At 38.0% G+C, this 72,089-nt stretch overlaps 2 pseudogenes; one reads left to right on the top strand and one right to left on the bottom strand.

The window, feature by feature from the left end:
* The first annotated feature begins 24,588 nt into the window (after positions 1 to 24,588).
* LOC125821766 (2-alkenal reductase (NADP(+)-dependent)-like) lies at positions 24,589 to 31,183 on the top strand (annotated as a pseudogene).
* A 654-nt stretch (positions 31,184 to 31,837) lies between these two features.
* LOC125821770 (trimethyltridecatetraene synthase-like) lies at positions 31,838 to 33,407 on the bottom strand (annotated as a pseudogene).
* Positions 33,408 to 72,089: the final 38,682 nt, after the last annotated feature.

Genomic DNA, 72,089 nt, shown 5'->3' with positions numbered 1-72,089 from the left:
ACTCATTAAATGAGTTTCTCTCAGCATCAATGCATTCATTGGGACAACTTCTACATATAACAATAAAGTGTTATCCACTCTATTTGCATAACTTTCTTTTTTGTCCACACTATACACATTATCTTCTATCGTAGCAAAGAAAAACTGCTTTTAAACCTTATAAAAGAAACATACTTGCCAAGAACTTCTTAAATAAAAAACTCAATGTAAGAATCTGCATAAATGCATCAGTCTACACGTGAAAAACATAAATCCATTCGGGCTCATTAGTTGAAACTTGAAAGACATATTGGCAGTGCAGTCCAAGTCCTATTAAACTTTTGTGAAATCCATTATCGTTCATAAATCATGTATGACACAAATCATGTATCATACAACTCAAATATACTTCTTAGTTAATGACGACATGCTAGGAGAAGTTATTTAATTTGCTGCTTGGCTGCTTCAGAATAATGTTCTCTACACCAATTTTAAATCTTAAATTCTTCATTACTGTTAGTAGACTATTTTTTTCTCAAGTATAATGTAACAAATTTTAGAAAAGATAAAAAGTACACAACTAAAAAACAGAATCAGTTGGGTTCAAAGTAATGCCCTCTGCATCAATTTGACAGTTTAATTCCTCATTACTGCGAGTATGCTATTTTTTCGTAATATAGTGCATGTAAAGAAACTAAATTGTAATGTCGTCCAACGTAAAATATAGGGAAAAAATAGACAATTGAATTGTATAATCAACCAAAAAAATGTCTTCTCTTACGCCAAAGATACCTTTTATGTTTGAGGAACACGCCATGTATGTGATATACAATGACAACACATTACAAGTGCTTGGGCCTTTGTGAAATCACTAATCGTTGCCTCGTTGGTAACCCATGTATCATATAGCTCGAATACATCTCTTAGCCAATGACGATATGATAGTAGAAGTTGCTTCACTGCTCTTGTGGTTCAACATAATGCTTCCTGCATGAATTTTAGCCCTTAAATTCTTCATTACTACATAGACAGAAAATGATAACTCTACGTTTAAACCACAATATCCTTAAGAGTAATTGAGGTTAACTTTTTTCTTATTCTTTATACCATAAAATATGGATTTGTCTTCTTTTTGTTAACCATAAAAATATGTGATAATGCAGATATAGGCAGAAAACAAATAGGAGAATATCTAAGTAAAGCTTTAAACTCAAATACATTTCAGACATTTTTCAGTTTATCAACAACTTTATTTGTCACTCTTAAGAAGTTGAGAATAAAATAAAAGTCTTTCATTATCTCTAGTCACATTTTAACAGTCTTTTAGTTAAGAACAAACTTATATCCCTTCCTTGGCATCAACTAATGCATTGGCAAAGCATTTACTTCAACAATATTTTGGGTAAGACATAATTGAACCAAGTAATAATTTAAATTATGTGATAAATGCTATCCTAACCCTTGACAATCTAAACAGAAGGAACCTTCAGCTAGCAAACAAATGTTTCATGTGCCTCAATAGACTTGATTTAGTGAATCATTTTTTCTGCACTGTCCAATGGTTGGAATATGTTCAGTTCGATTGCTGGCATCAAGTGGATTCCCCCCTACCCCCCCCCCCCCCCCCCGAGTGTCAAAGAAACAATGGGAAATTGGAGTCTTAGAGAAGTTGATAACCCCATAGCCCCATCAAGAAGACCTAACACATGATTCCATCATGTATCTTTTTGGTGTGTTTAGGAAGAAAGGAATTTCAGATGTTTTAATATTATCTGAACTCTTTAGCAGTCTGAAATCCTTTTGCCATCTTAACATCTTTCGTTGGGGAAATTATCCCCTATAAATGATATATTACCCCTCTTAGATTTCATTAGCTTGCTCACTATGGCTAAGAGACCATTATTTACCTGTGGCTAACTCCCTGATTAAATAAGATTTTCTGTTCTTGGGAGTTAACCATGTTTTTGAGTACGCTATTTGTATCTTCTTGATGACTTTAAAATACAATATCTTACTTCATCCCAAAAAAAGAAGAAAAAAACATGCAAATCGCCTTTGGACCCATCATATAGCAAGCTGCGAAACTCTGACACGGCTTTCTTTCAAAATTTCATAAAAAAAGACAACAGAGAATGGGAGGAATAGAAGTCATTACGATTATTCTTAGAACCTAAAAGAGGCTTCCTTTTCAGTAGCAAAAAAAATTCCAAACAAAAAACAGGATACTCCCTATAATTGGAAAACAGGAATTAGCAGGACAAAGAAGAAAATAAGAAATATATACATAAGTCGACAGTTGGAAAATTGTTATTCAAATCATCATATCTACTCAACGTTTAGATTAGAGAATCAAGCTAAACGACCGAGGAATCATCAATTAGTTTAACATAATTTCTCTTTCTAGTTAAGCTAAGCTCTCATGTTAAGTCGGTTTGTGTTATGTATTTTTGTCGCTATGACTACAAATAAGATGAACCTATTTATAAGAGAGATTGAGAAGCAGATGAAACATAACAGTTAAATCAGTAGTTGCCAGTGAAATGCTGAGCACTAAAATAGTGTTGAAGCTTTATTAAATCTTTATAACAAAAATGTTGTGGCAGTAAATGATATATGCAATTGATTTGGAAGCACCTTTTCATATTGTAGTTAACAAATGGAAACCTTATGGTTTTCTTTGTCTTCATAAGATGTAGTCTAATATATTAGAAGGTATAAGAATCGTGGTTTGTTTGTCACACTAAAATCACCGACTTTTGAAATTTCAAACTAATCCATCTTCAATTGAAAGACACATGAATATTACAGTATGCAAAAGACATTTTTATGTACACACTTCGTTGTTGGATTTCTCAGGACAATGCATCACATAGTTACTCTATATGTCACTTAATATAGAGCTTATTGTAAAACCGAAAAAAATTAAACCCAGCATTTTGTATTTCTCAGAATGACATAGATGAAAGAGAAAAAGAAAACACAATAATTTACATCATACCCAGTTGAATCTTGAGTTCTTTGCTCAGATGTGTGACAAAAAAAAAATCTGATTATACCCTTTTAGAATCGGACTAACCACTGAAAAATTCTGCACTCTTGTGCATAAAAGATGATGAAGAAGAGAGGATTCAACATAGAATTTTGTCCATGCAACATACCTACAACGACATACCAACAAAGTAGCAAAAATTGGAAGCAATATTATCAAAACAATTGAATATAAAATCAACAAAATAGGACCCAAAACTCAAACAAAAAAAAGAAGGAAAACTTACATTCATTAAGGAGAAGATGAAAAAGAAAGCTCATAAAAAGGAGAGTGATTGCAGAACTTTGAATAGACATCGTTTGCAGGGAAAGAGAAGCATAAACACGTGTTAAACAAATAGGCCCACAAAAGATAAAAGTAATCAATTGTCAGTGAAGTAAGTACACATATATATATAGTACCACTCAGATAACTTTGGGTACAACTTCTTATTGCAGCGTTCGTCCCAACCTTTGTTGGCTTATATAATAGACAAGCAGGACATTTAATGAACCTGTGGATTCTTATGATTCAAAGAAACAATATTGCACCTTTTGTTGTATTGAATATAAGGGGTGATTGAATTAGAAATTTTACGCCTAAGAATTAACTTTGTTTTGTCAAAAACAGATCCAATATTGAAAGAGTGAAGGAGAAAGATCCTTAACCAGCAGTAAAAAGAACGAACAAAAACAGCAGAGCAATTAAAACAAAAGACTTACAAACTTAGCAGAAGTAGATTTGAAGCAGTCAAAGAAACTAAGATGGGAAAGAGTTTGAAGTAGATTGGAAGTAAGAGCTGTGGTTGTTGTTATTGGACTTTTGAGCACAGGTGGACAGTCGGTAAAAACCACCATAGATGCACTCTGTACATCAAAGTTATATACCTTACGTTATAGTTACAAACTTGAAATTGTAGAAACAGAAAATATTTCTATGATGCAAGCTCATTTTTATCGTAATGGAGACCTCAGCGACCTGTGAGGTTTCAAAGTAGGCTTCAAACATCAAGTTAATAAGCACCTGTGAGGTTTCAAAGCAGGCTTCAAACATCAAGTTAATAAGCAGCACTTACGATGAGGAGAAAACCGTGTGACTTGCTGATTGAATCTGAATCTACTATATAGTTATCTAAGATATTTATTTTTCCTACTTCCCTATAGAGAAACAAACATCTGCTGACATATTCATTAAATATGAAAGTTAGCTTCACCCTTTTTTTCTTTTTAAGTAACTATGTTAGTTAGCATTGTTATGAAGCTAAGAACCGTTTGCAAATGGATGTTTCTCAAGTCAGACGAAACTATACTACACTATTCAAATGAAATTCGAAGGCTGAAGATGAATTTTAGTAATAGTAAAGATCTGCTTTAGAAAGGAAAGCTGTGTACTTTTGTACGAAAGGAAAAATCTTAAACCTTGATCATATATATTTAGCTGGTAACATTATATTTTGTTTCCCTAATTATAAATGAAAAAGAAAGTAAAATCTAGAAAATATGCATGGAAATAGACAACTAAGACTTTCCAAATCTAGAAAAGAAGAATAAAAATTTAATTTCTACCACAACTAAACTGTAGTAATCTGGAGTCGTGCACAAATAACACTAAAGTGACCAACACTGTAGAACTTACATGCATGTAATATTATCAGACTGACAATTGTACTATAGAACTTACCTTTAAATCTTATAGATATCTTCTTATTAAACAATTTCTCATAACCAACCTCTGTTTAAATCATCCTATGCTAAAATTCATGTGTTACATCTTCAGCTATTTGCATCAATATGCCTAGAATCCAAATTGTTTGTATTTTGGCCCAAAAATTCATGTCTAATACCACTTCAACTTCAGTCTTCTTAAGGGGCCTTGAAGTTTGTCTAATCCAAACAAATAATGTAGTTGAACATAAATTTAGGTCTTACTTTGTAAATACCCGAATATGACGGAATTCACGTAGAAAGTGAATGGGCATTGTTTTAGGTAAGTTGATAGAAATGTTCTAGAGGGTATATGTTTGCTAGAATATAGTGGCCCTTCCATCAATCAATCGATCCTGAAACAGCTCACCAACAGTTTGTAAAAGCGGTTCAAATACAATGCCCTCATGTGGATCAAGTTAAACCTTGTTACAAGTTTAACTTGCAACTTGACGATGATAATAACACTGAAATTAGTAAATCGCTACTCCTTTAGCGTTTCCAATTAACAAAAGAATTATCAATTGGCACAAAATGAGAGTGCACCTCATCTCACTGAAATTCAAACTCTAACACACAAACTGTACTACCCAGTGTAAATCTTAAGAAACTAAATAAAAAGATACTTGTAATGACATTTTCATGTAGTGTATATGCGAAGTTGTATTCCTTTCTTATCGTGCTTAAAGTGATTTGATTACAAGCAAATTTTGAATGACACAACAACAAAGAGAAAGATCTTGGAATTTTACAAATATCTTCCAATAAGAATATCTATAAAATGTATGCAGTGTTCTGCAAATTCATTTAATAAAAGTTCGTAAGAATTATAAACAATCCCATAGCTCAAGGCCACAAATCAAGCATGAAATATATCTAAAACACGGGATAGAAACCTTTCCATTAATTCTTAGCTTCTCATTATGGAGTGAAGCTTCACAAAGTGAAATAAATACTTAGTTGGTGTCTTGTAACTTTAGAAGACAAAGCATAGAGGAAACAATGTATAGTCTCAGTGTCATTTTTATAATTGTTATCTGTGAGCAATCATCCCAAGTATTACATCATGTGGAGAAAGGCATACCTCATTTGAAAAGTGAATTTCTTTGCATAATCAGTTAAACCATTATGCTTTCTACCAAACTCCAAATTACATCCAAATTCTCAATTATAAAATTCTTCAATCAGCCAACTCATATAGAAAAAATGATCACAAAAAAGAATATTTTCTAATTTTCTTTTTTCTTACACAAATTAGCCAAAACATACTGCCTCAGTGCAAGAGAGGAAGAGAACTGAATTGATTAACCGCAATTCTTTATATAATTTTTTCAACAAGTAAAATTTCAGTCCTTACCTCTCAATATGAGCTATGCTAGATCAGTATAGCAGTTTCTTTACTGTCCTTTCCCTTCTCTTCCACTTGGAACTCCAAATAACCTTATATAGAAACCAATCAATGTGGAGTATATGAGTACAGCTTGAAATAATTCTTAGCTTATCATTATCTTCAAAATGATTGAAACAAAAAGGACATTCACATGAAGTTGTGGGTTTTTATGATTCAAACAAACAGGACACTTCATGAACCTGTGGAATCTTATGATTCAAACAAACAATATTACACCTTTTCTTGTATTGAATATAAGGGGTGATTGAATTAGAAATTTTACGCCTAGGAATTTAACTTTGTTTTGTCAAAAAGAGATTCGATATTGAAAGAGTGAAGGAGAAAGATCCTTAAGCAACAGTAAAAACGGAACAAAAACAGCAGAGCAATAAAAACAAAAGACCTGGAAACTTAGCAGAAGCAGATTTGAAGCAGTCAAAGAAAATAAGATGGGAAAGAGTTCAAAGTAGATTCAAAGTGAGAGTTGTGGTTGCTGTTATTGGACTTTTGAGCAGAGGTGGACAGTCGGTAAAAACGACCATAGATGCACTTTGTACATCAAAGTTATATACATATTTATTTACATTTTCAAACATGCATATAGGAAAATAACATACAGTTTATGATACTCAACCTAAGAATTCACAAAAAACCTAAGAATTGAAAAAATAATAGAAATAACTACCAATATAGGTTATGATCCTCTCCTTGGTACTTCACCTAGTGGCTAATCTCAAGTCTCTTCTCTCGCTCAGCTTTGGGAACAGGAAGGAACTGAGCGCCCCGGCGAATAAAGAAACCTTAGAACAAAAATGGAAGCCTAAGCCTTCACGAATCCGATTTATTTGGATCAATAGGGAGAGTAGATTATGATGGTTTTTTACGACGTTATCATTAAATAAAATTACAACACTATTATGAAAACAATAATGCATTTTTTTAGTGCGGTCAAAAGAACACAAAAATTCTCTTGGCAAGGCGAATGGGCGTTTTAGGGTAGGGCGGGATCTAAAAGCTCTCCAACGTGTTGCGGAGCCTTCGGCCGTGAGAGGGTGGATGTAATTCAGCTCGAACGAAGTGAGACAGGCCCTAGCCCGAAATTCTTACTTCATTCATCACAGTTCCAGGCCTGTAGGAATGGCTTTCTCCTTCTCCAATTGTCGGGAGAGGTTTTCCGCTCCGGTCGTCTGAAATTTTTTTTCGTAAAAAAGAAAGTAAAAAAGTCAAGTACGCAAGAAGAGTTTATAGGCGAAGACACTGGGGGGGTTCGATACAATACAAAACACCCATGTTATTTGCTGTAGGGTTCATCTTTTTATTCACCATAAGCCATCAATCACTATGATCTCTTTCTTAGAAAAGAAATTGCGTAGCAGCGCTTATTCCAACAACACCAGCAAGAGCGGATACTCACCTAAGAGCAGATATGCCGACATCTTTCCACGTTCAAGCAGCTAATCATTAAACGACTTCTCCACATTCAAATATCCCTGTCGATGTTGTGACCAAAGATGCGGGCAATACTGAGGGTGACCCCACTGTTGCTGTAGTGGAATCTGGGAAATCGGACCCACCCGCTTAAGCTTGTTGATGGTTCGTTGGCGCTATGCGCCACATGTTTGCTTCACCCAAATCCATTACTTTTTACTGCATTTTGTGTGCATTGGGGACAATTGCACTTATTTTTTTGTTGGGGGTGGGTAAATGGATTGTGAGTGATAGGGTGAAGTCTGAGTAACCCAACTCATAATCCTCTCTTGGAGTTTTCTTGCCTGTGTTCTTTTCCCCCAAGAGACTTCTGAATTTCTGTTGAACCGGCATGTGTTAGGATTGTATGTGTAGAAGCATGAGAACAAATGAAGCATGATGGCAAAAGCTTATTGAAAAAAATGATACCCGTCCAAAAAAAATAAAATAAAATTGTGATATGTGCTAAAATCTATAGGCTAGAATGAGTTGAATGTGTTGGCTCTGAGTATGACATGATAATGAATCAACTTGATGGAATGACTTAAGCTAAAACTTGAACTGGGTAATTTGATAATGAAACTATGTGCCAAGAGTGTGTGAGAATAGTTGATTATTCAAACAGTTTTTGTGCCAATCTGGAACTTGCCCGGCTAGTCCTGCTAAGACAATCTACTGTAGAGGCTAGAAAGTGATCATAGGCCCTTGTTCTGATAAGTCCATAAATTGCCTAAAAAAGGAATCCAACCAAATGAAATAAATGCTCCCTTTGATCCAAATGCTTTGAGCCTAAATTAGACCATTTCTTTCTAAACCCCTAACTCACCTTCCCATAATCTACTATGTTGGCCCCGGTCCCTCCTTGGACAAGTGCACCTCGACTTAGGCCAAAAACCTAAGTTGAGGGTGGCCAATGTAGAAAGTAACCTCAATCTTGGCCCTAATTCGACAATGGGTATTGTGCAGCTCAACCAATGGAAAATCCATAAGTTGAGGGTGGCTATGAAAGATGAAACCGAAAGAAAAATGTGTATGAAAAGAGTTTGATGTTGAAAAAGAGAAAAAGAAAAGAGAGGAAAGGATGTGACTTGTTGAAAGCTAAAGAAAAGAATAAAACGCAAGGAAACGATGAAAGTGAAAAATAAAGAGCTACAAAGTCTAAAGTCACATCCATGGTTGAAGAGAATCAAGGGAAAGAAGGTAAAATGGTAGGGTGTCAAAAATAGGGCAAAAAGAGGTAGAAAGCCTAATGTAATGTCAAGGAGGGCAGAAAGTCACTAAGAAGTACCCAAATGTACCACATCTGACCCTGAGCTTACGTTACAAGCCAAGAAAGTTCTATAGTGATCTTGGAACCTAGTTTGGAGAGTCTAAGCAGTGAAAATAAGGGCAAACCTATGGTATTGAGCACTAACTGTACTTGAAGTTACTTCTGAGTGTTGAATGAATCCTTGTACTCAAAATCAAATTCATTGTGTGAAAAAGAGATTTCGTTTGAAGTAAGGGCACTAGTTACATTGTTGGAAAGTTGGTACCTTGGTGATAGTAAAACAGTGTATGTTGTGTGTTGGTTGGTCGGTCTTTCTCATGTTTGGATCCGCACAAGTTTGCTTGTTGAGTCTGAGAGAAAAGATTTGTACTCGAGAAGAGAGTCGGGGTAGAGAGACATGATATTGGTTGTGCTTGAAATGCTTGCTTATATACAAGTGTTTTTTAGAGTCTTAGTGCGTCACTTGAGGACAAACAACGAATTTAAGTTGAAGGTGTTGATATACCGTGAGTTTACGGTATTTTTAATACATTTCACTTAAGAGTTGTCTGTGTCTAGGGCCTTTTTGTATTGGTTTTATGTGTTTTGATCATGTTTTGCAGGAAAGATATTTGGGCGCGGAAGTAAAGAGACAGCTGAAAGAAATGCAGAAAAGGGCATCTACAAAGGTGATCTACGGACCGTAGGTCCATTGACGCTCTGTCGATGGTGATCGTAGATCAGCAGGGCAAGGCATGGAAGGAGAATCAGGGAATTTGACCAAGTGTGGAACCACGGTGACCATTGACGGTCCGTAGATTGATCTACGGACCGTCCTGCTGAACCGTATAATGTGACTGCGAGGGTTCCAATACCTAATTTTTGGAGAATTCTAAGTATGGAGCTACGAAGAAGGATCGACGGACCGTAGATCGATTACGGTCTGTATTGGAGTTTCGTCGTTTGCTTTAGAGAAGCTGATTTTTGGAAGCTGAAATATTTTCTAAGTCCTGGCTGACGGAAGGGACTCACGAACCGTAGATCCATTGACGGTTCGTAAGTCAGTCTTGTGGAATGAAGACGCGTGCCTGAACAAACTTTCCTTATTTTGTTTCCCTTTTAATTTAGGACTTGTTTTCTATAAATAGGGTATGTAAACCTTGTTTTTGGGGTTAGACTTCATTACTTTTATTCTAGTTATTGGCTTTGGAGATTAACTTGCAATTTTAGCAATTCTTAATTTCCTAAGCACGTTTTGGTGATTTTTACTTTGAAATTCAAGTTGAAATTCTAGGATTATTCTACTCTACTACGTACGTTCATGATTTATTCAGCAAATATTATGAATTGTTTTCTTCCTAATATGGGTAACTAAATCCACAACTAGGGTTGTGGGAACTATGAGCGATTAACGAAGTATGAATAGTAACTAAGTAATTCCTGAATAGTGTTTTGCATGCATTGATAATTCTTTCGTCTAGAAGTCTTTTTAACGCTGTGCAACGTTAGAACTCGCCTTGTTGCTAATTGACGGACCAAGGAGGTATACATAGATTTAGTGTGATACTATCTAATAGAATTAATGTCGATTGGTGCGAGGGTGAAAACTAAGCCATACATCTATGTGACATCTAATATGAGGTAATGGTAAGGCTTAGTAAATTATACACACGTAACCGGATCAAGGTGCGGGGTGAAATTCTCTAGATGCCGGACCAAGAATTTAGAGATACATAACTTATCGCTTTGCATGTAATACATTAGGAAGAGATTGTTATTACTAGGATTACGGAGTTATGAGCTTATGGGGAACACATACGCCCTAGTTTCTATCTCAATTTGATAACAAAAAAAGTTTAAATCTTGCTTACTAATTACTTTCATAATTTCCAAAATTTGTTACACAAATCCCCCCCCCCCCTCTTTTACTTATTTGTCTCGAAAATACATTGGCTAAACGAATATAATTGTTATTGAACATAAGTCTAAACCATATTCCTCGTGGGATCGACCCCAACCTACAAGTTGGGTTCTTTACATGATAACGATCAGTTATGCTTATGAAAAGAGGTGTAATTTGAGCGTATCAAGAGTTCCACAAAGCAATACCATATCGCCCAACGACTCAAAGCGTGAAGAGGTTGAAGGCTAAAGCAATAAGGCGATGAAATCGACTAAAAGGAGGATCGCCGAGTGTATCGGCGATCCCGACTAACTGCGCCGAGTGATCCGCTGCAGCACAAATTTTCAAACACTATAAATACTTGTTTAAATTTCTAGTTTAATATGATATCACTATTATTATTCAAACTTTTTACAATTTTTTGGAGAGTCTAAGTTTTAGAGGGTTTTGGAGACTTTGTTCTAAGACCTTGAAGATTCAAAGGGTTTCAACTCCAAGAAATTGGACTTGGGTCTTGAAGATTCTTCACTCTTGACATGTTTTAAGACTTAATTCTTCATACCCAGTTGATGAAAATTGATATTGGTATAAATTTTTATCTCTTTTACATTTCTAGCTAAAACCCCAATTCTTGGGGTGTGATTTTGTGAATATGAGTTAGATTATCTGTTGGGTCTTGCTTGTTGATGGATTATTTGTTGTTTCGATGTGATTTCGTTTAGTAGTTGTGTATGAAATTAATGGAATTGTAGTTGCAAATACGATTTCATCTTAGTGTTTTCGGCTTGCTCGAGAGAGAGGTCGTAAAACTAAGACTACTAAATTGATAGCCAGTGGTATTGGGTCGACATGGTTTCAGCTCGAGAGAGTGAATCCTAGTCCTTCTCCCACACATTCAGCTCGAGAGAGTGAATGGGCTAAGACGGAGGCTGTGCTTAATGCGGCAACTCGGTGTTCGATAGAAACCGAGTTGATTCGAGGTAAGTTACTCGAGAGAGAATTTACCCCCACTATAGTCTAGCCTAGTCACAAATACTCAATAATTAGTAAAAGCATGTACCCAATAATTTATTCTATCCTGTATTCCTATCACATCCCAAGAATCCCGTCTCCATATCTCATTTTCTTATATTTTTACTGTTTTTGTTATTAGCATAATACAAACCCCCATTGATAATTGCCGCTTGTGTCACCCCTTAGATTTAGTATGTTTATATCGATAATTTTTATAGCTATGACTAATTAGAAATAAATTTTTATTTTTCTATTAATTCTCAAAACCACTCCCCGTGGGAACGATCCCAACTCTTGGTTGGATTATATCACTACACGCGATCGTATGGTACTTGAACCGAACTAGTGTCAGTTGATTACATCCTTAAACATCAGGAATGGTGGGGGAAATCAACAGAGACTTTTCATTGTTGGCCAAGGTTTTATACCCCTGGTTATTAAAATACATGGCCTTTAATGGTCCAAATTTTTGAAGATTACATGCCATTGATTTCTTCCAAGGTAGTGAGATGGATATACCATGTAAAGGGCTTTAAATGTAATTCTGATGGAGGATTACATGTAATAACAAGCAAATTTTCTAGTGCTTTTTGTATTAGGGATGATGAAGGGAAGTTTGTGTATGCTGAGACAGGAAACTTTTGGAGGGAATCAGTTCTTGTTGCGGAAATGAAAGCCTTAAGATTTGGTCTAGAGTATTGTTGTACCATAATGTTGTACCTATAGTGTTGGAAACAGACTCTTTAGTTTGTAAAAGGATTTTAGATGGAGATTGGGAAACCACATGGGTTGTTTCAGTTGATAAAACATACATAAGAAGGATGTTGGTAGAAAATGGTATACAAGTCAAACACATATACAGAGAAGGCAATCAAGTCACATATTCTTTTGCTAACATAATTTTTAGTTTGGTAGGTACACATGTGAAATCTTTTAATTCATTCATAGATATACCAAATACTGGAAGGGCGATGCTATAACTATAACACCCCGACTTTTTTAAACGCCTAAATTAATTTGTACATTCGTGAAAAGATAAAGAGGGTGAGTAATAAATTAAGAATGATGTGGTATGTCATATTTTAAGTGTTCAAGGGTTGTATCTCAAGTTTTGAAGTAAGGTAAGTCACAAAATAAAAGTGGGCGAAAGTTATCGTAAGTTCCTTTTTAAAGATTTCTCTGAATTTGGGTAAAATGTTTTGGAAGTTTTCTCCCTATCTATAATGAGTTATGGGCTCCACGACCCATTAAATCGAAGGACTACGAGTTTAGTTTCCAACGAATCAAACGGTTAGTTCATACGACTTCAAAATAGAGAGATATTCACATTGTTGCGAGACTGCGCAAGAAGGCACATGAGGTGGGTCCCCTAAGTCGGTGGAAGCTTATAAGATAGCATCTTCTTCATTTTTCTTCATTCCAAATCGTGAGAAACCCACGAAAATCAGAGAAATACTCCTCAAATCATCCTTGTGTGTTCATGATCTCTTGTTGGCCTCTTATCGAAAATTGCCCTACGTCGCGAGCTTGTCGTTTTGGTATAATTTTCACAGTGAATTGAGCGGTGTAGCTCCGTGGAGGTTATGGCAGCAGGGTTTTTTTTTCTAGTGGAGTGATTGTATTCAAGTGTTCTGGTCATTTAATGAAAGGTAGGAATCACCTTTTATCAGTTTTCGGATACCTTAGGTCTTGGATTGTAGTTTACGATAAGGATTCGTATCGATTGTCGAATTGTGGTAGTAATTTTTATCCTTAATTACTGATTAATTTTAACTTTTTCTTTAGTGTTGTAGTGGTGTGGATAGAGCTATTTTCAACGTAAATTATAAAGGAAAAGGTATGTTAAGGCTATTCCCTTCGTTCGGCTTATTTCCTTAGAGATTGGGAGTGATATAGTAGGGTAGTTAATGTTGGTGATCTTATAGATGTAATTGTGAATGGTTGGCTGATTGAGTGATTATAAACCCTCATTATAGGGATTCATAATCTGTTAAGAACGACCCTGAGTTAGGAACGACTAGGAAACTATATATATATATATATATATATATATATTATATTGTTTATAGCTAAATTGCTCACCTTTAGCTTATTCAATAGTTTGTTGTCGCCCTTGGGGATATTGTGGTTAGTTGTTGAGCTATGAACAACCTATGTGGGCTAGATGTTGTCTAATAGGACTATGTTATTACCTAAGAGGGCTATGTGTTACCCATGGGGCTATATTGATGCTAAAGAGTGTTATGTGTTGCCTACGGGGCTATTTTGACGCAAAAGAGGGCTATGTGTTGCCTATAGAGCTATGTGATGCAAAAGAGGGCTACGTGCTGCCTGCAGAGTTATGATGTAGCCTAAGAGGGCAATGCGCTGCCTACAGGGCTATATCGTTGCCAAAAAGGGCTATGTGACTTCTTACAAAGACAAGGGGCTACCGATAGGGTTATGTAGATTGATTTGGCACCTTCTAGGCTTATGGGGGCCTAGGTAGGTGGTATATTGTTTGTACCTACCGACTTTATGGGGGCTTGGTTAGGTTGTTGTTTGATCATAATTGTATTTTTTTAGACTCAGTAGTGGATTAGCATGCTTATCTAAATTTGATTTCCTTACTTGATTGCTTTTGGTATATTATGATGCTTGCTCATTTAGTCTATAGCCTTTCATACTCTGTACATTATTTTATACGGACACCCCATTGCCTGGGGGCGTTGCATTCATGCATGCAGGACCCGACATACGACCTAGTAGACCTCATCAGCAGCATGATTGACTTCTATCTGGTTGGCTAGCCCCTTTCCTCTGGAGCTGCCAGAGTTGGGAGGTTTGTTAGCTTTTGTTGTATATATTTTTATGGGTAGGATGGGGTCCTGTCCCGCCAATCTTTACCACTCTTAGAGGCTTGCAAACTAGTGTGTGGGGTGTACAACTATGTTGTGGCCTTGCTGGCCTAGTTTGTTGGTTAGCTGATGCTTACTAGCTGTTTGATGTATTGTATTGATATATACCTGCTTTCAGTTTTGCTATAGAGATCATGGTGGCCTCGATGGCCCAATCAAGACTTTTGTGCTAGTTCGCTATTTCTTTATATGAACTCTTGGGAGTAGCTGTTTCTTTTATAGCTCTGTTAACAGGGGCCTTGCCGGCCAAGTGCTTAATTTTAAACCAAGATATACTTGTTTGGTTTCTTGATTGCGTGTGGTTGCCATGCGCTAGTAGCAAATGGTTCAGCAGGGTCGGCTCGGGCCCGAGTTATGGCATTAGGAGCCAGTTGCTCCCCTTGAGTTTGGGGCGTGAAAAACTTGGTATTAGAGCAACGTCGTATCCTAGGGAGTCTGCAAGCCGTGTCTAGTAGAGTCTTGTTTATAAATGTGTTGTGCACCACATTCGATAAGCAAGAAGCTACTGGGCATATTAGAATGACTATCCTTCGTTTGCTCACCTCGTGTTATAGAGTGGTGTCTTAAGGGTTGAGGTTTCTTACTTATAATTGATACTTGTATGCAGATAGAGATGGCTGACACTGGATAGACCACACCTAGCCAGGGGCTAGATACATCTACAACCGAGGGTACCGGCAAGGTACCACAAGTGGAGGTAGCCCATTGTGAGACCCATGTGGAGACATCTTCTCAGCCTCCTATAACTTCTCCATCGATTCAACAACCTCCGAGGGCTACAGGACTTCCGGCTCCACCAGCAGTACCACCTCTAGTTCCTCCTATTCCATTTGATCAAGATTTCAAGAGTGTAGTTTATATGTTAGCACAGTTAGTAGTTGCACAACGCCAACCAGTTGTGCCAGATGTTGTCGGACCTTCTGAAGAGCCCGAAAGTTTGAGAGTTCGTGAATTTCTTGCCTTGAATCCTGCACAGTTCACAGGGACAGATCGTAGAGAGGACCCTCAACACTTTGTTGATCAGCTTCATAGGATCTTCAGAGTCATGCATGCCTCAACGACTAATTCAGTTGAGTTAGCAGCATTTCGATTGCGTGATGTTGCAGTATTTTGGTACGAAAGTTGGGAGAGATCTAGGGGAAAAGATAAATCTCTACCCACTTGGGATAGCTTTACAGGAGCTTTCATAGTTCACTATTTGCCTTGAGAGATTAGGGATGGCCGGGTGGACCAGTTTCTGAACCTCCGACAGGGTAGCATGTGTGTCCGAGAGTATGGGCTGAGATTTGATTCATTGGCTAGATATGCACTAATATTTGTTGATACGATGCATGACAGGATGCGTAGATTTGTGGGAGGGCTTGACTCAGACTATATCGACGCTTGTTCTACCGCTGCACTAAATGATAATATGGATATCTCGCAAATTCAGGCCTTTGAACAAGCCATAGAGAATCGCCGCTATCTACGGTATATGAGTGAGAGGGTTGAGAGACAGACAGAAGAGGGCTAGGCCCGTTGGCTCACACGAAGATTCTCAGGGTGGTCCCAGACCCCGATATTCTATAAGGCCACCTAGACCTCCACCATAGCAGTTCCAGGATAGTAGATTTGATTATCAAGGACAATCAGACTAGGTGAGGGTTCACGAGCATCAGGCTCACCAATAGTAGAGGGGTTCAGACTAGGCTAGGACAGCCCCGCCGCGTTGCGCTACTTGCGGTAGGATGCATTTCGGGAGGTGCAGACAGAGTTCCACAGGTTGTTATTCTTGTGGACAGAAGGGACATAGGTGGAGAAACTGCCCTACCGTAGGTCAGGGTGGTATAGGTCAGTCGACCAGGTCAACAGTAGGTTTCTCCTTATCCGCACAGTCTACAGGGTGTGGACCCCAGACTTCAGCACGTAGAGGTAAAGACGGAGGCAGAGAGGGAGCATCTAGTTTGGTAGTGGATAGAAACATACATATTTATTAACAGGACGACAGGACTCAGAGTCATCACCAGATGTTGTGACAGGTACATTGAGTATTTTCTCCCATTGGTTTTATGCTTTGATAGATCCTGGATCTACTCTATCTTATGTTACCCAATTTATTGCGGGGATGTTATGTATAGTAACAGAGTCATTAGATCGACCCTTTACTGTGTCTACACTGGTTGGTGAGTCTATTATTGCTAGGAGAGTCTATCGAGGTTGCATGGTAAAATTTATCAACCGTCGACCTCTGTAGACCTGGTAGAGTTAGAGATGGTCGAGTTCGATGTCATTATGGGTATGGACTGGTTAGCGTCTTGTTATGCTAATGTTGAGTGTCAGACAAAGATTGTTAGATTCCACTTTCCATGAGAGGCAGTTCTGGAATGGAAAGACGATACAACAACACCGAAATGTAGGTTTATTTCCTATCTTAAGGCGAGAAGGATGATGACTAAGGGTTGTATTTATCATCTTGTTCGCGTTCATGATATAGATGCAGAACCACCGAATCTTCAGTCTATTCCGGTAGTTAATGAGTTTCTAGATGTATTTCTAGACGAGCTCCCTGGTGTCCCTCCAGAACGAGAAATTGATTTTGCTATCGATATGCTACTAGGTACACAACCCATATCTATCCCTTTTTATAGAATGGTTCCTGCTGAGCTAAAGGAGTTGAAGGATCAGCTGGAAGACTTGCTGGATAAAGGCTTTATCAGGACTAGTGCTTCACCATGGGGTGCGCCAGTGTTATTCGTGAGGAAGAAAGATGGCTCACTAAGAATGCGTATCAATTTTCGACAGCTGAATAAGGCGACTATAAAGAATAAGTATCCCCTTTCGAGGATCGATGACTTGTTTGATCAGTTACAACGTGCTGAGTGTTTTTCAAAGATTGATTTACAATCAGGGTACCACCAGATACGAGTTCGGGAGAAAGACGTTCTAAAGACAACTTTTAGAACTAGATATTGTCACTTTGAGTTCTTGGTAATGTCATTTGGATTAACTAATGCCCCAATAATGTTCATTGACTTCATGAATAGTATATTCAGGCCGTATCTAGACTTGTTTGTGATTGTATTTATTGATGATATTTTGGTGTATTCACGTTCAAAAGTTGAGCATGCAAATCATTTGCGAGCAGTCCTTCAGGTTCTTTGAGATCGAGAACTTTATGCAAAGTTTTCTAAGAGTGAGTTTTGGTTGAAATCTGTATCTTTCTTAGGCCATATTGTATCAAATGCAGGCATTGCAGTTGATACACAAAAGATTGAGGCCGTAAGAACTTGGCCCAGACCTATGACTCCGACTGAGGTTCTTAGTTTCTTAGGGTTAGCTGGGTAGAACAGAAGGTTTGTAGAGGATTTTTCTTCACTTTCAGCACCATTAACGAAGCTAACTCAAAAAGCAGCTAAGTTCTAGTGGGCTGAGGCTTGCGAGCATAGTTTCCAGGAGCTGAAGGACAGGTTAACATTAGCACCAGTTCTAGCATTGCCAAAGGGTTCAGAAGGCTATGCGGTGTACTGTGATGCTTCTGGTGTTGGGTTGGGATGTGTTCTAATGCAACATGGTAAGGTTATTGCATATGCTTCAAGGCAGTTGAGGAAGCATGAGAAGAACTATCCGACCCACGATTTAAAGTTGGCTGCAGTTGTGCATGCATTAAAGATCTGGAGACATTATCTGTATGGCGTTCATGTTGACATCTTCACAGATCATAAAAGCCTTTAATATATCTTTAGACAAAAGGAGGTAATTTGTGACAACGACGATGACTTGAGTTACTCAAAGACTACGACATGGATATTTTATATCACCCAGGAAAGGCGAATGTGGTAGCCGATGCCCTAAGTCAAATATCTATGGGCAGTTTATCCTATTTACGTGTTGAGAAGCGTGAGCTAGCACGAGAGCTTCATCAGTTAGCTAGCTTGGGAGTCATATTGTTAGAGGCAGACGATAGTTGGGTCACAATTCAGGAAACAACTATATCATCTCTAGTTGTGGAGGTAAAAACATGGCAACATGAGGATTCTAGCTTAGAGCAGCTCAGAGCCAAGGCTCAGGATCAACAGTCTGTAACATTTGATATAGCAGGAGATGGAGCCCTCAGATATAGTGGTCGATTGTGTGTTCTGGATGTTGCAGGACTTTGACATCAGATTATGGAAGAGGCACATCATTCCTGTTATTCTATTCACCCTGGTTCGACGAAGATGTACCATGATATTAAGGAAATCTTTTGGTGGCACGGGATGAAGAAGGACGTTGCTGAGTTTGTGGCACAGTGTCCTAACTGCCAACAAGTGAAGGTTGAGCAACAAAAGCCCGCTGGGCTAGTCCAGTAGATAGCCATTCCTTTGTGGAAGTGGGAAGCAATTAATATGGATTTTGTTATAGGGTTACCTCGATCGCGTCGTAAGTTTGACTCTATTTGGGTAATTGTTGACAGACTAACAAAATCAGCCTACTTCTTACCAGTCAAGACTACTTTTACGGCCAAAGACTATGCAGGGCTCTATATTAGAGAGATTGTTAGGCTACATGGTGTCCCAGTATCTATTATCTCTGATAGAGGAGTACAATTTACCACCAACTTCTGGAAGTCTTTCCAGAAAGCACTGGTGACACATGTTAATCTTAGTACAACCTTTCACCCTTAGACAAATGGCCAGGCTGAGCGTACAATTTTGACACTCGAGGATATTTAACGGGTGTGCGCACTAGACTTCAAGGGAAGTTGGGATGACCACTTGCCTCTTATTGAGTTCGCATACAATAATAGTTTATCATTCCAGCATCGGGATGGCACCTTATGAGGCTTTGTATGGGCGGAAATGTAGGTCCCCCATTGGTTGGTTCGAGGTAGGTGAGTCAGGGTTGATTGGACCCGACTTAGTACAGCAGATAGTGGAGCAGGTTAAGCTCATTTGGGAGAGGTTGCTAACAGCTCAAAACTGACAGAAGTCATACTCAGATGTGCGATGAAGGGACTTAGAAATTTGTGTCGATGACTGGGTATTCTTAAAAGTCTCGCCTAAGAAGGGTGTTATGAGATTTGGCAAAAAATGCAAGATTAGTCCAAGATTCATTAGGCCATGTCGGATCCTCCGGAGGGTAGGACGAGTGGCTTATGAGTTAGAATTGCCTTCGGGGCTAGAATCTATTCATCCAGTTTTCCATGTATCGATGCTACGGAAGTGCTTAGGAGACCCTCAACGGGTTGTCCCAGTTAAGGATGTTCAGATCACAAAGGATTTGTCTTACGAGGAAACTCCAGTTGCCATATTAGATCAACAGGTTCGTAAATTGAGGACCAAAGAGGTGGCTTCAGTTAAAGTATTGTGAAGAAACAAGAATAGAGAAGAGGTGACCTGGGAAGATGAGGATGACATGAGGTCCAAATATCCTCACTTGTTTCATACCCCAGGGTGATGGCATATCAGTTTATATTGGTGCAGTGCGGTAAGATACCTATAAAAAATTTTATATTATTGCTTATTATTATGGTTGTCGTTGTTGTATTTTGGCTCACACTATTAATATAGAGCTATAGTGCTTAGCTATTTATGTCGTCCTGTGAGATGCCTAGGTTAAAAATTTATGAGTTTCAGGTTCTAGATAGTCACATTCACAAAGGATACTTTGTCTAAACTGTGGAAACTCCTAAGGACATAACCGTGTGACTCAAATTTTTCATTTGAGGACGAATGTTTCTAAGGGGGGAAAGATGTAACACCCCGACTTTTCTAAACGCCTAAATTAATTCGTACATTTGTGGAAAGACAAAGAGGGTGAGTAATAAATTAAGAATGATGTGGTATGTCATATTTTAAGTGTTCATGGGTTGTATCTCAAGTTTTGAAGTAAGGTAAGTCGCAAAATAAAAGTGGGCGAAAGTTATCGTAAGTTCCTTTATAAAGATTTCTCTGAAATTTGGGTCAAATGTTTCGGAAGTTTTCTCCAAATATATAACGAGTTATGGGACCCACAACCCATTAAATCGAAGGTCTACGAGCTTAGTTTCCAATGCATCAAACGGTTTGTTCATACGACTTTAGAATAGAGAGATATTCACATTTTTGCGAGACTGCGCAAGCAGGCACGTGAGGTGGGTCCCCTAAGTCGGTGGAAGCTTATAAGATAGCATCTTCTTCATTTTTCTTCATTCCAAATCATGAGAAACCCACGAAAATTAGAAAAAATACTCCTCAAATCATCCTTGTGAGTTCATGATCTCTTATTGGCCTCTTATTGAAAATTGCCCTACATTGCGAGCTCGTCGTTTTGGTATAATTTTCATGGTGTAGCTCCATGGAGGTTGTGGCAGCATGATTTTTTTTCAGTGGAGTGATTGTATTCAAGTGTTCTGGTCATTTAAAAAAAGGTAGGAATCGCCTTTTATCAGTTTACGGATACCTTAGGTCTTGGATTGTAGTTTACGATAGGAATCCGTATCGATTGTCGAATTGTCGTAGTAATTTTTATCCTTAATTACTGATTGATTTTACCTTTTTCTTTATTGTTGTAGTGATGTGGACAGAGGTATTTTCAGTATAAATTATAAAGGAAAAGGTATATTAAGGCTATTTCCCTTCGTTAAACATATTTCCTTAGAGCTTGGGAGTGATATAGTAGGGTAGTTAATGTTGGTGATCTTGTAGATGTAATTGTGAATGGTTGACTGATTGAGTGGTTATAAACCCTCATTATAGGGACTCATAATCTGTTAAGTACGACCCTGAGTTAGGAACGACTTGGAAACTATATATATATATATATATATATATATTGTTTATAGCTAAATTTCTCACCTTTAGCTTATTCATTAGTTTGTTGTTGCCCTTGGGGATATTGTGGTTAGTTGTTGAGGTATGGACATCCTATGGGGGCTATGATGTTGTCTAATAGGACTATGTTATTGCCTAAGAAGGCTATCTGTTACCCACGAGTCTATATTGATGCTAAAGAGTGTTATGTGTTACCTACGGGGCTATTTTGACGCCAAAGAGGGCTATGTGTTGCCTACAGAGCTATGTGATGCAAAAGAGGGCTACGTGCAGCCCACAAAGTTATGATGTTGCCTAAGAGGGCTATGCGCTGCCTACGGGGCTAGATCGTTGCCTAAAAGGGCTATCTGACTTCTTACAAAGACAATGGGCTACCGATAGGGTTATGTAAATTGATTTGGCACCTTCTAGTATAGGGCCTAGGTAGGTGATATGTTGTTTGTACCTACCGAGCTTATGGAGGCTTGGTTAGGTTGTTGTTTGATCATTATTGTATTTTTTTAGACTCAGTAGTGGGTTAGCATGCTTATCTAAATTTGATTTCCTTACTTGATTGCTTTTGGTATATTATGATGCTTGCTCATTTAGTCTATGGTCTTTCATACTCTGTACATTAGTTTGTACAGACGCCCCATTGCCTGGGGGCGCTGCATTCATGTATGCAGGAATCGACAGTCGACCCAGTAGACCTCCTCAACAGCAGGATTGACTTCTATCTGGTTGGCTAGCCCCTTTCCTCCGAAGCTGCCAGAGTTGAGAGGTTTGTTTGCTTTTGTTGTATATACTTTTATGGGTAGGCTGGGGCCCTGTCCCGCCAATCTTTACCACTCTTAGAGGCTTGCAGACTAGTGTGTGGGGTGTAAAACTACGTTATGGCTATGCTATCCTAGTTTGTTGGTTTGCTGATGCTTGCTAGCTGTTTGATGTATTGTATTGATATATACCTGCTTTCAGTTTTGCTAAAGAGATCATGGTGGCCTCGACGGCCCAATCAGGACTTCTTTTTTAGTTGGCTATTTCTTTATATGAACTCTTGGGGAGTAGTTGTTTCTTTTATAGATTAGTTGACAGGGGCTTTGCCGGTCGAGGGCTTAATTTTAATCCGGGATATACTTATTTGTTTTCTTGATTGTGTGTGGCTGCCATGCACTAGTAGCAAACGGTTCAATAGGGTCAGCTCGGGCCTGAGTTCTGGCATTAGGAGCCAGTTGCTCCCCTTGAGTTTGGGGCGTGACAACAACTTGAAAAATTAGGGGTACCAAATATAAGAGCAAAGAAATGTTAAAATAGCAGAGGGAATCAATAGAACAACAACTCATTTATGAAGATACAATCAACTAATGAAATGTTACCTCAGTTTTATAATCATGGCAGACAATCGTAAGGTACCAAATTGGAGTCTTTAAATAGTTGTATTAGCTCCGCTGAAGCTCAACCTATTAGGGACGAAGAAATGGATACCTACCGATGAGTAAATCGCATGAGGGATCAACACAACAAAACAACAAATTAGATCTACAGTGACAACCAGTTGAAGGTATTTATACCTTAATCTGAGAATCAATTTTGGCAATGGATAGGTTCCAAACAGTCTTTAAATAGTGGTATTAGCTTCTATGGAGCTCAACTTGTTAGGGATGAAGAAATGGATACTACTTGTGGTCATTTCTATGGTTGTTTCTATAGTTAAGAAGATCGATAAGTATTTGTGAGAGATTGATGTTGGCTATCGGTGACTTGGAATCCCTGATCTAGTGGTTGAAGAAGTCTTCATTGAGTATGAATTCTTGGTGTTCGTGGGACTTGTGAACGCCCAAGGTGGATCTCTACTCGACCGCGTGATTATGTTACCAACATCAACTCAGCTTGCAGATATCTCCCATGGCGATTTCCCAAAGTCGCAAGAGCTGCTACAATGACTACACTTTCTATTTTTGTTTTGTTGATTGTCTTTGTTTAAGTTTTAGTAATTGCTTTTTTAAAATTTGGGCTTGGGGTCACTTTTGGACTCAAGTCATGTAATTTTTGGCTATTCTCAATAAATGGGCTCGACCCAATCCTTTTGATTAAAAAAAATATTATAGTGATAGGTGAAAAGTTGAGTAATTGAATGTGAAGACTTTTTTGAGATATTAAAAATAAAATAATTAAATAATGAAGGAAAAAATTGTCAAAAAAAGAGAAAAAAGATAAATATGAATGGAGGCCATAGAGAGGTGTCACACCACCTTTTCTATGTTTCTCCTTTATATAGATATATAAATTTAAGGTTTAGAGGTAATTTTAATTATCTAATTATAAATAGTTGATAAGTTATAAGCGCTAAATTAGTTGATTATAAATAGCTGATAAATTATAAGTGTTGAAGTTTTCGTTAAGGTATAAGAGATTGTTCGGTAGCTGATTAGGGATATGCAGATTTTAGTAATGCAAGAATTAGTTACGAGAGAATTTATATATTATTTTATGCAGCTATTAGTTATGTATGGATTAGTTACTCGATTTTTTTTATCTTACATAAAATAATAAATAGTTTTCCTCATAATTGAAACATATATTAGTTATCTGAGTTTTTAAATTGAAAATCAAACACTGTATTAATTTTATACAAAAATAGTTTACCTCCTAACTAGCTATCAAACATGATATTACTTATGCGGAATTTAATACAGACATAACTCACCTTCAAACCAACTACCAAATGACCCACAAAGTGTTAAAGCATTTTTATTACTGAAATTGATCTTATAAATAAATAGTTTATGTATTTATATTTAAATAGAAAGGTTGAAAATGCTATAAACTAGGAATATTTTAAAGGAAAAATTCTTTTGGCCAGAAAATTTGGCCAGAATAGTATTCTATATATGTTATTTTACCTTTTTGAATATTTTTATCCTTTTAACTTTAATATTTTTTTAATTAAAAAATGAAAAAAATTAATTTATTTTAAAATAAATAAAATATTATAGACTTTTTAAATTTTTGACGAAATTGTCTAGCCATTTAGCATTACCCTATTTTAAAGTGTAATAAATATACCCTGAGTGGCACAGAGAAGGACAAAAGAAATTGAGAAAAATGTGATGACACTATTAAATACATATCCTAGACATTATTATTAGCAATTAAATGGAGTAAGAATAATTAAAGAAGTTTGCAGCTGTATTTGTTGAGGTGGCAGGCGGTAGTTGTGGTTTGACTATAGGCGGTGTACATTTGAGTGAAAAGAGAGAAGAAAAGAGAGAGTAATGGATTCAAGCATGATGTTAGCTAACAAGCAAGTTGTGTTGAAGAATTATGTTGAAGGGTATCCAAAAGAGAGTGATTTTGAGTTACGAAGTTCAATGATAAGTAGCCATATTCCACAAGGATCAAAGGGTTTATTTGTCAAGAATCTTTACTTGGCTTGTGACCCTTATATGCGCCACATGATGTCTCATCATATATCCAACGATGTTCCTTTACTTGCCTCATTCAATCCTGGTTCTGTAAGTATATTTTTCATTCCTCATCTTATTTGTCAATGGTGCACAATTTCAGTGATATGTCGCATTTCAATTTTAGGTAATTATTGGACTTGGTGTGGCAAAAGTTATTAAATCCACAGATGCAAATTTTGAGGAGGGGGATTATATACGGGGAATGACTGCTTGGGAAGTCTATACTTTGATTCTTAATACCAATGGACTTTTCAGGATCAAATATACAGATGTGCCTCTCTCATACTATGCTGGAATTTTAGGTATCAATTTCCTAATTACTCCTCTCTCCCTTGCTTCCTGCTTATGCTCATTCAAACAATTACTCATCAGTTACTTTGACTTGACACCAAGTTTAATAAAGAAAGAAAGAGACACTTTTGGTCTAAAATGAGTCATACATATTTGTGTGACTAGAAAATCATTTATGAGCATTTTAAAGTTAAATTATTACTAATTATAGAAATGTGTCATTATTTTTGAAACCGAGGGCAATGGCAGTGCCGAGATTTTCAGTAAGGGGTTCAAAATCTGAAAAAATAGACACACGAACTAGTCGAAGGGGGTTCGACATCTACTATATATACCTAAAAAATACTTTTAACCATGTATAAATAATATAATTTTTCGCCGAACTCCCTACTTGTAAGGTGGCTCCGCCACTGAATGGGGGAGTACTTCACTTCAAAATCTATTGTTTATTAGCCCAATTGAAAATTTCAGATTGGGTTTTGCAAAAATAGAATGGACAAATTGCTGATTGTTCTTTCTGAAGAATACACGTGAAACAATGAACTTACAGGTATGCCAGGACTTGCAGCCTATATTGGTTTTAATAATCTATGCTCTGCTAAGGAAGGGGATGTAGTTTATGTCTCATTTGCAGCAGGAGGAGTTGGTCAGCTTGTTGGACAATTTGCGAAAATGAAAGGTTGATATGTCGTTGGCAGTGCTAGTACTGATGAAAAGGTAATATTTCACTTTTGCTTTTCTATGCAACTGCCCATTATTAATGATGTGTTTTGCAGGTACATCTTTTAAAATCACAACTTGGCTTCGATGATGCTTTTAACTACAAACAAGGAAATGATCTTGCCGGAGCCTTGAAAAGGTGATTTCTTTTATGGCCCAAGAATATCTGCATTATTTGTTTGTTCTTTTGACACAGAGACACATACAATAAGCTTAGATTAGATCTCATTTATAGACAATGTTGAATTTAATTATCAAATATTATGAGTCTGAAAGTAGTAGGTTTTCATGTCAAGTTTGCTTTAATGGAAGAAATACTGTTAATTATGTCTTGAGTTTTCCCTTGTATATTTAGGAAACCCATTATCCTTATTGGTTTAGGAAACCCATTGCCCTAATAGATTTGGGAAAGAAATATATATTGTCTTTGTAGGATTGAGAAAATCTTTCTCTTATCGGTTTGAGACTACTTGAAATTATGAACAAGGCAAAATAGATCGTGACCTCCCCAAACTTGTCAAATTTTATCCGGTGTACACCCAAACTTTGCGTTAGCTTAATTATCCCCCTCAACTTGGTAATTTGATAGCCACAACCCCCTAAAGGCTGACAACCCATGGATGTGTGACACACGCGTTGCCATATGAATTTTTTTGTCCATGTGCCTTTTGCTTTTAGAAAAATTCCATTTTTACCTTTTTAGTTCACTAATTATTTAAATCATCTTTTAGGGTCAATTATGTAGAAAAAAGTAGAACAACAATATTTTGACTATGATTTTTTTGTTTGGCTAAAGATAATGATATTCTAATCAAGGTCAGGGAAAGAAGAATTATTCAGTTAGAAAGAATAATAATCGCAACCAAACAAAAAATAAATAAAATTTCAACCAAAAATACCTGTTTCAATTAATAGAGCTAAAATAAAGAAAGTTCCAACTAAGTTTTGTGAATTTGGGTCTAGAAAAAGAAAAGAAATATGTAGTTGAAACAAATAATGATTGCAACAGAAAAAGAATAAAAGAAACATTTAGAATAAAATATGCTTTGTATATTAAGAATAATATATAGAGAAATACAATTGAAAAAAACAAATCATTATATTGACTATGTGGCAATTAAATAGTTGAAAATACCCACTTGGAAGCCGATTTTTTTCAAATATTCTCCCCTTTTCATGCGCCTTAAAGAGAGTGGATAACACTCTTCGCCACATCAACGTCTCGGAAGGTCGTGACTATAAAATTATCAAGTTCAAGGGGCTAACTAGGCCAACGTAAAGTTTAGGTGTGCACCAAATAAAACTAAATCTATTCTGCCTATATAAAAGGGCTGTAGTTGCGGATTCATATGATTGTACCCTTCTATTTTGCATAATGAAAAACTCTCTACTTCTTCCTCGGGGATTAGGCTTAGCGAAATCTCATTAAATTTTTGTGTTATTTTTCTTTTTTATTTGTTGTGTGTGTGTTTGTGCGCTAGTTAACGCACGATATTTCTGTAACAATAGCAAGGGTTAAGATGACTTCATCATCTTTAACAAAGTATGAGGTAGAGAAATTTAATGGTGGATCTAGTTTCAATCTATGGAAAATTAGAATGAGACTGTCTTTAGTGTTACAAGGGTTATGAAAGACAATTAAAGAGGTTTTTCTAAAGAGATGAAAGAGCCAGAGAAGACAGAAACTTTAAAAGGAGGATTTTGAGTGCTATCTTCTTGAGCATTATATATAGCCTTCTTTGGAGTAGGAAGATATATATTCTACGAAATTGCTGATAAAGCGTCTCTACCTAACAAAGAGGTTGTACAATCTCCATATGAACAAATGTAGATTGGTTAAAACTCTCCTTGATGAGTTTAATTTAATCATAGTGGACCTGAAGAACATAGATATCAAAATAGAGAGTGAGGATCAGGCCTTGATCATGTTATGTTTCTTACCATCATTTTATAATGCATTTGTTGATACGTTGCTATATAAGAAAGGCAGTATTTCACTAGATGAAGTTAGTAATGCACTAAAATCTAAGGAGTTTTATGAAGAGCTTTCTGGATAACAAGACTGAGGGTGAGGGTATTATTAGTAGGGGAAGAACTTAGTAGAAAAACACCATATTGAAGTTTAGAGCAAGGAAGCAGGACTGGTATGAGTGCGCGGAGCAGAGTCACTATAGAAGAGATTTTCCTAAGCTTAAGGATAAAATAGGGAAGTAGAAAGTTGTTAACTCTACAAATATTGTTGACACTAGAACCAATTCTGATAACAATGACTATATAAGGGAAACTTGTGTTGTGAGTTTTAGTCATAGGCATAATTTCTTGGTTTTTCATTCTGGTGCAACTTATTATATGTGTCTACACAAGAATTGATTTGCAACTTACAAGCAAACAAATGAGACTGTCTACTTAGGCGATGATACTCCATTAGCAGTAGAGGAGATAGGTAACTGAGAATGTTTGATGATATTATCAGAAACATTGAGTGTTGATATGTTCCTCGAATGAAGAATAGTTCGATTCTCTCTCAACTTTGGATGATTAGAGATATAACTTTCATTGAGATAATGGGAAACTGAGTTTGTGTAAAGGGTCCATGGTACTCATTAAGAGTAAGCTACATTCTAGATAGTATTATCTTCAAGCCAGTGTACTTGAAGGGGAAGCAAATGTAGCTTCTCAAAATAGTGATATGAATTAGTAAGGGGAAGGAAATGTAGCTTCTCAAAAAAGTGATCTGAATCAGTTTTAGTTGTGCCAATTGCACATGGTTGTACGAGTAACAAGAAACTTTCTTTGTTGAGCAAGCGAAATTTGTTGGGTGGCCACAAAAATCAAGCTTTGAATTTTTCTGAGCATTGTATCTTTGTAAGCAAACAAGGGTGAAGTTCAACAAGGAGGCAATAAACAAGACCAAAGACAAGTTAGACCATATACATTCAGACTTATGGGGTCCAAACAAAGTTCCCTCAAAGAGTGGTGCCACGCATTTTATGTTTTTGATTGACGGTTACTCAAGAATAGTATGAATGTATTTTCTGAAAGAAAAAATGAGGGATTGCGAACATTTGTTAAATGGAAGACGATGGTTGAGAGACAGACAAAGAAAAGTTAAGCATCTTTGGACCAACAATGGGTTGGAATTTTACAACTCAGAGCTCAATGATTTCTGTAGAAGAGAGGCATAATGTGATACCATACTTGTGTTAGAACAACACAACAAAATGGTGTTGAAGAACGTATGAACAAATTACCTCGTAATAGGGCATGAAGCGTGCTTTCACACTTGTGTTAGCAAGTACTTTTGGGATGAAACAATCAATACAACTTGTTATTTGGTCAACAGATCTCCATCCACAACAATTGAGTTCAAAACTCCTTCTAAGGTATGGCCCGATTTGCATTATTCAAATTTGAGAATATTTGGTTGTCCTGTTTATCTTCATATGATGGATGACTAAACTTGATCCGCGAGCAAATAAGTGTATATTTCTAAGGTATGCAACTGGAGTGAAGGGTTATAGATTGTGATGCATAGATCAGAAGACTCCAAGGTTAATGGTCAGTAGGTACATGTAATGAATATATCTCACTGAACAGTTAGAGGAAAAAGGCAATAGCAGAAACAGGTTGTGGTGTCTGTGACCGTGTAAAGCTAAAAGTTGAATTTCCACTAGCTCAACTCAGAAGTTCAGGAGCGGAGGAAATGGAGGAGGTGCAAAACCTTAATCAAGATGATAATGTTGATGCACCTATACAACAACAACCGAATAACATTGCAACATGCATCGAGAAGAGAGTGATCAACAGACTGAAAAGGTTTGCAAATGTAGTGGATGGAAATCTTTTTGGATATGCAAATCTTGTTGAATTTGCTTTGTCAGTTGCATAGACCATTGACATGCTTGAGTCTACTAGCTATGAATAGGCTATTTGCCTATTTCTAATTCAGAATAAGATAAGTGGGTAGTGGGTTGGTGCTATGGGCGAAGAGATTGAGTCTCTTCACAAGAATCAAACATGGAAGTTTGATTCATTGCCAAAGGGACAAAGGTAGTAGATCACAAAGGGGTTTGTGATGCGAAGAAAGTGTGTACACATGATAATCCGACTGATATGATGACCAAGGTAGTCACTATTAACAAGTTTAGGCATTGCAAACTTGATTGGTGTGTGTCGTACTTAGTAGAGCCCTTTCGAGGGATAATGGCAAGATAGAGAGATGCTGTTCCTATTAATAAAGAGAATTCAAGTCAAGGGAAAGATTTGTTAATGATGTATTGCATTTTTTCGTTGTATATTTAGAAAATTCATAATTTATATTGGTTCAGGAAATACATTGTCCTAATAGATGTGGAAAAGAAAAACATATTGCTCTTGTAGGTTGAGTAAACCTTTCTCTTGTAGATTTGGGATGCATATATAAGGGTTGTAGTTGGGGATTCATATGACTATACATCTTTTTTCTTTCATAGTGGAAACGTTCTACTTCTGTCTCGTGGATTAGGCTTAGCCAAACCTTGTTAAATTCTTATGTTATTTTCTTCTTTATTTGCCTTGTGTGTGATTGTGTTAGTTAAGCTACGATATTTCCGTAACAGAAACTCTTCACAACATTACTTTTCTGTGGAATGATTTATTTTTTCGGTTTGCAAAAAGGCATTTACTAGAGGGTATTGACAAATGCTGAAATTAATTATTGAATTTTGTGAGTCAGAAGCAAGTACTTTTCTATGTTAAATTTGGTTAGGTTGAGAAAAAAATTATTTTTCTGTGGAGTGACATGTTTCTTCATCTGTCTCTCATTGCAAAATGAAGGACTTTCCAGACTTCAGAGCGCATTGATAAATGTTTAAATTTATTATCAAATTTTATGAGTTTGAAACATGTAATTTAGTACTCTGGAATGATGTGCTTCTCTAACTGTGTGTTTGCAAAATGAAGGCATTTCCCCAAGGGTATTGATGTTTACTTTGAGAATGTTGGAGGAAATATGTTGGATGAGGTGCTTTTGCACATGAACCTCTATGGTAGGATTGCAGTTTCTGGGATGATCTCTTAGTACAATTTAAAGAAACCAGATGGTATCCACAATTTGTTTTGTCTTATCTCAAAGAGATTACGAATGGAAGGTTTTTCTGAGTTTGACTTCCGGCACAAGGTTCCAAGTACCTCGAGTTTGCTATTCAGCTAATAAGAGAGAAAAAACTGCTTTTTGTAGAAGACATTGCTGAGGGTTTAGAAAATGCTGCATCAACTTTTGTTGGTATTTATCATGGGAGAAATGTTGGAAAGCAGATTATTCAAGTTTCAACTGACTAAGAACTTGAAGAATTTGGGTGAAAACAAAAAATACTGTGTTTCAAAGCAATAAGCTGAGGATATTGATTTAGTCCTCTTTTTGAGTAAATTGCTATATTATTTATTTTTTGTGGTGAAAACGTTGCAGAGTTTCAAAATAGACAGTAATGTGTATTTTAGAAGCACAAAAGTAACTATGAAAATTAGTGCTTAAAGGCTAAGATTGACTAGGATTTAGGTTTATCTCCCATGTAATAATTGATTGAAAGATCATATGACACAAAGCCTTTTAGTCTAGTAGACAGTCTTGGTCTAAAATTGTATGTTGTATGCTTGTAAAATAGTAGATAACTCAGCTTGGAGTCTGAAGGTTAAAGTGACCACTTTGAAACTGAAATGACTTCTCTAATATAAGAGTATTCCTCCATTTGTATTTGCACAGTTGACAGTCCACCTTTGTTGAAAAGTAGTAGTATATTTTTGTTTCTGTCTTTATAGTGAGAAAGTGCAGTGGTGGCTGTGGATTATTGGAAGTGCTCGTCCAATAGAAATATTAAAGCATAATCGATATAACAACTATTTTTATTCATATATGTCTTATTTTGTTCTTGTATAAACTTATCTAAAAACAGAATAGACAAAAACCTAAAAGTTGTTCATGTTTAATAGTAATCCGAAAGTTCCTTCACTTAGGGGAATAGAGATGTGAAGAGAGTCTAGGTTCCAAGATCACATGAACATGAAACTTTGGATATGTTGTGAGCCCATAATGTTCTTCCACACTTATGCTTTCTGTATACATACCTTGAGGTAATATCCAGATGAATCCATGCAACATGTTGGCTAAAGTTGCTCGGATAACCTTAAGTCCCAAACTATAGCCAGGGCACCTCCTTCTCCCCGAGCCAAATGGAAAGAAGGAAAAGTTATGTCCATCCATGTCAATGTCCTTTTCTAGGAACCTCTCTGGGAGAAACTCTTCTGCTCTATCCCAATACTTGGGGTCCCTTCCAATGGTCCAAACATTCACCAGAACGGTCGTTCCTTTCTCTACGTCATAACCAACCACATTACAATCTTCAATAGCACAATGTGGTGCTAGCATAGTTCCAAGAGGATGTAACCTTAGTGTTTCCTTGAGAATTGCTTCAATGTACAATAGCTGTGAACAATCTCTCTCTTCTACCCATCTCTCATTTCCGACAACCTGGTCAAGCTCTTGGATTGCCTTGTCAATAACCCTTGGCTGTCTAAGAAGTTCTTGAAAAGCCCATTGACCTGCTGCTGTCAAGCTATCGGTTCCTCCAGTTAGTAGATCATGCCATAGTTTAGTAAGGTTAGAAGTTTGTCTAAAACAAGAGAAAATCTAGAATTGAAAGAAATTAACCTGCATTAATCCTTTGACACAATCATTTGTGAGTTTGACTTCCAAAGTAGGGTCTTGAGCCATGTGCAACAAGACATCCACCATGTCCTTCTCTGCATTCTTCTTCGCCCTGTGGTCATCTAGCACAATGTTGTGGAACTTATCAAAACTTCTTTTCAAAGCCTTCATTTGTTTCACATACCCCTACAGGTCCAATAAACTGAGCCATGGAATCCATTCTCCAATGTTAAAAGCACAATTAGGTAAAAACTATTGGTCTACTAGGTGCTGCAAATCTTCCGCCCTAACAGTTGATTCACCAAAGTACTTGTTGCTCAAAACCATCCTTGTCATGCTACAGAGGCTAAATCGTGACAAATGGTCTTTGAGAAAAAATGGCTTCCCAGCAAGAGAATTTAACTGGGAAATAAAGGTCTGCCTTTCTTCAACACGAATGTACTCGAACGAGTCTAGCCTTTTTGGCGTAAATATCTCATTCAGGTAAATTCGTCGTGCTTGGCGCCATTAGGGATCATACGGTGCCCATGTCATGTCACAATAGTTATAGCTTGTATACTTTCCACCAGCTAACAGAGGACGGGAGGCGAAATTTGCATCATGTATTTTTAGAAACTGTTTTGCCATTTCTGCAGATGATGCCACAAGAACTGGCCTGGAGCCAAATTTCAGCAGCATCAATTGTCCATATTTTTTGGAAAGCAAGTCAAAAGATTGATGTAGGATAGGACCAAGTAGGTTCAAATTTCCAATGATGGGCCATGGTTTTGGACCCCGATGGTAGCTTCCGGTTAACTGGGCGTCGAGAAGTGGTAATTTTACAGAGAAAAGCTAATACAACTAGTCCTGCCAAGGCTAGAAAGAACTCCATATTTAATTTTGTGATGAATGATGACAAGTTTATTTAGTATGGCTAATATATTTATAGAAGAAGTAGATGGGATTTGGAGTTACACTGAAATTGAGACTTTTGACTATGTGTAACCAATTTCTACAGAGTGAAAATTACACTGGCTTGTAAACTTATGTTAAATCATACAACTATGCAACATTCAGAGCAGAAGATTTGAAAAGTGAGCACTAACATTTTGTATTATAATGAGTTTGTAGTTTCCTCGAAACTCTACAGCAATGGAAATTAGTGAATTAGACCGTAGAATATTGCAAGGAATTAAATGTATACAACTTTTTAGAGTAATTTGCTAGTTGTACCCTAATATAAACGCCCTTTTGTGATTTACACATCTGCCTATCATTTTTAATGGTTTGCACCCTATCTTCTTAGATTTTTGCAAAGTTATAAAACATCTCATTTTTCAATTATAATAGGATAAAATTGGAAATTACATATAAACAAAACATAAATTGATTTAAATTTAAAATAAAAGCAATATTAAATACAAGTTATTACTGTTTTTTTATTTCCATGAAAATAAAGAATAATTATTTGTTGCTACTACTTTTTTTTTTTTTGGTTTCTAACATTATTATTCCTCGGAGGGGACACTATTAATTTTTAAGATAAGTCTCTTTCATTTTGGCCAAACATTGTTGCTTCCAAGCAATTGGTATTTGTGGTGTTTAACTAGTGGTGCTGGGCCTGCTGCTACTCCATAATTTATTGCATCTTTTCTTCTTCTGATTTTTATAAGTTATGAAAAGCAAGTTCAAAATTTTGTGGTTCATCTTCTTTTTTTCTTTCTTCTTTAAGTGGAATTTTTTGTTTGTAAGTCAATGAGAATGTTGGTTTCTGTCTTTATTTTTCGGACTTTGTACGTGTATTAAGAAAGAAAGTCCAGAACAATCAATTATATTATTGGAAGAAAGTTATTTAATTATGTTTAATTATATTTTCAAATCCTAACAAATATAATGTTAATTTTTCTATTATCTTTGTAAAAAACTGTAAAAGGATTTTTTTTTAATGATTTTACAAAGAACTGAGAAGATTAGGGTGCAAATCATTATAAATAGGAAAAATTACTAGAATATTGTGTTTAAGACTTTAAATTACAAAATATGAATCTACTCCTTTTTATTTATAAGCCTAGTTTCTAGAAACGTCTGCCCCTATGTAAATTTTTATAGATATTAGAATGATTAATTTTCTATGAAAATTGTATGGTTTGAAATTTGGTGAGTAGTTAACATATTTCTAATGAAATCACAAATGACTAAGTTGAGCCCAAATAAAAAACTTACTACAATAAGAAATTTACATAAAACCAGTTTTTTGACACGTGCGTTGCACGTGATTACCAAATCCAAAAATATATGTAATGGTAAATAGTATTGCTTATTTAAGCGAAGGTTTGAATAAGAAGCTTAGCAAAAAATAATATTGCAGATTTTTTTGCGAATGTTCAATGTGGATCGTCATATATATCTCTTATTCATGCAAACTTATGAAGATGGTGAATGCAACAATTTATTAGTTAAATATAATAATGTATATATTTATTTCAATTTGATGAGGTTCAATCATGTAGTTAGTCTTATCTCACTAATATTACGTTATAGACATTATTTGTTTTGTATTTTTCTTGTCATCTAACTAGATATGTTTTGCATGTGTATTCCACGTTAAATTATTTAGATGTAATATGAACATGTGAAGAGAACATCTACATTTTATATATTCACATATTTTCACATTTTTTGTGAGATATTTTAAAAAAAAGAACTCGGAACATTTTAAAATAATATATTTTGAAGTTAGAAGATCTTGTTAACTTGATAATACATTTGTGACATATATAATACTTTAATTTAAATACAAATACCTACCCAAATATAAATATAAATATGCATTAATGAAAATATGTATCTCATAAAATTATCTATTAAATAAATAATAAAAATTAAACTAATAAAAACTTCAATTGGCGTTATTGAACTTTTCTTCATCCAAAATACTGAAATATTAAGAAATAGTAAATAAGTAAAACAAAAGGGCAGTGTTTATATAGTAATAACTATTTTGAAGCAAACTTTTTGAGAGTCTAAATCACATAAGCAACATTGATAAATAAAGTCATTCTTTTGTCTTGAGCATCAAAAACAAATCGTGACAATTCTCTAAATTTTGGAAAAAAATATTCAGAAGCATATATATACATCACAGGAGAAATTGTTAACATAAACAAATAAATTTAGACTACATCATGTTAACTTTGTATATTGGAACATTACATACTAATGTATATATTAAGCGAAAAAATAATTACTATATCATCAAAATTATTTTCCTCAAGTACTCGAGGTTATGGAATATACCCTCTTAGGATAGAACGACTTACTTCATCAGAATAGTGGTACCTCATATTCCGCTAAACTTTGAACTCACTCAACGACAATAAATCATACAAAAAGTTTTAAAATGCAAGAAGAAGAGTAGCAGATTAAAAAAATTGATAGAAAGTCTCTCTATTTATAGTCAACAAAGGGTAGTATGAACAAATATGTTTTGTGTCTTATCTGAAAAGTCGTGATTGTGTCTTATCTGAAAAGTCGTGACTTTTCCGAGAAGTCACAACCCTTTGGAAAAGTCACAACTCTTTGGAAAAGTCATAACTTATTGAAAAAGTCACAACTCATTGGAAAAGTCACAACTCATCGAAAAATCACAACCCTTTTGGAAAAGTCACAACTCATCGAAAAATCACAACCCTTTGAAACAAGTCACAACTAATCGAAAAAGTCACAACTCATCGAAAAAGTCACAACCTAAGTTAAGGGATATTATAGTAATTTAACATTCAAGTTAGGAGTTCATGCTTTTAAAGTAATATAGATTAAGTAACTACAATAGAGAGAAAATACAAAAAATAAATAGAGAAGAAGAAATACAATATTTCTTAAGTTTTTAATCATCCATCCATCCATCCATCCTTAAAAACATGAACTCCCTAACCTAAATGTTAAATTACTATAATACTGTAATGACTCTCAGGGTCATTTCTCTGTTTTATGTGTGCTTTTTTTTATTTTACCCCTTTTCGTAGCTTCTTTATAACTTGTGTGTGGTGCTAGGTTTGGTGGCACACTCTTCGAGGTGTTCAATTGAGTTTGGTGCAATGTTTTGAGTTTTGAAGCTTAATGCTCGAAAGAGTTGAGTTTAGTCAACATTCGGAGATTCTGATGTCGGATCGGAATTTTTCAACTCCATCAGCTCCTGAATGGTCATTTTGGTCTAGTATGATGGTTGGTTTTGATTTTTGGGATGCCGTTTGGAGTTGGTGCGATTAAGCGTTTTAACTTTTGAGTTGTGCCCAAAGTAGACCTTGGGGAAACTTTCTAGGTAAACATGCTCATAATAGAATTTTGTCAACGCGGTTAGCTTTAGAATGCCATGTTTGGTCTAGAACGACCTTTGGTTTGCGTCCCGAGGGTGTCAGAGGTGAGTTTTTAGCTTTTTGGAGTTTTTGTGTTGTTTCTTTGTTGAAGTGTTGACTTTGGTCAACATTTGGATGAGACGACCTTGGATGTCTATTTCGTCAATTCCGTTGAGTTTGAAATTTCATTTCCAAGTGGTTTGCACTTTTGGTTTGCGTCGCTTGGATTCCGAATGAATTTCGAGGCCTTGTTCGAAGAATTGAACACTTGGCCTTTTTCCTGAAATTTGCTAATAACTGGGGATACTTGTCTTGCATGTCCTTATCGGTTTCCCAAGTAGCTTCCCCAATCGGACGATGCTTCAATTTAAATTTCACTGACATAATTTCTTTGGTTCTCAACTTTCGCACATAACGATCAAGGATTGCAATCGGTTTCTGTTCATACTGAATATCTTTGTTTGACAAAACTGAGTCCCACTTGATAATATAATCTCCATCCCCATGTCACTTCTTCAACATGGACACTGGATGAACTCCAGATAGGCTAGGAGGTAAAGCCAACCTATAAGCTACTGCCCTATATAGTCAAGGATCTCAAATGGGCCAATGTAGCGAGGATTGAGCCTGCCCTTTTTGCTGAATCTCATCACCCCCTTCATGGGTGACACTTTCAGAAGATTTTGTTCACCAGCCTAAAATGTCATGTCCCTTACCTTACGATCTGCATACTCCTTCTTTCGACTCTAAGAAGCTAGAAGCTTAGCTTGGATACTCCTCACCTTATCCTGAGCATCCTTTACCAACTCCACCCCAAAGGTTTCACATCTCCGACCTTAAACCATCTTATAGGCAATCAACATCCCCTCCCATAAAGTGCTTTGAATGGTGCCATGTCAATGCTGGAGTGACAACTATTGTTGTAGGAGAACTCACACAAAGGTAGGAAATTATCCCAATGCCCTCCAAAGCCAATTACACATGCCCTTAACATGTCTTCCAACACAAGAATTATCCTCTCCAACTGTCCAACGGTCTGTGGATGAAAACATTTGCTGAAAGTGAGTTAATTCCCCAACTCTTCATGCAACTTCTCTGAAAACTTCGATGTAAATTGCATACCACAGTCTGAGATGAAAGAAAAGGGCACCCCGTGCAACCTTACTATCTCTTTAACATAAATCTTTGCCAACTGTTGGGCATTATAGTCTACTCCGACTAGAATGAGGTGGGCCGACTTAGTCAGTTTGTCAAACACAACCCAAATGGAGTCAAACTTTCCTAGGGTCTTGAGAAGACCAACCACAAAGTCCATATCTATCCTTTCCCACTTCCATTCAGGATTGATGTAACGACCTGTAAAACATATAAGTGAAACTAGACCCTAACATGTGTGTCTTTGAGTTGATGTGAGGTTTGAGGGTGTATAATGTTGTTTCGAGCTATGATCGAGGGGTTTAAGGGTTAAACGTCAAGGTATGACTCCCTAAGGACCACCCTAGGGGTCCTTGAGGAGGACTCTTAGCCTAACCCCAAGGATGCCCCAAATAGAGGAAAGTTGCCAAAACTTGGTGACCTACGGAAGGGGACCACGCCCCGTAGGTCCATCCACGCCCTGTGGATGGCCTCCGTAGGTCATGGCCTCCAAAACCAAGCCACAGCCCCAAACCACGCTTGACCAGGATGGGGCGTGACCCAGACCACGGTCCGTGTTTTAGTTTCGTGAGTCCCCACCTGTGTTTTTGGTTTGGTTCGGCCAAGGTGAGGGTCTTTTGGTAAAATCATTTTAAGTTGAGTTAAGTTGGGGGAAGATTATTTTAGGTTAATTAAAGTATTTTAAGAGTATTAAAAGTATTAAACTCTATCTTTCATTATTCAAAATCACAAAATAGAACTCACCTCTCTTCTCAAAAGTTCTCTCTCTAGAAACCTCCATTGGAGGTGAAGACTTCAAGCTTCCAAGGTCAAATCTTCAAGTTTTTCAAGGGATTTTCGTGGGATTCTCCAATAAAAGGTATGGTGGTCTTCATCCTTGACTTATTATCATTCAAGGAGCCAATTTCAAAAGTGATTTCAAGTCTCGAATGTTTACCCAAAAACCCTAGATTTCAATCTATGCATGGGTTCGATTCTAAATGATTTCCAAAGTCTTTATTGCATTGATTTATGAATGAATTGTGGATTTAAAGATGAATTAAGATGATTTCTTCTTAGAACCCATGTCCCCCCCTCCCCCCCCAAATTCCTAAGTTGTGATTTGTGATTAGGATTTGGTTGATTATGAAGTATGTGGGTTGATCCATGACCCTTGAAGGGAAAGTTATGATGAAATTACATATTGAAGTAGAATTGTGCTCGATCTATTGATCCACTTAAAAGGTGGAGGCGTTTACTTACTATGTATATTGTGGTGTTGAATTAATGGATATCATCCTTGTACCTCTATATATGAATGATATATGTATGTTTATGATGTAAAGTATATGCATGTGATTTCAATGAATGTATACTTATCATGTTTAGAATGTAATAGTGTTGTAATCGAAAGCATATTCTCAATTAACACTCATGAATGATGATGATGAAATGTGAAGGGTTTTCTTCTATAAATTGTATATCTTGAATTGGTAGGCTTATGCATCCTTTTCTTGTATAAATGGAAGTAATGTGATTGTGATATCTTGAATTGGTAGGCTTAGGCATCCTTTCTTATATAATGAATGTATCTGGACTTAATGTCTAGAATTGGTAGACCTAATGTTGGTAGCATTTCATGAATGAATGATAAAGTATTCTAGGCTAAACCTTGGATCGGAAGACCTAATGGTGGTGGCCCTTCATGAGGATTCTAGGAACTAATGTAATGTTAAAACCTTGAAGTGGTAGACCTAATGTTGGTGGCCCTTTCATGTGTGAAATGACGAACCTTGTATCGATAGACCTAATGTTGCTAGTCCTTCTTGGAAAGTCAATGAGATATCCTTAATGTACCTTGAATCGGTAGACCTAATGGTGGTGGCCCTTTCTTGTGTAATTTACCTTGGGTCAGTAGTCCTAATGTTAGTGGCCCTCTCAAGTACAATAATGTTGATGAAAATGAAATACTCTATGGGAATGAAGGCTAAGTACCGAGAGGATATGGTTAGATGAAGGTTCTCCTTACGTTAGGCCGGATTTCAATGAACATCTTTCATATCCCATAACTATGTGCCCACATAGGATATTAACTAATGGATTCCATCTAAGCTAAAATGTTACTAGTTCTACCTTAGGCAAGTAGAACACCTCTTTACGGTGTGAGGTCATACGACACCGGATTCCATGATTTAGCTCTCATGGTCTATGTCAGTTAAACGCCTATTCCCATCATGTGAGATGTGCATTATTGTTTCATGATGAGTTCTATGAAGTGTGGGCGGTAGTATGGGATGCCATCCAGTCATTGCATGAGTAGGCTTTGAGAGGGTCATCGTGAGTTCTCTCAGACTTAACAACTAATGTATGAATGTTTCCTAAATGAAGTTAATGAAGAATGCTGACTCTTATATGTATGAGTATTTGGTGAAGATTGAAAGGTTGAATGGTAAGTTCACTTTTGGTGACCTTAATGTTGTACTTTAGTATGGATGGTGGTATGGGACGCTATCCATACATTGCACAAGGTATAGCATGAGGGTTACTTGAGGTGAAGGCTTAATGTGAGGGTAATGGTTTATATGATTGATTATTTTCGAATGTGAATAAGTGACTTGTATGTTGGTTATGTTTGATTATTATGCCTCTTATACTTATGTTCATGAAGTTTTATCAAAATGGCATAAAAGAATGAATTTCAAATAAAATGTCCATTTTAAGAATGTTCTTGCATGGCTATCATACTTAGTACTTAATTGTGCCAACCCATTCTTCTTCATGTTTTACTACAAGTTTAGGTTCCGGCAAGTGAGTTACTTTCTCTAGATCAAGGACTTGGATTTGAGATTCTCCAATACTTGGTGGTATGTCCTCATAGGTCGAGGACAAGTACTTGATGTTTCCATTTCTTTTATGTAGAAGACTATTGTTAGACTTTTTCTATTGTAAAGGGCCGTGTCCCTACTTATGTTTCAGATGTTGTTTTTAGATGGCCATTTGAGACAATAGACTTCCGTTGTGTTTTCAAGAGTTTTAAATGAGTAATTTGATTGTATGGTTTTAAATAAAGTTATAATTCCGTACTTTTCTTCTTATCGAATGCAATGAAATGTTATGAGGCTTGTATGAGACCCCTTCAGGGTCAAGTTCGCCGTCTCGCATCTAGGGGCTAGCCTTGGGTCGTGACAAACATGGTATCAAGGCATAAGATTTTGGAAATGTTTTTTTAGGATTGATGTCTCACAAGCCACATCTAGTAGAGTCTTGTTCATTTGTGTGATTCGCGACACATCTATGAACGAGAGGCTATAGGACCTTAGGAAGTTACACTTCTTTCATTATTCTTGAAGTCATGCCTTAGAGTTTAGAACTATAAGATTCCTTTTCCTAACCGTTCTTTTGTGTTTATAGGATATGAATACAAGGGTAAACACAAGAAGGATGGAAGATGAGATTGTGAATGAGGGAGTTCCTCCCCGAGATCCCCAAGGTCCTCAAGGTGACCAAGTTCCTCAAGGGAATGAAGTTTCGGTTGAAGCTCTGGCTATGACCAATGAGGAAGTTAGGTTGGTTCTTTTGTTGATGACTCAAGCCGTAACTACCCAAGCTCAAGACATGACGGCTCAAGCTACTAGGGGTGTTGAGGCTAATGTGAATCGTATGGTTAGTACTATGGCTTTTAGGTTGAGATAATTTGTGAGGATGAATCCTCCGATATTTCTAGGTTCTAAAGTGGGAGAGGATCCCCAAGAATTTTTGGATGAGGTGTATAAGATAGTCAATGCTATGGGAGTGACTTATATTCAAAAAGTGGAACTTGCTGCCTACCAATTGAAGGATGTTTCCAAAATTTTGTTTACTCCATGAAAGATGATACCACAAATTGGACTCATTTAGGACTATATTTGAATAGAAATTGTGTCCTCAAATGTTTATTTTATCTCAATATATGATAAAAACCCTTAAGTTTCTGGTATTTGAAGTTTGAAGGAAAGCATGGACACTACGTCGCAAAAAGGAACGATAAGAATGAAAAGAACGAAGTAATGAAGGCCTGAGGATCGCCGAGTCCACTTGGCGAGTCGCCGAAGGGTCTTACTTCACCTTTTGTTCCAGTGTGCTGAGCCCTGAAGGAAATGATCAAGTCGGCGGAAAAAGGGAGCAGTCGGCGCATCACCGAGAAGTTTCGCGAAGTAGTACCATGTCGCCTAATGACCCAGAGCACGACGATGCTGAAGGATGGTGTAAGACGACGATGAACTACACCAAAAGGCGAATCACCGAGTTGATCGGTGATTCTAACTAACGACGTCGAATGATCCACTGCAACACAAATCTATGAAAACTATAAATACTAATTAGATTTGTAGTTTTAAGTGTGAAACAATTATTATAATTTTCATATAGAATAGTACTTTTTGATATTTTTGCTCTAAGTTTGAGAGAGTTTTGAAAACTTGAAGATCCAAAGGGTTTCATCTTCAAGATTTGGATTTGGGTCTCTTGGATTCTTCAATTTTGGCATGTATCAAGACTTAAATCTTGATACCCAGTTGAATGTGAGCTTAATTTGGAATAAATTTCTATCTCTTATACACGTGTGGCTAAAAACCCCTAATTCTTGGGGTGTGATTTAGCGAATATGGGTTAAGATAATTGTTGGGTCTTGGTTGGTGATAGTTTAATCGTAGTTTAATTGTGATTTCGTTTAGTAGTTGTAGATGAATTTAATGATTTTGTAGTTGCAAATACAAGTTTATTTATGTGTTTTCGGCTTGCTCGAGAGAGAGGTCGTAAAACTAAAACTACTAAATTGATGGCCGGTGGGAGTGGGTCGACATAAGGTTCAGCTCGAGAGAGTGAACCCTAGTCTCATTCCCACACACTCAGCTCGAAAGAGTGAGTGGGTTAAGGTGTAGGCTGGTCTTTATGCGACAAGTGGGTGTCTGAGAGTAACGCATTTGAAATGGGGTAAGTTACTCGGGAGAGAGCTTATCCCCCTTAAAGTTTAGCCTAGTCACAATTATTCTATGAATATTCTATTGAAAGCATGTACCCAATGATCTAGCTTAACCAGTATTCCCATCACATCCCAAGGATCCCCTCTCATTACTTAGAAATCCTTGTTTATTTTGCTGTTTTTACTTTCTAGTGATAAAACCCCATTTTTAATTGACACTCTTCTGTCCCCCTTTAATTTACAATGTTTTTAATCGTTAATATCTTTAGCTATGACTAGTTAGAACTAAATTTTATTATTCTATAATGAAATGACCCAAAAAGTTCTTAAAAATGTGCTTCGGAAGTTACCGGAAACTTGTTTAGCTATATATAAAAAAAATCCGTTTTGTTTTTCGAAAATCCGACTTCATATTCTTGTTTAGGGGGTCAAATTGAGTGGGAAATGGGTCTAACCCAAATTTTAGAGCAACCGTATCAAAATCCGAAATTTTCAAGTGAAGCCTTTTTCGAGGGTCTACTTTGGAGGGTCATATCTCCTAGCACACAAATTATTGGGTGGCCAATAACATATCCATGGAAATCCCTTTGAGTTAGCTACCTAACGCACTTCGTTTCACCTCATTCGGAGTTCGAACGAAGAAGTTATGCCCATTTTCGTAAAATCTGTCCGACAGGAAAGGCAATTTCCAGTGAGCGTTTTTACTGTTCACCGCCTCATTTTTTTTCTAAGTGTTGGACCATTTTTCCAAAGGGCATATGTTATTTCCTATATACCATTAGTTCAATTCCCATCTCTAAAACATTTCCCAAAACACCTCTCCCATACTTAGACACATTTTCTCTCAAGTTCTCTCAAGAACCCTAATCCAAAACCTTCCTCAAGATTGAAGAGACTCTTGCTCCAAGTTCCAAGCTTCCATTGAAGACACTCTCAAGACCTTCATAAAAACTCAAGGTATGTGGTGTTGAACTCATGGGTCCTTCCACCCATAGTGCCTAGACTCTATTCTACTCACTAATTCATGGTTTAAGTTAAGATTCATAAATTAGTCTTGTTCTTTGTAATAATTTCCTGCACATTGAATTTTAAACATGAAAAGTGATTGTTTTGAGCATGTTGTGACTCTAGAACTTGAACCTAAATTTGGAATGGATGTGGAGATTTTCATGTGGTATTGTGGGTGTTAAAAATGTGTTGTTGTAGGTTGTTCACTGGTTTGGCTGCATAATTACTACCTTATTTTCCATGCTCTTTGATTCCATTACATGCCTTCAAGGTGTTTGACAAAATGTCCAACTATGGAGAATTGATGAATCGATGCTTTAAAGCTTGAGTTATGAGATGTATGGAAATCCAGAGATGTGTTGATGACAAACTAAGCTTGTGTATATGTTCATTCCATACGTGAGATTGCATTAGAACCTAATGGGAATTTCCTATATAAAGTGTTGCATGACCATGCCCGGTCCGGGGGAAAAGAACCGGACAACCATGTGAGAGGTTTATATCTCACCACTTAGGATGCTTGGGGTGTGACCAACATCAACCATGTGAGAGGTTTATATCTCACCACCTAGGATGCTTGGGGTGTGACCAACATCAACCATGTGAGGGGTTTATACCTTGCCACCAGGGTGTCCGGGTGTGAACGGCATCCCCCATCCAAAGTTGGGGTTATAGATTGGTTGGATCATGCATACACATATGATATCTACTATTAGTATAGATTTACTTAAACATGTTTTGACTTCACTTTGATCATGCATCCTCATATTGTTGTTCATAATACCTATGAAACTATTTCTTGTATTTCGATTGTGTCCTTGTGTATTGTTGTGTTGCACCCCACATACTTAGTACATTCCAAGTACTAACGCATATTTTGCCTACATGATGTCACCATGTAGGGACCGGAGATACTCTTGATCCTTCTCTCCATTCACGTGGCTAGTACGGTGCTTATCCGAGTTGTTGGTGAGTCCTCAATGATTCGAGGGCTATGTTATGTTTCCTACTCCTATGTTTTGAGACTTTAGCTTGCAATTGTATTTTGACTATGAGGGGAGCCGGTAGTATGTCATGGCCCCGTCCTATCTATGTATGTAGAGGTGTGCGTTGGACAAGTATTTTGTAAATGAGCTTGACTCTTGTTCTATGATGTCATTTTGAAATGGTTTGCCCTTAGTCCCTATTTCCCGTTAATTAATGTTGAATGTACTTCCGCGACCGATGAAGTGTGATGACAAGTTTGAGAGGCTTGTTTGGGGTTCCTTCGGGTTCCTCATTCGCCATGTCACGTCTAGGCCCTAGGCTTGGGTCGTGACATATTAATTCTCAAAACAACTCTCTTGGGAATGTTCCCAACCCTTGGTTGGGTTACTAAACTATTGTACGATGGTAGATACTTGTATTGGAAGTTGTATCTTGATTACGCAAACATCAAAATGGCGCCGCTGCCGGGGAGTGGTGTCACTTGAGAATTTTTGGTTTAGTAAAATTTTTGTTCTTCTTAGTTGTAGTTTACTCACTTAATCTTTAGTTTTGTTTTGTTTGCTTCTGTGTGAATATTTCAGAAAGCATGAGTGTGAACGGCGAAAATAGCTGCCAAGCAGGCCGTCCAACAGGTTATGCTTTTCATCGAGACAATATTGATGATATTAATAGTGTGTACAACCCTGCCCAAGTGGGTGAGATGGGTGCAATTTGCATGTCACAAGCAGACGGAAGTGAAACATTTGAAGTTACTAGCACAACACTCCATCTCATACATTCAAGAGGTGTATATGGAGGGTTAGAGCATGAAGATTGGTATGAACATATACGAAGCTTCATAGAAGTGTGCACCCCTCTGTCATTCAAAAATCTATCACAAGAGTTCATACGTCTTCTCTTATTTCCATTATGATTAACCGGGGTAGCCACTAAGTGGTTGGTCGAGCTTCCAAAGAACTCCATCAAGTCATGGGAGGAGCTGGTTATGACTTTTCATGAAAGATTCTTTCCTCCATCAAAGATGATGAAACAGAGAGACGACATTCAAAATTTTAATCAAAAGGAGGGCGAACCAATTCACGAATCATGGACAAGATTTAAGAGATTTTTGCGAAAATGTCCAACGCATGGACTGTCGAGTGAGTTACTGCTCCAATACTTTTACCATAGTCTGGATTCGGGTAATAAAGGGATAGCTGATCAGCTGGTGCAAAGAGGAATAATGTTACAATCATATGAAGTAGCCTCATTCCTCCTAGATGGCATGACTAGAGTAAATCAAGCATGGTACACAAAAGATGACCAAGTTTCCCTACTGTGCTTCAGATTAACGCAAAAACAACTCGATAAAGAAAGGGAGAGGGACTAAAACATCAAAAATATGTTGTCTCAAATGGAAGTGACACAAGAGCACATGAAGGGGACGTATGGGGTATTTCGAGTTGAGGAGGGTTCTTTTTTTGGTTACTTAAGACCGGGGGAGAATCAAGGTTGGAACTCTAAAAGAGTTGAGGGGGGTTCTTAATCCGGTTACTTAAGATCAGGTGAGAATCAAGGTTGGAACTCCACAAGATATGAGGAGGGTTTCCACCCACGCTATCAATAGAGGGGCGGAAATCAAGGTCGGAACCATTATAGGAATGAAGAACCTGGGATATATTGCCACGATTGGGCTGAGCAAGATGACCATGATGAAGACCATACTCAATTGAGTGAATGCCCAAAAGCAAAAGGGAGTGCAAGTAGTCCTCGGGTAAATGATCTATTGTCATGCATACTTGATAAAGTTGAGGGCACTAATGATTTACTAAAAGGGATGAGAGATGACGTTTCATCATTAAACAGTAAAGTGAATTCTCATGCTAATGCCATCAAAACGCTAGATAGTCAATTGAGTGTATTATCAGCTCAATTAACATCCAGGACAGTGATGAAATATAAGGAAAGATGACTGGTTGTAGTTACCCATAGTGGAAAGATGGCAAAAGGGAATGTGATGAAGGATGAGGACCCTCGAATGCAGGAATAAAGCCAGGGTATAGAGGAACGAGAATTACCTATTTCATAAAACTTTCCAAAGAACCACAAAAGGATATAGAGTAACATGTTCATGTTCCAAAAGTCACGCACCCTTTACCCAAAATACCTCCACTATTTCCTTAACGTTTGAAAAGGAAGAATGAAGATGATAAATTCAAAAAAAATTTGTCAGTATTCAAGAACTTATCAATTAACCTTCCTCTGGTGGAAGCATTGTTGGAAATGTTGGGATACGCCAAATTTAGGAAAGAGCTGGTTACAAAGAAAAAGAGCTTGGACTATGAAACGATTGAGGTGCCCCATAATTACAGTGCAATTATGACAAATGAGTCAATCACTAAGAGAGAAGATCCTGGGGCATTCACAATCCTGTGCACAATTGGCATGCTCCAATTCGCTAAAGCTTTGTGAGATTTAGGAGCAAGCATTAACTTGATGCCCTATGCAATATACAAGCAACTTGGTTTGGGTGAACCAAAGGCAACCACAATGAGACTCCTTATGGCTGATCGATCAATCAAGCACCTAGTGGGGATACTCTATGACATATTGGTAAAAGTAGATCGATTCATCTTTCCAGCTGATTTTGTGATTCTAGATTGTGAGATGGATGTTGAAATCCCTATTATTTTAGGAAGGCTATTCTTAGCTACCGAGAGAGCACTGGTGGATGTCGAATGTGGGAAATTGAAGTTTCGTGTGAACGATGTGAGGTGACCTTCAATAACTGTAAATCCATGAATCAACAAAGTAATATCCATGTGGTGTCTACCGAGGATGTTATAGATGAGGCAGTGACAAGTGTGAGCCATTTAATGCGCAAGAATGAACCCCTTGAATCTGTACTTGCCAATTATGATGAATCCGAAGTTCAAGGCTATGAGGAAGTGGTAGCTGCCTTATCAGGGTTAGGAGTACATTCAAGGAATCCAATCAAGTTGGATATCGACCTAAAAAGTAGAGAAAGTCCTCTTGCAAAGCCATCAACAGAAGAACCACCGAATCTGGAGTTAAAATCCCCTACCCTTTCATCTCAAATCTGCCTTCTTAGGAGCCAATAATACTTTACCAACGATTATCGCAACCGATTTTCTTGAAAGGCAGGTGAAATTGCTCATTAAAGTACTCAGAAGCATATAAAAGCTATTGGATAGACAATAACTGATATAGTAGGAATTTTCCTGGCATCTGTACTCACAAGATTCGGCTCGACGGTGAATGTAAACCTAGTGTGGAGCATCAACGGATATTGAACCCTCCAATGGAAGAGGTGGTGAAAAAGGAGATTATCAAGTGGCTAGATGCAGGAGTGATCTACCCTATTGTAGATAGTAAGTGGGTAAGTCCATTGCAATGTGTACCGAAAAAAAGAGGTATAACCGTAGTTCCAAATGCAAAAGGAGAACTTGTGTCGACAAGACTAGTGATTGGGTGGAGAGTATGCATGGACTATCGAAAGCTTAACTCATGAACCGAGAAAGACCATTTTCCAATGCCTTTTATGGACCAAATGCTTGACTGGTTATCAGAAAAAGGGTGGTATTATTTTTTGGATGGGTACTCCGGTTACAATCAAATCTCTATTGCTCTGGAAGAACAAGAAAAAACTACTTTCACTTGCCCTTATGGAACATTTGCATTCAAAAGGATGCCATTCGGACTATGTAATGCCTCAACCACATTTCAACGTTGCATGTTATCTATCTTTGTGGATATGGTCGAAGACTCCATGAAAGTATTTATGGATGACTTTTCAGTCATAGGGGATACGTTTGAAGAGTGCTTAACACACTTAGGGCAAGTGCTTCAAAGATGTGTGGAAACAAACTTGGTCCTAAATTGAGAGAAATGTCATTTCATGGCGAAGGAAGGTATTGTTCTAGGACACAAGGTGTCGCAACAAGGGCAAGAAGTTGATAAGGCAAAAATTGAGGTAATTGAGAAACTACCCCCGCCAATTTCAGTAAAGGGTATTCGCAGCTTCTTGGGGCATGCAGGTTTCTACCGAAGTTTCATTAAAGACTTCTCAAATATTACACACCCACTATGCAAAATCCTAGAGAAATAAGTGAAGTTCTATTTTGATGATGCTTGTATGGCCGCATTTAAGTTTTTGAAAGAAAAATTAGTATCCACCCCGATTATTATCAGTCCTGATTGGTCCTAATCTTTCAAAGTAATGTGTGATGCTAGTTGCATGGCATTGTGGGTAGTGTTGGGGCAAAGGCACAACAAATTCTTTCACCCAATTTATTACGCAAGCAAAACTTTGAATAGGGCCTAGCAAAATTATACGGTCACTGAACAAGAGTTGCTCGCAGTGGTTTATGTATTTGAAAAGTTTCGGGCATACATGTTAGGCACCAAAGTAATAGTACACACTGATCATGCTGCACTCTGCTACTTGATGGTGAAGAAAGATGCAAAACCAAGATTGATAAGGTGGGTGCTACTATTACAAGAGTTTGATTTTGAGGTAAAAGATCAAAAAGGCTGCAAAAATCAAGCGGCCGACCACTTATCGAGGTCGGAAGGAAAGGAAGATGTCGATCGTGAGGTCAACATAGATGACTCTTTCCCTGATGAACATGTGTTTGCTATATCTCTCAAACCTACACCATGGTATGCAAATTTTGCAAATTACATTGTGAGTGGATTGATGCTGGATGAGCTGACCTTTTACCAACAAAAGAGATTCATGTTCGACATTAGAAAGTACTTTTGGGATAAACCATACTTGTTTCGAGAATATGCTGACCATGTTATTAGGAGGTGTGTTCCAGAAGAAGAAGCGGTAGAAATTCTCCATGCTTGCCATGCATCTCCAGTGGGAGGTCACCATAGTGGTATTCACACTGCTGCTAAAGTTCTCCAAAGTGGTTATTACTGGCCGTCCTATACAAGGATGCACATGAATTTTTGAAGAAATGCTCTCAATGTCAGCAGCAAGGCGGAGTATCTAGAAGGCACTAGTTGCCTCTCACACCTATTTTGGAAGTCGAGCTATTCGATGTATGGGGGATCGATTTCATGGCCCCATTTGTGAGCTCATTTGGAAATAAATATATCTTGGTGGCTGTAGATTATGTTTCCAAATGAGTGGAAGCCATCGCACTTCCAAACAACGAAGGAAAGAGTGTTATCTAATTTCTGAAATGCTACATCTTCGCAAGATTTGGCACTCCTAAGGCAATCATTAGCGATGGGGGGTCCCACTTTTGCAATGAGTGGTTTTCAATGGCACTGAGCAAATATGGGGTGAAACACAAGGTAGCAACCCCATATCATCCCCAAACAAGTGGCCAAGTCGAAGTGTCAAATCGGGAAATCAAAAGCATATTGGCAAAGATAGTAAATGCCAATAGAACTGACTGGTCTAGGAAACTCGATGATGAACTATGGACATATCGGACCGCTTACAAAACGCCTATCGATATGTCTCCATATCAGTTGGTTTATGGTAAGGCTTGTCATTTGCCTGTCGAGTTAGAACACAAAGCATTGTGGGCATTGAAAGCTTTAAATTGGACTGGTCAAAAACTTCAAGGGAGAGGGTAGAGCAGTTGAACGAACTGGATGAATTTAGATGCAGATCGTATGAAAGTTCAGCCATCTACAAAGAGAAGATGAAGAAATGGCATGATGCTCGGATACTCAAACGGGACTTCAAGGTAGGAAATTGGGTTTTGTTATACAACTCTCGAGTTAGAATCTTTCCCGGAGAGCTCAAATCCAAATGGTCTGGACCTTTTAGAGTAACTCGAGTATTCACCAATGGTGCCATAGAAGTTGAAGATCAGGAAGGACCTCCATTTAAAGTGAACGGTCAACGTCTGAAATTATATTTTAGGGATTTTCAAGAGATTTCTTTGGTTGAAGTAGTGTATTTGGAAGATGCCTGAAGGCGTTGTTGCATCGTGCCGCGATGTTAACTAAGGCGCTGTTTGGGAGGCAACCCAAAACCATATACTGCTTTCTTTTTCTTTGATAAGATAATAGTGTGTTGATTGTGCAGATGGAAGTGTGGAGAGTGAACGAAAAGTGTAGATTGGTGAGCAACAGGTCCAATCAGTGAATCGCCGAATGGTTCGGTGACTCCGAAGTAGACTGCTGTTAAACTCAAGACCATCTTGAATTGGAGTCTATAAAACTCAGCGAGCATAGGAAATTATTGGCGAATCGCTGACTGTGTCAGTGATCCTAACAAAGACTGCCGTTTGGACTCCCACAAAACATGGAAGTTCTGTAAACTTCAGCGAGGCAAATGACTACTTGGCGTTACGCTGAATAGATCGGTGATCTTGACTAATGTCGCCGAATCGGCGAAAACTGGACGGTTTTGCAAGCCAAAGGTTTAAAAGTTTCGAACTCATTCAGTTTCCCTCACTTTTTTCCTTCCCAAACTCACACCCGCACACTAGTTCCTATATTTTTACATTTTTAGAGTATTTTTAGTATTAAATTGTGCTTGGATCTTGTTTGCGTTGCCGCTTAGCATCTCAGTAGCATCTTAATCAGCACCAAAGGTTGGTTTCCAAGCACTAAGCTTTTTGTATTGAAAAGTTGTACTCAAATGTAATGACATTACTGTGATGATGTGTGTTGTCCCTCTCTGCTAGGATTAGAATATTTTTTCGCCTATTAGGTTTGCAAATTTTACCCGTACTAAGTTAAATAGTTAATTCTTGAAGCTTGCGCTTTAAATTGGATGAAAAATCGTAGGTTGTGCATGATTGTCACTGGGTCTAAGCCTAATTTGAGTTGTGCATGCCTTAATTTTGTTTTCGGGGGTTGTGAGGTTGAATTCAGGAAGTTGGGTCAAAAGCAGGCACGTTGGGTCATTTGGTGAGCTGGGTCGAGCTCGCCAAATCACTCGACGGTTCACCTAAAATCCCCATTTCGCCTTTAATTTAATGCCAAATTGATGTTGAATTCTGTAACTTTCGGCAAGAAGCATGATGTTGCCGAAAGACTTCTTGTTCGCCCTTTGTTTTCACCCTTGTATTCTCTATGCACTGCACTCGGCGAACTATCTAAGTAGTTGCGCGCTTTACCAACTGGTTCGGCGAAGTAATTCTGCAAATGAACTGCCTTACTTTTGTTTGAATACTTTCTAATTTTTTCTCGAAGCTTTGCATAAATGGCTAGACCAAAAGTAGCTGGAAGAGATATGCCACCCCAACAAACAACAGCGAAAAATTTCAGGAAAAATACAAAGGCAACAAATCCTCCCAAAATGGATAATGAGGGCAAGAAGCCCAGTGCCAACAAGAGAACAAATCCCCGAGACCCCACTATTCCCTCATGGAGACGTGGATTCATCACAGCTATCCACTCCTTTTAGGTGGCTCATGACTTGGACAATCTTAGTAAGTCAGCTGCCATTGAATCTTCTGAAGAAGCTTCGCGGGCCATTATCAAATTCGAGGCTGACAAATCGGGCACTAATCCCTCTTTGTCTTACTTACTTTTATTTTTGGATTCTTTATTTCATTTGCACTTGAGGACAAAATGCTTGCATTTGTGGTGGGGTGAGGCCCACCTTTGTGTGCTATTGATGTTCATATTTGGTTTATAGTTTGGCTTTGTGCGTAAATTGTGTTAAATACTGCTTTCTGTGGATGTTTGAGCTTATGGCTCCTTTTATTTAAAATTGCAAATATGATTTTGAACCGTTCAAAAATTTTTGCCATCTCTCGTGTGTTGAAGGTGGCTGTTCTTTTGCAAAATTTGAGTCTCGATTCCAATCAATATCGATGACTTGAATAGTGCTCTCAATCGAATGAACATGAATGCGCGGCTATGACGAGGCCAAATGAAGTTGCATAGACAATATGTGTACTCTTTGCATCTCGTTATGACTAGCCTAGTATCGAATTGAGTCTCTTGTGATGATCATTGAACACTAGCGAAAGTGTGGAGTCTTGTTTGACTGTAGTGTCAATGCCTAGTGTGATGAGCTTACTTTCAACCATGCATGATAGATCCTAGAATTTGCCCAGTTGGTCTGGTCAACTAATTGATACTTTCTCTTGATATGATCTTAGGCAACTTCTAAGAATGTGAGCCAATTTGACATATACCTCTTTTGTGACCTACGTTGTGAGTGGGTGAACCGCTTTTGAACACCTCTTGAGCCTTACCTTTCTTTGGAAGAAACTTGATGAAATCATAACCTTTCTTTATCCATTACCCATAATCCTCATGAAGTTGTAGTCAGTTAAATAGCCAACTTAGGCCAAAAGCCTAAGTTGGGGGCGTGGTTAAAATATAAGGGTAAGTCAAGAAGTGCAAGGAAAGTTTCCTCTTACACATGGTTTTAAGAAAAATGGAACCCCTCCATATATATAAAAAAAAAAAGAGAAAAGAGAAAGAAAAAGAAAAAGAATGTAAAAGAAAGTTGTGGAATAAAGTACAAAAGAAATGGGGTTCCCAAACAATCCATGAAAAGTGAATAATATGATGACTTATGAGCACTAAAGAGAGTGATGAAGAAAAAGGAAAGGAAGTTTTGTGAGCACCACATTTGATGAGGATGAAAGTCACTGAGCCTAAATGACCATACCTTTGCACTCAGCCCCATTACAAGCCTTGAAAAGACCTTTTTGATCTTGAGTAAGCTGAAAAAAATGTTGATTGGAAAATACGGGGAAACCTATGGGTGAAATTATGCATTGTGTTCTTCTTTGTAAGTGTGAGCGTTGCATCTGATTTCAAAGATTTAAACTGTGAACCATTGTGTGAATATGGAATCATTCCTTGTGTGAGGGCATTGGAACACTTTGGTTGAGCTTGAACTTGCATTTGAAGCATGTATTGTGAGCATGGGGTTCTTTGATATTAGTCAGTCACAACTTGAATCTTTGAGTGCACATTTGATCTTTGCATAAGTAAATTGAGTCTTGTTTTGTGCATTCATGATTGAATCTTGTGTAGCACTGTTCGAAACACCCTTTTTGAATGGCTGAACTTGAGTTTGCTTGAGGACAAGAAAAAGTTTAAGTTGGGGGTGTTGATGAGTCCACAAATTGGACTCATTTAGGGATACATTTTCATAGAAATTGTGTCCTCAAATGCTTATTTTATCTCAATATCTAATGAAAACCCTTAAGTTTTGGGTATTTGAAGTTTGAAGGAAAGCATGGACACTACGTCGCAAAAAGGAACGATAAGGATGAAAAGAACAAAGTAATGAAGACTTGAGGATCGCCGAGTCCACTTGGCAAGTCGCCGAAGGGTCTTACTTTGCCTTTTGTTCTAGTTTGCTGAGCCTTGAAGGTAATGATCAAGTTGGTGTAAAAAGGGAGCAGTCGACGCATCGCCGAGAAGTTTCGCGAAGTAGTACCATGTCGCCTAATGACCCAGAGCACGACGATGCTGAAGGATGGTGCAAGACGGTGATAAACTACACCAAAAGGTGAATCGCTGAGTTGATCGGCGATTCCAACTAATGACGCTGAATGATCCGCTGCAGCACAAATCTGTTAAAACTATAAATACAAGTTAGAGTTGGAGTTTTAAGTGTGAAGCAATTATTATAATTTTTATATAGAATAGTACTTTTTGATATTTTTGCTCTAAGTTTGAGAGGGTTTTGGAGACTTGAAGATCCAAAGGGTTTCATCTTCATGATTTGGATTTGGATCTCTTTGATTCTTCAATTTTGGCCTGTATCAAGACTTAAATCTTCATACCCAGTTGAATGCGAGCTCAATTTGGTATAAATTTCTATCTCTTATACATGTGTGTCTAAACAACCCCAATTCTTGGGGTGTGATTTAGCGAATATGGGTTAAGATAATTGTTGGGTCTTGCTTGCTGATAGTTTAATCGTAGTTTAATTGTGATTCGTTTAGTAGTTGTGGATGAATTTAATTAATTTGTAGTTGCAAATACAAGTTTATTTATGTGTTTTTGGCTTGCTCGAGAGAGAGGTCGTAAAACTAAAACTACTAAATTGATGGCCGGTGGAAATAGGTCGACATGAGGTTCAGCTCAAGAGAGTAAACCCTAGTCTCATTTCCACACACTCAGCTCGAGAGAGTGAGTGGCTTAAGGCAGAGGTTGGTCTTCATGCGGCAAGTGGGTGTCCGAGAGGAACACATTCGAAATAGGGTAAGTTTCTTGAGAGAGAGCTTATCCCCATTAAAGTTTAGTCTAGTCACAATTATTCTATGAATCTTCTATCGAAAGCATGTACCCTATAATCTAGCTTAACCCATATTCCCGTCACATCCCAAGGATCCCCTCTAATTACTTAGAAATCCTTGTTTATTTTGCTGTTTTTACTTACTAGTGACAAAACCCCATTGTTAATTGACACTCTTGTGTCCCCCTTTATTTTACAATGTTTTTAATCGTTAATGTCTTTAGCTACAACTAGTTAGAACTAAATTTTATTTTTCTATTAATTCTCAAAACCACTCTCTTGGGAACGATCCTGTCACGACCCAAGCCTAGGGCCTAGACGTGACATGGCGAATGAGGAACCCGAAGGAACCCCAAACAATCCTCTCAAACTTGTCATCACACTTCATCGGTCGCGGAAGTACATTCAACATTTATTTAACGGGAAATAGGGACTAAGGGCAAACCATTTCAAAATGACATCATAGAACAAGAGTCAAGTTCATTTACAAAATACTTGTCCAACGCACACCTCTACATACATAGATAGGACGGGGCCATGACATACTACCGGCTCCCCTCATAGTCAAAATACAATTGCAAGCTAAAGTCTCAAAACATAGGAGTAGGAAACATAACATAGCCCTCGAATCATTGAGGACTCACCAACAACTCGGATAAGCACCGTACTAGCCACGTGAATGGAGAGAAGGATCAAGAGTAGCTCCGGTCCCTACATGGTGACATCATGTAGGCAAAATATGCGTTAGTACTTGGAATGTACTAAGTATGCGAGGTGCAACACAACAATACACAAAGACACAATCGAAATACAAGAAATAGTTTCATAGGTATTATGAACAACAATATGAGGATGCATGATCAAAGTGAAGTCAAAACATGTTTAAGTAAATCTATATTAATAGTAGATATCATATGTGTATGCATGATCCAACCAATCTATAACCCCAACTTAGGATGGGGGATGCCGTTCACACCCGGACACCCTGGTGGCAAGGTATAAACCTCTCACATGGTTGATGTTGGTCACACCCCAAGCATCCTAGGTGGTGAGATATAAACCTCTCACATGGTTGATGTTGGTCACACCCCAAGCATCCTAGGTGGTAAGATATAAACCTCTCACATGGTTGATGTTCTTTTCCCCCGGATCGGGCATGGTCATGCAACACTTTATATAGGAAATTCCCATTAGGCTCTAATGCAATCTCACGTATGGAATGAACATATACACAAGCTTAGTTTGTCATCAACACATCTCTGGATTTCCATACATCTCATAACTCAAGCTTTAAAGCATCGATTCATCAATTCTCCATAGTTGGACATTTTGTCAAACACCTTGAAGGCATGTAATGGAATCAAAGAGCATGGAAAATAGGGTAGTAATTATGCAGCCAAACCAGTGAACAACCTACAACAACACCTTTTTAACACCCACAATACCACATGAAAATCTCCACATCCATTCCAAATTTAGGTTCAAGTTCTAGAGTCACAACATGCTCAAAACAATCACTTTTCATGTTTAAAATTCAATGTGCAGGAAATTATTACAAAGAACAAGACTAATTTATGAATCTTAACTTAAACCATGAATTAGTGAGTAGAATAGAGTCTAGGCACTATGGGTGGAAGGACCCATGAGTTCAACACCACATACCTTGAGTTTTTATGAAGGTTTTGAGAGTGTCTTCAATGGAAGCTTGGAACTTGGAGCAAGAGTCTCTTCAATCTTGAGGAAGGTTTTGGATTAGGGTTCTTGAGAGAACTTGAGAGAAAATGTGTCTAAGTATGGGAGAGTTGTTTTGGGAAATGTTTTAGAGATGGGAATTGAACTAATGGTATATAGGAAATAACATATGTCCTTTGGAAAAATGGTCCAACACTTAGAAAAAAAATGAGGCGGGTGAACAGTAAAAACGCTCATTGGAAATTGCCTTTCCTGCCAGACAGATTTTACGAAAATGGGGATAACTTCTTCGTCCAAACTCCGAATGAGGTGAAACAAAGTGCGTTAGGTAGATAACTCAAAGGGATTTCCATGGATATGTTATTGGCCACCCAATAATTTGTGTGCTAGGAGATATGACCCTCCAAAGTAGACCCTCGAAAAGGCTTCACTTGGAAATTTCGGATTTTGATATGGTTGCTCTAAAATTTGGGTTAGACCCATTTCCCACTCAATTTGATCCCCTAAACAAGAATATGAAGTTGGATTTTTGAAAAATGAAACGGATTTTTTTATATATAGCTAAACAAGTTTCCGGTAACTTCCGAAGCACATTTTTAAGAACTTTTTGGGTCATTTTAGATCCCAACCCTTGGTTGAGTTACTAAACTATTGTATGATCGTAGACACTTGCATCGAAATTTGTGTCTTGATTACATAAACATCAGAAGCCCAATAGGCCGGTTGGAGCGGGTCCCATAGAATGGGAGTTGTTTAAGGAATTATTCATTGGTAGGTACTTTTCCCGTGAGAAGAGAGAGGTTAAGGTAGGTGAATTTATCAACCTTAGGCAAGGTAACATGAATGTTCAAGAGTACTCCTTGAAATTTACCCATGGTGTATAACCCTAGCTATGAGATGAGTAGTTGAGGAAGAGTGTCGTACAACGATACTCCATGATGATATGAACATTTCTAGATTCATGGTGTATGCTCAATCTCTTGAGCAGTCAAAACTCAAAAGGAAGAATAGGGAGTAGAAGAGATGTAGATCCGATGAGCAAGGTCAACCTTGGTTCAAGAAGAGAGCTCCAAATCAAGATTCTTTAAGCACTCCTAAGGTTAACCAAGTGAGAGGTAGTGGACCTTCATGGGAAGTGCTTAGCCGGTACTAGTGGGTGCTATGGTTGTGGAAAGAATGATCACCAAGTGAAAGACTGTCCTACTCTTACAGCTAGATGAAGGAAGGCGAAAGAAGCTTCTCTTGATGGCCGGATCCTAATGCTCCAAGGAAGAATCATTTCTATGTGCTTCAAGCTAACAAGGACAAATGAGCTAATCTAGATGAAAGTATCGGTATGTGATAGTGCCTTATAGTTGTGAATGTCTTGTTGATGTTTCTATGTTGTTTTCATGTTGGCCTTAGTTTAGTTTTCTCCTAAGTAGGGGATAGTATGTTGAATTGTAAGGTTGTCGAGAGTTTTGATATGCTTATCTCTTTCCTACTATTCTTATTCAAGCTTGAGACCAAGAGTTCCTTGTAGCTTGTTTCATGTTTTGGAGCCATGTGTGAATATGTCTTTCCATGGTCTCCTTATGTTATGCATGTTCTAGTTGAATTCTTTTTTAAATGAGAAAAATGAGTTTATATGAATTAAGTTCCTCATGTGAATGTGCATTTAGTATGAGTTGTCTCTATATGCTTCATGAGGTTGAATTGTTGAACATCCCTAATGTGTTTTTATGAAGAAATTGCATAATGTGCCTAATGATGTTAGGATGATCATGATATGAGTTGGAGAAGGTAATTCCTCCAATGTAATGAGAAATGTTGAAGATATGATGCTTAGTGAGTTTGTAGATGTAGTTCCTACTTTCTTGTGTTTGCATTGAGATTTTTGATGTGGAGTTGATGTTTCCTCCTAGTTTTGTGCATTGGTTATAATGTTGGATGCATGATGGACTGCTAGTCTTGAGTCTTTAATTCCTTAATGTATTTAAAGTGTAAAGTGTCATTTGAGCATGAATGTTCCTAAGTGGGGGATAATGTAACGACCCGTAAAATGAGTAAGTGAAACCAGAGCCTAACATGTGTGTCTTTGAGTTGATGTGAGGTTCAAGGGTGTATAATGTTGTCCTGAGCTATGGTCGAGGGGTTTAGGTGTTAAACGTCAAGGTACGACTCCCCAAGGACCACTTTAGGGGTCCTTGAGGAGGACCCTTAGCCTAACCCCAAGGCTTCCCCAAATAGAGGAAAGTTGCCAAAACTTGCTGACCTACGGAAGGGGACCACGCCCCGTAGGTCCATCCACGCCCCATGGATGATCCACACCCCGTTGACGGCCTCCGTAGGTCATGGACCCGTAACCAAGCAAAAGCCCCAAACCACTCTTGACCTGGACAGGGCGTGACCTAGACCACGATCCGTGGTTTGGTGTCGTGAGTCCCCACCTGTGTTGCTGGTTTGGTTCGGCCAAGGTGAGGCTCTTTTGGTAAAATCATTTTAAGTTCAATTAAGTTGGGGGATGGTTATTTTACGTTAATTAAAGTATTTTAATATTATTAAAAGTATTAAACTCTATTTTCAACTCATTATTCAAAATCACAAAATAGAACCCACCCCTCTTCTCAAAAGTTCTCTCTCTAGAAACCTCCATTGGAGGTGAAGACTTAAAGCTTCCAAGGTCAAATCTTCAAGTTTTTCAAGGGATTTTCGTGGGATTCTTCCATAAAAGTTATGGTGGTCTTCATCCTTGACTTATTATCTTTCAAGGAGCCAATTTCAAAAGTGATTCCAAGTCTCCAATGTTAACCCAAAAACCCTAGATTTCAATCTATGCATGAGTTCGATTATAAATGATTTCCAAAAGCTTTATTGCATTGATTTATGAATGAATTGTGGATTTAAAGATGAATTAAGATGATTTCTTCTTAGAACCCATGTTTTTCCCCAAATTCCTATGTTGTGATTAGGATTTGGTTGATTATGAAGTATGTGGGTTATTTATGTGTATATGGATATAGAATGTTGAAATTATGTTATTGCTCTTGCCAAATTGTATTAATCTAAGGTGTGTGGGTGAATGTGATCCATGATCCTTAAAGGGCAAGTTATGATCAAATTACATATTGAAGTAGAATTGTGCTTGATCTATTGATCCACTTGAAAGCTGGAGGTTTTTACTTACTATGTATATTGTGGTATTATATTGATGGATATCATCCTTGTACCTTTATATATGAAGGATCTATGTATGATCATGATGTAAAGTATATGTGACTGATTTCAATGAATATATATTGATCATGTTTAGAATTTAATAGTGTTGTGATTGAAAACATATTTTCAATTAACACGCATGAATGATGATGATGGAATGTGAAAGGTTTTCTTCTATGAATTGTATATCTTGAATTGGTAGGCTTATGCATCCTTTTCTTGTATAAATGGAATTAATGTGATTGTGATATCTTGAATTGGTAGGCTTAGGCATCCTTGCTTGTATAATGAAGTATCTGGACTTAATGTCTTAATGTCTTGAATTGGTAGACCTAATGTTGGTATCCTTTCATGAATGAATAAATGAATGAATGAATGATAAAGTATTCTAGGCTAAACCTTGGATCGGTAGACCTAATGGTGGTGGCCCTTCATGAGGAGTCTAGGAAGTAATGTAATGTTAAAACCTTGAAACGATAGACCTAATGTTGGTGGCCCTTTCTTGTGTGAAATGACGAACCTTGTATCGGTAGACCCATTATTGGTGGCCCTTCTTGGAAAGTCAATGATATGTTTTTAATGTACCTTGAATCGGTAGACCTAATGGTGGTGGCCCTTTCTTGTGTAATGTACCTTGGGTCGGTAGGCCTAATGTTGGTGGCCCTCTCAAGTACAATAATGTTGATGAAAATGAAATACTCTATGGGAATGGAGGCTAAGCACCAAGATGATATGGTTAGATAGAGGTTCTCCCTACGTTAGGTCGGATTTCAATGAACATCTTTCATATCCCATAACTATGTGCCCACATAGGATATTAGCTAGTGGATTCCATCCAAGCTAAAATGTTACTAGCTCTACCTTAGGCAAGTAGAACACCTCTTTATGGTGTGGGGTCATATGACACCGGATTCCATGATTTAGCTCTCATGGTCTATGTCGGTTAAACGTCTATTCCTTTCATGTGAGATGTGTATTATGGTTTCTTGATGAGTTCTATGAAGTGTGGGTGGTAGTATGGGATGCCATCCATGCATTGCACGAGTAGGCTTTGAGAGGGTCATAGTGAGTTCTCTAAGTCTATGTATGAATGCGTCCTAAATGAAGTTAAAGAAGAATGTTGACTCGTATATGCTTAAATGAGATGATGTAAATAATGCATGCTATACTTGGATTGTATTATGAGTTACTTCCTTGTTATGACCTATTGTATATGAATGTGCCTTGCTTATGGTGACTTCAAAGGAGTACTTAGTGTGAGTAGTAGTATGGGATGCTACTTGCACATTGAACAAGTATGACTAGGGGTTGTCTTAGGTGATGGTCCTTATGTGATGATATGACTTATGTTATGTTTATGTCTCTTATGTATGAGTATTGTGTGAAGATGGAAAGGTTGAATGGTAAGTTCACTTTTGGTGACCTTAATGTGGTACTTTAGTGTGGATGGTGGTATGGGACGCTATCCATACATTGCACAAGATATAGCATAAGGGTTACTTGAGGTGAAGGCTTAGTGTGAAGGTAATGGTTTATCTGGTTGATTATGTTTGAATGTGAATAAGTGACTTGTATGTTGGTTATGTTTGAATATTATGCCTCTTATACTTATGTTCATGAAGTTTTATCAAAATGGCATAAAAGCATGACTTTCAAATAAAATGTCCGTTTTAAGCATGTTTTTGTATGGCTATCATACTTAGTACTTAATTGTGCTAACCAATTCTTCTTCATGTTTTACTACAAGTGTAGGTTCCAGCAAGTGAGTTGCTTTCTCTCGATCAAGGACTTGGATTTGAGATTCTCCAAGACTTAGTGGTATATCCTCATTGATCGAGGACAAGTACTTGATGTTTCAAATTCTTTCATGTAAAAGACTATTGTTAGACTTTTCGATTGTAAAGGGTCGTGTCCCTACTTATGTTTCAGATGTTGTTTTTAGATGACCATGTGACACAATAGACTTCCTCTGTGTTTTCAAGAGTTTTAAATGAGTACTTTGATGGTATGGTTTTAAATAAAGTTTTAATTTCGTACTATTTCTCTTATCGAATGCAATGAAATGCTATGAGGCTTGTAAGAGACCCCTTCGGGGTCAAGTACGTCGTGTCGCATCTAGGGGCTATCCTTGGGTTGTGACAATTGACATTCTCTGAAGCAAACCGGCAAGCAGTCATAAGTGATTGAATTGGCTGGGCTACAATTTCCGGCTTACCTGAATCTCTGGAGTAGGAGCATTAAAGTTACCTGTATTCTTGGGCCTGTTAGCCAAAGTGTTGAGTCAGAGATTTCGACTCATTTAGGGCTTTGATTTGATAGTGTAAGTGTCCTCAAATGCCTAATTTACGCTCTAAACTGATGTTAAAGTGTTGATTTGCAGTTATGAAGCCTAAGGAGCAAGGCAAGGACATTACTGGGAAAAAAGGAGCAAACAAGCTGAAAAAGTGAAGAAAAGCGATCCTGGTGATCGTCAAGACTACTCGGCGAACCGCCAAGTGAGTTTTTTTCTCGCACAAAGTTCCAGTGTGCCAGCCCTAGTGAAGAACCGACTAGGCGATAGAAATAGGCAGTCAGCGGATCACCGAACGACTCCGCAATGGCAACCTTGATCGCCTAAAGTCACAGGACCTGGAGGACAAATGGCCAATGCAAATCGGCGATGGATTGGAGAGAACGGTGGATCACCAATTGTTACACTGAAATTACACCTCTTTTCAGAAGCATAAGCGATCGTTATGACGTAAAGAACCCAACTTGTAAGTTGGGATCGATTCCACGAGGAATATGGTTTAGACTTAAGTTGAATGAGGATTATATTTTTTTAGCCAATGTATTTCCGAGACAAATAAGTAAAGAGGGGGGGGGGATATTTGTGTAACAATTTTTGGAAATTAAGAAAGTAATTAGTAAGCAAGATTCAAACTTTTGTTGTTATCTAATTGAGAAGGGAACTAGGGCGTACGTGTTCCCCATAAGCTTATAACTCTGTAATCTTAATAGCAATCCCTTCCTAGTGTATTACATGCAAAGCGATAAGTTATGTATCTCTAAATCCTTGGACCGGCATCTAAAGAATTTCACCCCGCACCTTGGTCCGGCTATGTGTGTATAATTTACTAACCCTTACCATTACCTCATATTAGGTGTCACATCGATGTATGGCTTAATTTTCACCCTCGCATCAATCGACCTTAATTCTATTAAATAGTATCACACTAAATTTATGTTGATAATTATTTTCTTATTAACTACCTCCTTGGTCCGGCAAGTAGCAACAAGGCAAGTTCTAACGTTGCGCACTGTTAAAAAGACTTCTATACGAAAGAATTAACTATTTGGGAATTACTTAGTTACTATTCATACTTCGTTAATCGCTCATGGTTCCAACAACCCTAGTTGTGGGTTTAGTTACACATATTAGTAAGAACACAATTCATATTTTTAGAAGAAGAAATCATGAACTTACGTAATGAGAATGATAAACCCAGAATTTCAACTTCAATTTCCAAACAAAAATCTTCAAAACAAGCTTAGGAAATTAAGAATTGCTAAAGTTGTAAGTTAATCTCCCAAGCCAAAAAAGTAGGACAAAAGTAACAAAGTCTAACCCCCAAAAAGAGGTTTACATGCCCTATATATAGAAAAATAAGTCCTAACTAAAAATGAAATGAAATAAGGATATAATGTTTTAGGACGCGGTTTCGATCGACGATACTGACCTACGGACCGTGGATTGATCTACGGTCTGTAGGTCCCTTCCGTGACTAAGAACTTGGGCAAATTTTTGACTTCAAAGTCTTCAAATCTCTGAACCAAATGACGGAGAACCAGTACGGACCGTTGATTGATCTACGGTCCATGGATCCTCCTCCGTAGCTACATACTTAGAATCTTCAAAATCAGGTACTGAACCCCTATCTGAATCATTTGACGGATCAGCAGTACGGTCCGTAGATCAATCTACGGTCTATCGATTGCAACCGTGGTTCCACACTTGGTTAAGAATTCCCTGATTTCCTTTCAAGACTTTCCTGCCTATCTACGACATCCATCTACGGAGCGTGAATGGACCTACGGTCCGTGAATCACCTCTGTAGATGCCCTTTTCTGCACATCCTTCAAATGCGTCTCTCAGTTTCCACGTCTGAACATATTTCCTGCAAATATGAGAAAAATACATAAAAACCAATACAAAATGTCCCTAGACACACACAACTCTTAAGTGAAATGTATTAAAAATAGCATAAACTCATGGTATATCAACACCCTCAACTTAAATTTGTTGTTTGTCGTCAAGCGACGCACTAAAACTCAAAATGATACTTTTTATAGAAGCAATCATTTCAAGCACAAGCTATCACATGGCTCTCTACCCCGAATCTCTTCTCGAGTGCAAATCTTTTCTCACAACCTCAACAAGCTAACTTGTGCGGATCCAAACATGACAAAGACTGACCAACCAACACACAATAAACATTGTTTTACTATCACCAAGGTACCAACTTTCTGACAATGTAACTAGTGCCCTTACTTCAAATGAAATACCTTTTTCACACAATAAATTTGATTTTTGAGTATAAGGATTTATTCAACACTCACACTCAGAAGTAACTTCAAGTACAGTTAGTGCTAAATACCATAGGCTTGCCTTTAATTCTACTACTTAGACTCTCCAAACTAGGTTCTAGGATCACTATAGGACTTTCTTGGCTTGTAGCGTAGGCTCAGGGTCAGGTGTGGTACATTTGGGTACGTTTTAGTGACTTTCTGCCCTCCTTGACATTACATTAGGCTTTCTACCTCTTTTTGCCCTATTCTTGACTAACCAGGCAAGTTCTAGATTGGCACAAAAACTGTTTGAACAATCAACTATTTTCACACACTTTTGGCACATAGTTTAATTATTAGATTATCAGATTACCCAATTCAAGTTTTAGCTTAAGTCATTCCATCAAGTTGGTTCATTACCATGTCATACTCAGAGCCAACACATTCAACTCATTCTAGCCTACATATTTTAGCACATATCACAAAACTTTTGGACGGGTATCATTTCTTTCAAAAAATTTCATATTTTGTGCCATCATGCTTCATTCTTTCTCATGCTTCTACACATACAATCCTAACACATGCCGGTTTAATAGAAATTAAGCAGTCTCTTGGGGGAAAAGAACACAGGCAAGAAAACCTCAAGAGAGGATTATGAGTTGGGTTACTCAGACTTCACCCTATCACTGATAATCCATTTACCCCACCCCCAACGAAAAATAGGTGCCATTGTCCCCAATGAACATAAAAAGTAGTAAAAAGTAATGGATTTGGGTGAAGCAAACCTGTGGCGCATAGTGCCGACGAACCATCAACAAACGGGTGGGTCCGGTTTCCCGGAGCTCGCTACATCAACATTGGGGCCACCCTCAATAGTGCCCACATCAGCAATCACAACACCCTTAATAGTGCTACCACTCAGTGTAACTGCCCCATCAGTGCTGCTCACATCATGACCCACAATATTCGGAACATCCGAAACAGGCATAGAACTTGATGCCCCAGCAACACTCTTATGAACCCTCTTCTGGCGCAACTGCTCATCTATTATCGAAGCCCTCTTAGCCTGCTTCTCCTGCTTGTGCTCCCTCTTCTTGGCTCTTTCATTCTCAGATGAGTGTCTAGATCGGTGCCTCTTACCTAAGGCACGTGTAGGCTCGGGCTTCTTCTCTGTGTCCCCACTGAATAATGCATCAAGGACCATATCATCAGACAAAGCAGTAGGTACAGATTGAGGCTCAACTTCAGGGGTGGAAAGAATGGCATCAGAGACTGGCTAACTCGGTTCGAAAAGAGGATAGATCTGTGTTCTGGACCGGTCACTCGAAGACTCTCAATTCAAAGTCAACGAGGTGCTTATTAACGATCTAGACCTTTTTGTCCATCATGCTTTCCATCCTTCGCTCCATTCTGGCCTTAGACTATGCTATTGACTTTTACATCCATGGTCAGACATGGTGGAGAAGCGTGACCATCTGAGCCTCCAATTTCTGAACCCTAGCCAATGGTACAACAACAGCTCCTAAAGGCGGGATGGATCTGGTCGAGCTAGGAGATCGACTCGCAGCCTGAGATGAGTTGGCCGGGACATCATCAGTGTGGGCTGGAGGAGCAGGATCATCACCCTGCATCTGCTCTACAATATCTACTAAATCAGCTCCCATGGGCGGCACATCAACCTGCGGCTCTCTGCGTGCCGCGACATTTGCCTCATTCCGAATGAGGCCTATATCCAATGTCCCCGTGGGCCGGATCAACTTGTCACAATGTCAGATCGGCACTCCAGAGTCCCTACATAACTGGAAAATGAGACAAGGAAAAGGGTAAGTGGTGGAGCCTTTGAAAGCCCTCTCATGTATCTCCGCAATGAGCATGCGGGCAAAAATTGATCTCAAATCCCGCAACCAATACTACTACCATGACCGCACCGTCCCAAGTTAGTCGGTTGTCAACCTTCATGGGGGATATACGATTGCAAACCAGCAGCCAAACAAATTTAGCCACAAATGTGAGAGTGGCCTTCTTCATGCTCACGCCCGGAGTGGTGACCCACTCGACTCACTCTCCGTCAGTAGCAATTTGACTAGCCAACCAGTGTAATAAAGTCTTTATTCTCTCAATGCTCCGCTGGAACTCTCCACCCCGTATACTGTCCCATCTGTAGTGAAATTCAGCCGTGTTGAGTGCCCAAGAGTGATCAGGGCCAGGACCATAGTGGAATCGGCGGATGGTGGTCTCAGAGAAGTCTACATAAAATTTGTGCACTAGTGTAGCTGTGAGGGGAGCCTGGGCACTGTGTCTGGCATTGTTATGGAAATATCCCCGAAGAGTAGCCGCATAGGAAGCATAGAACTCCCTCACAATTTCCTCACTATAGGTGCCTGGTTCTTGAGCCATCCACTCACACTTGTGACGCTGAAAGAGCTGGTGGATTTCTGGTACGGTGTGTAGGATCCTAGTGACGACTCTGCGCTCCTCTGTTATAAGTCGGACCATCTTCTTTTTGTCATTTTTCATCCTAGCATCCCGATAAATTTTCCACTGGCCCACAACGCACCATCTGTTTGGCTCCCCAGCCACCAGATCAGGGTTGTAGCTTCGTGGCACCGGGACTTCTCCCGAACTACTGGCCTCATCAGACGAGACAACTTTTTCATGTGAACTAGAGCCTGTGGCGGATCCAAAACCGGAGCTGGAAGCATGGTTAGGCTCAGAGCCGGAAGCAGAGGCGTACTCTTAGCCGGAAGTAGAACCAGCCTCAGAATCGGAAGCAGAACCAATCGGTGACCCGATCAGTGTGTTCTCCACATCAGACTGGGAGACAGTGACTACGTCGGTGACCACCTACCGGGATGTATTTCGGGTAGCCCGAGGTGCAGTAAGGGATGTCCTTGTGGCCGGTGGAATATAAGCTGGATCCTTTTCTGCATTCGTGTCTTCATCAATCAGTCTAAAAGTAGGCGCCACAGATTTTGATTTACCCCTTTCGGAGTAGGTCACTTGCTTCTTAGGCGCTAGGTACCTCTGGATGTCTAATTAGTACCAAAATAAACTCATATCACACTCGAAAAGATTTTAGAACTAAGAACGAACAAAAACAAAAAACAGAAAAAGATTCTGATAGGTGCTTCAGTGGCCACCCACGGTGGAAATCTATCATCCGTAGGCTGACCTATGGTTCGTGGATCCCCTCCGTAGATCAGAGGTACCAAAAATTTTGTCTCTGATGGGAACCACAGATGTGCAGAGTCCACTTCTGTGGTTCCATACTTAGTGAAATTCTCATGTGCCACCAACCACGGACCTGATCTACGGTCCGTAGATTGATCTACGGACGGTAGACGGCGTCTCATGGATGGGATCTATGCCTGGTCTCAGACATGCTTCGATTGGAACCCCACATTTTTTCCATATTCAACAGTATCCTAGTCTAATCATGTATTTCAACATAAATTATGCTACTTAGTCATTCAAGGGGTTCCAATTACTCAATTTTACAGGTATTTTCTACAAGATAAGGAACCCTAGTCGAAACTTTCATTTACACTTATATTTCATTGTATTTTTTTACATACAACAAGACAACCCAATCACAATCTATCATCCCAAGGGTGCATTCACTTCTAATTTAGCATACAATTTCATATATTAATTTGCCCATGGTCAAGACCCAATTCTGGACTTTCTATAATCAATCGATGAATTAAAATTCAAAGTGAGGGGAAAGTCTATTACCTTACAAGCAGTGCGAGTGGGGTGATTGTGTGATGACTCGACGCTTTTGATACCATAACTTTGCCCTTACTCACCGAACCCGTACACCCGACCTCGTGGGGAGTTTTAGGGATGAGTGGAGTTTGGAGAGGAAAGGAAATTTGGGATTATGGGAAAAAGAAAAGGAAGATTAATTGGGGAGTTATGGAGTGATTTAAGGGATTAGGAAGTATAGAAACGGTTTAGGAGTAAATGGAGGGAAGTGGGAATGGTTTGAAATTGGGGTATTTTAAATATGAGGAGTATGGGTCGGGTCAAACAGAACTAGGGTTTGAACCCACGAGACCCCATCTACGGTCCCTGGGTCCATCTACGGTCCGTAGATGAGGACCGTCGATCACTCTTAGACTTGGAAGATTTCAGAGACTTACCTGGGATCTACGGACGCCATTCACGGTCCGTAGTATGAACCACGAACTGTCGATGGTGTCCATAGACCGCTGCACCAGAACTTTTTCTGCAGATTCTACTTTTCGCCCCTGCACATGTAGCAATCATTCGCCTTTCTTTTTACATTTTCTAGATACTTTTTAGGCATGGACCCTATGCTATGTCTAGCCAACACTAAAACAAAAATAAAACAACTATCTAAATGAGTACAGAGAAGCAACTAAACAAAGAAAATTACTAAATGGAAAAAAAAAACCTATTGTTGGCTAAATTTTACATAGTGGGCTGCCTCCCAAGCAGCGGTTGATTTAATGTCACGGCACGACGCAGGCCTTTTGATTACTCAAAGTTCATCAAGATAGTAGGCTTCAACAACTTCTTGCACACTTTCTCCGTTTCCGAGATAGATCTTGATTCTTTCCCCATTAACCATGAACCTTGTTCCTTCACTATTCTCAAGCTCAGTCACTCTATGTGTAACGACCCGAGAGCACCCCCTAGTCGTTACCGGCTTATTCGACCTCGAAGAGGTCTTATACAAGCCCTTAGCATTCATCATAACATGTATCACAGAATAAAATCACGGAAAATTTAAAACTTTAATTTGGAAGTTCAACTTCAGTTCATATATGAAAAACAGAATCTAACTTCATCACAATGCGCCATCTAGACATAGAAGTATCGAAAATGGGACTTAGCCCTTACATCAATAAGAAGTCTTGCAAATAGGAAGTACAACAATGTCTTTCAACATAAGCAAAGAACTAAACATAGAAGCTAGATCATAGGGTCTTGTCCTCGGACTTGAGGACTCACGATCTTGGGGAAAAAACTCCAAGTGTCTTGAGAAGTAAGCTTGAATCCTCAATAGCCCGAATCTAAATGTTTGGGAAAAGGGAGAATATATGGGTTAGTATAACACACGTACTAAGTATGGCTACTACGCATCAAAACCATTGAAACATGCATAAAAGGACATTTTATTCAAAACATGCTTTTTGCCAAGTAAATCCAATATGCACACAAATTAAGTATCATAGTCCAAACCAACATAATGTCATCCCAACATGTAGACAACCCAAGCAATACTAGTGCAATGCAAAGAATAGAACCCCATAACCCTATTCAAATCCAAGTATCACATTAAGCAACCTACTTCATGCATACATACATTCATAAGATCATATTTCATCATAACTTACCACATTCATAATGATCATACATAACATAGCTTCAACATACATAAGTCATAATAATCATAATCATAAGAGAACACTACTACAACCATCTCTTAGGATCCCACAAGTGCAATGTGCAAGAGAAGTCCCATACCCTCCCTTACACTATGTAGAAACCCTTAAGAAAGCCCTAGTAAGAGTTCACACCTTTCATACCTTCATTTACTTTTACATTAGATAAATATTGCAATAACCGACATAGACCATGAGAGCTACATGGAATCCAGTGTTCTACTCCCACACCGAAAAGAGAGGGTTAACACTTGCCTAAGGTGTAACCATTCGTACATAGCTATTTAGGTGGATCCAATAAGTTAGAGTCCAACGAAATTGCTTATAGAAACCCTGACTTACTAAACGTGGGGTTTCCATCTCATTAGACAACACATACCGTAGGTAATCCACACTTGCTAAACGTGAGGAAACCCATATGGGGAGCCGGACTTACTAAACGTCAGACCCCCATTTCATTTACATGCCATTTCGGTGCTAAGTATCTGATTCCCTTTAGTAATCATCTTTAGTCATCACATAAGTTCACATTAGCCTTTACTAGACTCTTATGTAGACATCTTACCATAATAGCTCATATGTGTTCATAAGTGAGTAATAATCCTTTCACTTTAGAGACACTTAGCAAGTGATTAAACCTTTCTCTCTTCTGTGTCAGCGAAGGAAGGATAAGAGCAATCGGCTGAATGATTGTTATTCCACTTACTGTTATAGTGCGCGTAGGGCCGTCCCCCACTCCCGTCCCAGGGTGCTAAGGGGCTTTTGTTTTTGGAACAGACGGCAGTGTTTTGCTGACGCCTCGAATCAAACATTTATAGCGACATGCTATGCTTTCTCCCCCATTGCTAGTAGGTTGATAGGTCGCGCGCCCGGCACACATGTTTAACTTTACATTACATTACAATCATGAGAACTACCTTTCAATCATATAGCAATCATACCATAATATACATACATACCTCATAGCTAATTCAAGTGTAGAGGGTTAAGGATGAGGAAACTAGGTCATCAACACAACAATAACACATTAGGTATAACATCATTACAGTCTAAGTAATTTACCTTTCATACTTGAGTTCAAAGATGAACCAACCTTCATACCTTCTTGCCCTTCGTGGGAGATCCATACTTCAATTACCAAGAAATTCATAACCAATACATAATACAAGGTAATTAATGAAGTAATAACATAATCAACATCAATATAAGCAATTGACATATTCCCTTCATAGCCTTCAAGGCTTCATTCAAAGACTCAACCCTAATTTCATAGAAATTATACATAACCTAGGGTAGAATCATCATACAAACATGAATTACATAACATCACGTTCAATTCATAGCCTTCAATCAATAACCAACACAAACTAGGGTTAGAATTAGGAAAATAAGGAGAAACATGGGTCTCATGGGGAATTCTTCAACAAACCACCAATACAACATAAATTCATCCATAATTGTTCATATAACATCAATCAAAGTTAGTTTATAACATCAATTTCACTTTAGAAAGAAGACCCACGTTTTTGGATTGAAACCTAGAAATTAAAAAATTTGAAATTCATCTTGAAGGGGCCTCTTGGGGAAAGGAATCCCAAGAGTGATAAGTAACCATAGCTTGTTGACAAATTAACCACGAAAATCTGAGTTGAAACCTTGGAGAGTTGGTCTTCTTCTTGAAGCTCCAATCTTCTTCAATGGAGTTCTTGAGAAGAGAGAGAGAGAGTAGAGAGAAGGAGGAACTTTAGGTTTAGATCTTTGGGGTTTTGTGTTTGAGTGATAAAAGTGAGGTAAATTGACTTAAAAATCATCATATACATGTCCCCTAAAGTACCCTAAATACGCCTCACTTAAATGGACTCTTTAATGAAGTAAAATAGATTTCTAAATTTTTGTATTTTCGTCGCAGAACAAGTCTGCGACGCGGAGCTGTTCCCTGAAGATATTTGGAATTAAATTTCGCAACAGTAGAGTCCGCGACACGATCGCGTCGTGAACTGGATTTTTGCTCCTTGGGGGAGCAAGTGCGCGACGCACAACTATTTCCTCCAAGTGCAATATGCAAGCTTCCTTGGCAGCTTTCTTGGCT

This window comes from Solanum verrucosum, unplaced genomic scaffold (genome assembly GCF_900185275.1).
Source record: "Solanum verrucosum unplaced genomic scaffold, falcon-dt-bn FXZP01000210.1, whole genome shotgun sequence".
NCBI lineage: Eukaryota > Viridiplantae > Streptophyta > Magnoliopsida > Solanales > Solanaceae > Solanum > Solanum verrucosum.
This window is presented reverse-complemented; position numbering and strand designations above follow the sequence as displayed.